The sequence below is a fragment of the Peromyscus californicus genome, unplaced genomic scaffold, assembly GCF_007827085.1.
Source record: "Peromyscus californicus insignis strain IS unplaced genomic scaffold, ASM782708v3 Scaffold_7__1_contigs__length_154581171, whole genome shotgun sequence".
Lineage (NCBI taxonomy): Eukaryota > Metazoa > Chordata > Mammalia > Rodentia > Cricetidae > Peromyscus > Peromyscus californicus.
Window position 1 is genome coordinate 14,485,506 of NW_026294595.1, and position 59,152 is coordinate 14,544,657.

General features: G+C 49.0%; 5 protein-coding genes across 5 annotated transcripts in view; 1 reads left to right on the top strand and 4 right to left on the bottom strand.

Annotated features, from left to right (window-relative positions):
• The window catches only part of Lcn9 (lipocalin 9), a 1,884-nt gene extending 1,339 nt beyond the window's left edge, over nucleotides 1-545 (bottom strand). The window contains exons 1-2 of the mRNA XM_052722407.1: nucleotides 450-545; nucleotides 6-142 (exon numbers count right to left, since the gene is read on the bottom strand). Of these exons, the coding sequence (XP_052578367.1) occupies nucleotides 6-142; nucleotides 450-545 (233 nt within the window). The remainder of the gene's footprint in view (nucleotides 1-5; nucleotides 143-449) is intronic.
• Nucleotides 546-14,317: 13,772 nt separating this feature from the next.
• On the top strand, nucleotides 14,318-23,598 carry Glt6d1 (glycosyltransferase 6 domain containing 1). The gene is made up of 4 exons (XM_052722408.1): nucleotides 14,318-14,382; nucleotides 16,049-16,096; nucleotides 22,393-22,530; nucleotides 22,932-23,598. Exons 1-4 carry the CDS (start codon nucleotides 14,318-14,320, stop codon nucleotides 23,596-23,598), a joined length of 918 nt encoding a protein of 305 aa, XP_052578368.1.
• A 7,095-nt stretch (nucleotides 23,599-30,693) lies between these two features.
• Nucleotides 30,694-34,281, bottom strand: LOC128100350 (lipocalin-like). Its single transcript, XM_052722416.1, has 6 exons — nucleotides 34,177-34,281; nucleotides 33,375-33,511; nucleotides 32,525-32,598; nucleotides 32,207-32,314; nucleotides 30,822-30,917; nucleotides 30,694-30,704 (listed from the first exon to the last, which is right to left on the bottom strand). Exons 1-6 carry the CDS (start codon nucleotides 34,279-34,281, stop codon nucleotides 30,694-30,696), a joined length of 531 nt encoding a protein of 176 aa, XP_052578376.1.
• Nucleotides 34,282-37,087: 2,806 nt separating this feature from the next.
• LOC128100351 (epididymal-specific lipocalin-9-like) lies at nucleotides 37,088-39,087 on the bottom strand. Its single transcript, XM_052722417.1, has 4 exons — nucleotides 38,974-39,087; nucleotides 38,237-38,373; nucleotides 37,930-38,003; nucleotides 37,088-37,239 (listed from the first exon to the last, which is right to left on the bottom strand). Exons 1-4 carry the CDS (start codon nucleotides 39,070-39,072, stop codon nucleotides 37,088-37,090), a joined length of 462 nt encoding a protein of 153 aa, XP_052578377.1. The 5' UTR covers nucleotides 39,073-39,087.
• A 7,150-nt stretch (nucleotides 39,088-46,237) lies between these two features.
• LOC128100355 (vomeronasal secretory protein 1-like) lies at nucleotides 46,238-48,481 on the bottom strand. The gene is made up of 6 exons (XM_052722429.1): nucleotides 48,392-48,481; nucleotides 47,919-48,040; nucleotides 47,475-47,545; nucleotides 47,133-47,243; nucleotides 46,449-46,550; nucleotides 46,238-46,260 (listed from the first exon to the last, which is right to left on the bottom strand). Exons 1-6 carry the CDS (start codon nucleotides 48,479-48,481, stop codon nucleotides 46,238-46,240), a joined length of 519 nt encoding a protein of 172 aa, XP_052578389.1.
• Nucleotides 48,482-59,152: the final 10,671 nt, after the last annotated feature.

Sequence of the window (59,152 nt, forward strand, 5' to 3'; positions counted from 1 at the left end):
CACACATGAAAAAGAAGTCAAACTTCAGGCTGCCGTTCTTTAAGGGATTGATGTTCCGCATGAAGATCCTCAGGTCTCCTTTTTCTTCAATGCGTGTCATGTTATCTGAGGCCATGAAAATCGAGTACCAGATCCCGGAAATCTGGAAGGAAAAGCTGAGTGATGGGAATCCTGTAACAGCCCTGGGGCTGCTTGGCCCTCGGGGCCACACTCCTGGGTGAGTCCCTGAACATTCGCTCCAAGCTGGGACCTCCTTTTGCCCTCCCAGCCCTCCCTCTGCCTGATTCCTCCCGGGGCTCCTTCTGCACCCTCTGGCTGCTACCGTGGCTGGGGCTGGGAGGGGCTCTCATGGCCCAGACTCCCTGTTTCCAGGTCAAGCGCCCCACCCAGTCAAGGGAGGGCAGGTGCTCTTCATGAAGCCCAGCCTAGCCCCAGAAGCCTTGGCCCACCTTGGCCATGTTGTAGTTCTTCTGAGAAATAGTTTCCCGGTTGAACTGCGCAGCAGCAAGACTCAGCACCAGGCCCAGCACTAGCAGGACTACCATGATCTCTGGTGGACGCCTTGGCCTGCAGCTCACTCCCTTATGCCCCTATCTGTTCTGTGATTGACAGCTCTGTGGACAGCCTGTCCACACACATCCTGTGTCCTGTTGGAAGGCAGCCAAAGGCCCCCACATAACTGTTCACATCCGAGAGCTGGCTGCAGAACCCTCTTGAAGTGATGTGTAGCTGGGCCAGAAAGCAACAGGGGAAGTTGGGACCGGCAGGGTTTGGCCATCAGGTCCCTGGACCCGGGCCAGCCTGCTGAGACCATGAGAGAATCTGAGCCCTTGCTCTGTCTCTCTAAGCTGGGGGGGCGGAAGAACTCAGAGCCCTGTCTTCACATCCTGTCTGGCCTCAGTGTTTATGTTTGAGGGAGTTTGGCTCCTCACAAGCCATCTGCATGGCATGCAGTACGGGCCTGCGGCAGAGCCAGCCACCCCACCTGGAGGATGTCACTGAATGTAGGGATGTGGCTCCAAATCTCCAGGAGAAGAAGCTGAATGAGGGGGTACTTAAGAAGTCAGCCCCTGAGTGACAGTTGAGGGGTCCTGAGAGAGAACAATGTTTTGGGCTTTGAGGATACAGTGGTTCAAGCACACAGGGTCAGATGTGTTCCCATCCCAGCTGGAGACTGGCTGTGGGAGGTGGTGGTGAGACGTGTCCTGGAAATGTCTGCATGGCTCCTACAGGTGTGTCGCAGGACTCTGGCTCCCACTGCCTCCGGCACAGGTGCGTTGGTGGCAGTGGAGGGGAGGCTGGAAGAGCTCAGCCTCCCAGGCAATCAGGAGGGCAGACTCCCACTGGCTGCCATTTCCCCGCGTAGGCAGCTCTGCCATCTCTCTGCCCTGGGCTGATGTGGTCCTGAGAGAGGAAGGGAGCCCAACTGTCCCCGGGTACCTGGCAGGTGTCAAGCATTATAAACCAATCATCGAAACTACTCACAGTTAATGTCAATGACAGGTTCTTTGACTTAGAATCAACCTTTCTGTTGATCCATTTTCCTGTAAATAGGGATGGGGCAATATGACTCCAGTGCTGTTGACTCTCTCTTGCTCCCCCAAAGAGCTGTCAATCCAACAACCTTACATATTCCACACTGTTGAGCCCTTTCTCGCTCTAGCTCCCGAGCTTCAGCCCCATCCAAGACTGTCCCAAACTATTGGTGCTTCATCTTGGGGAACTCCAGGTGACTTCACGATCATTTCTACTCAGGCCAGAGGTGGCCCACGTGCCCTGGTGGCCTTGCAGAGGGACTGTTATGAATGGGAGAAAGGAAGCGATACTGTGATTGGTGCCAACACAAACTTTGTTTGCATAACAAGCTTGCTATGACTGGGATGAGACACCCCATATCCGGTCTGATGAGCTATCTGACACACGGCCTCCTTTGCTGCCTACCCTGGTACTGCAGCATTGGGCCCAATAAAAAAAACCTGTCCTAGAGTGTAATTTTTGGTTTTGTTTGTAAGTTTGTCTGAGACAAGGCTTCATGTAGCCCAAGATGACCATGAATTCTTGATCATCTTGCCTCCACTTCTCAAGTGCCGGCATTACGGGCATATGCCCCAGTGTTCGGCTTGACTGGTCTTGCCTATGTTCGGTGCGGGCTGAGCTAAGTCACACACTCACAAAGGAGCAGGAGAGACAACGGAGCAGCGGAGCTGGCATGCCAAGCTTCAGAAGCGGGCAGTGAGTGCTGCCAAGCAGTGGTCAGGCCAAGCTGCAAAGACGTCAGAGCCTCTGGCTGCATGGGCACCTGCGAAGCAGCACCGTGGATGAGTGGTAGCCTGCAGCAGCCACTGCGTCCTGACTCAACAGCCGCGACGGGGGCCATAGTAACGGGCGGCCCTGAACTATTTGAGGGATGGGGCAGGTCCAAAACAAGAGGAGTGGAGGCAGAAAGGGTGGAGAGCAGCGGCCTAAGGACAGGACGCTGGAAAGAGTCAGGAATTACCGCAGGCTGTGGGCACTTGAAACGTTCCCAAGAGCTGTCAAGACTGTAGAACCAAGGGCCTAAGACACCCCAGGGCTGGGAGCTGTAACACTGCCCGTTACCGAGAGCTGAGGAATCCTTGCTTTACAGGCTGAAAAAAGCTACAGTGCTCGAAGGACTGAAGGGTCTGGCTACCTGAAGCCACCCGAGAGCTGCGACACTAGAGGGTGCCACCTGCCGCTGCTTCTGTCTGACATTTGCTGTCTCTCACTGGTGTCAAATATTCAGAGCAACAAAGAACTGGCAAGGTTGGGCCTTGAACTATGTGAGTGGAGCAAGAGGACCACAACCAGGTGATTAACAACGGGGCCAGAAATCCCAAGGTGCCTCCCATGGCCCATCTTGAGGGAAGAAGGTGAGGGAGACTGGGCCATGCTTTGTGGGTATCACCTCTTGCCCGTTTGCACAGCCATGGATGCTCAATGAGTATGCAAGAGCCCACACCCCACTCTGCAAGACTCATAGCTCCTGCAGCCCACTCCCTTCCAAGCAAGCCCTGATTTTCTGCCAGGAGGTGGAGGGGGGCACATTTCCTAGTCAATGGGTCCCAGAGGGACTTTCAGAAAAGGGCAAGAATCTGTGCTTCAGGTGAGCAATACATAAACATCTCTACCTTCCTAGGAGAACTGTCCAAGCTCCCCTTCTAAGTCTTGTGAGAAGGTCTCTCCAGCTGGGTCTTGGAGGTCCAGCTGTTGGTGGGCACAGGGATGGTTTCTGTGGTAGGAGAGCATGGTGGTAATGAGCATCTAGGTGAGCCATTCCCTTCGTGTGGCCATGGCCTCTGTCAGGCTGATCTAGTGCATCCTTGCTCATCTAACCCCAAGGAACACAGGCATTCTGTGTCTGCTTTAAGCTGAAAACAGATAAGGGACAGCCCAAAAAGTTGCATTCATTGATACGTATAGGCCCTGAAAGTGCCAGGGTGGTGGTGTTGACATATGCAAGGCAATGGGTGACCTGGGTAAAACAAAAACACTTACCCTCATTCTAGAAAGTTCTCTTGCTTTGGTCCATGTAGGCACCGCTATGGTCCTTATCACAAAAACCCTTTTGAGAAACTCCCAGGATTTAGAGTCCTCAGGGCTCCACGTCATTACAAGAAAGAGGCTGTTATAAAATGATGCATGTCAGAGCCAAGGAGATTTTGTCTAGGCAGGGGAGATTGTCAAGTGTGTGTGTGTGTGTGTGTGTGTGTGTGTGTGTGTGTGTGTGTGTGTGTCCCCAGATCCCCTGGAGCTGGACGTTACAGGTGGTTGTGAACCACCTGGCAAATTAAAACTAACCATGCTCCAGCATGTGTCTCTGATAAAATGAAACAGTTTTTTTTTTCTTATTACAATATAAAGCATATTACAGGTATACCACACAATCCTACAGGACAAGCAGTCATAGAAAGATCAAATTGAACTCTAAAGGATATGCTAAATAAACAGAAAGGGATAATAAGGACTCCCAGAAATAGATTGCATAGCACTTTATTAACTGTGAATTTTCTAAATGCTAATGAGGAAGGAACAACAGCTGTGGGAAGACGTTGGATAAAGAATTATATCAGCCTACTTCATTAAAGATGTGCTGACTTCAGAATGGAAACCAGAAGATGTGTTACGTTGGGGAAGAGGTTTTGCTTTTGTTTCCTCAGGAGAAGAAAAGCTATGGATACTATCAAAATGATCAAGATTCAATTTGAACAAGAGAGACCTCATAATTAGAAGAGGTGATAGTTCATCAACCAGCATGACCATTCAATTTAAACTGACTTATACCACTAACAAGTGCTTCTCATTTGTTCAGATATAACTTGCCATAAGAAAACTTCCAAATTAGGGCTGGGGAGGGGTTTTATTTTTATCTTTCCAGAAGAATGAAGGCTTCCTGCTAAGGAATCTGAAGACTACTGGACAAGTGAGACATCTGAAGAAAAAGGACAAATCATCCAGAAAAAATGTACCAAAAAAAAAAGAATAAATTGGCCTATTGATATATCACATTTTCAACAGGATGAAATTTCATAAATCTTCCTAAATATTTGTTTCTGTTGTTCTCTACAGACATGTAATGCAAATGGTCTTTTTTTAAAAGATTTATTTATTTATTATGTACCAGATCTCATTACAGATGGTTGTGAGCCACCATGTGGTTGCTGGGAATTGAACTCAGGACCTCTGGAAGAGCAGCCAGTACTCTTAACTGCCGAGCCATCTCTCCAGCCCTGGTTTTTGTTTTTTTGAGACAGGGTTTCTCTGTGTAGTTTTGGTGCCTGTCCTGGATCTCGCTCTGTAGACCATGCTGGCCTTGAACTCACAGAGATCCACTGGCTCTGCCTCCTGAGTGCTGGGATTAAAGGTGTGTGCCACCACCACCTGGCTGCAAATGGTCTTTATGTAGTCCCAGTCCAATTAAAAAATTAAAACTGGCTTTGGAGTTGGAGTGTGGCTCTCTCCTTCTCTAAACCCAAGCACGCTTGTTAAAGTCAAATCCAAAATCTCTGTCTCATATCAGAAAAGCCACCTGATATGGGACAGAAGAAAAAAATTAAAGGACTAACTAAAGCCACTAATTTTATAATCCTTTGGTTTTATTTTAACTCTTTAAAGCTTTTCTCAAAATGTAAATGTTATCTCAAAATTTATAAGATTAATATATATGTTTTAAACTTTTGTCATGATATTAATGGTCATATAGAGTACTAACTAATTCTAGAAAAAGGCTTCATCTAGCTTCCTGTACATGATTTCCAGTTTGAGTCTCTTATCAGTTTTTTGCAGTGAACCATGACCATGCTTAACAGCAACCTTTGAAGCTTCCAAAAGGATGATGGGGCCCCACAGGGATGATTCCACATGGATTATGATACTACTGTTTCCAATGTGGCCTTGAACTCACAGAGATCCGGAGGGATTTCTGTCTCTGGAATGCTAGGATTAAAGGCGTGTGCTAACATTTTCTAGCCTAAGTATCTTATGGCTTTTCTGTTCTCTGACCCCAGATAAGTTTATTAAGGTACACAATATTTTGGGGAACACAATACCACCACAGGTATGTTTTCAAGGTCAAACAGAAATATATTTTAGATAGGCAGGTCATCTTCAAACACTTCAGAGATCTACCAAATGTGGCATTTAAGATGTTTTAATAACATAGGTTTTTTTTTAATGACAATGAGACATGTCTGCTTTTGGCAGCACCAATATACTTCAGAGAAGATGATGGGCATCAGAGAAACTCCATATGGAGTTTATTTTCTTTGTGGAAAAAATTAGCCACTGGGCAAAAAAGTGCTCTTGCCTTGACTGCTGACAGTATGTTGTCCAAATGGGGCAAGCAGGACACAGAAGAAAAGATTGTGAACTTTGCCAAGACAAGGTAGTACAGCCCTTCAGAATATCCTGCTTCACAGAAAAGTCTGTCAGATATTCTAGGCCTGTAGGCCAAAGATGGATGCCCCAATGTTGCAAAGAAAACTTGGGTGACTGTTTAGGCAGCCAGCTGTCTCTGTCATTTCTCACATTCTTTTTGGAAGTTGATTGCTTGCACTTCCTGCTTACTCAGTTAATATTATTTCCTTCTCAGGTCTCTGAGGGAGTTGAAGATTAGATAGTTCTATAGTTATAGTTTTCCTTGTTTACCAGACTCAGAAAAGAAACTCACTAAAGAGGTGTAAAGTGTATAAGGTTTAGAGACATCAAAAGATAGTTTTAGATGGTAAAGCAAGTTAGGATAGAGAGTGAATTAGGTACAAGACTTTGGACTCACCAAGATAGGATAGATAATGGACTATTTTTTTCTGAACTGGTCAAATGTAAATGTACTAGACATTGTTGATATATTTATTGCCTGTATATTTTATATATAGTTATTGTGCTTATTGTATATAGTTTTTCTTATATTAGTTATAACCTTTTTTAAATTTTAGACAAAAAAAGAGGAAATGTGGTGATATTTTGTTTGTGATCTAACAAATAAAGCTTGCCTGAAGATCAGAGTTCAGAGCTAAGTCACTAGTTAGCCATAGAGGCCAGGCAGTAGTGGCACAAACCTTTGATCCCAGCCCTTGGGATATCACTCCTTTAATCCCAGCACTAGGGAGGTGGAGACAGGAAGTGATGTGGCTGGGGGGAGAGAGGAAGTGATAAGATGAGGTGGAGACAGGAACTTGGTCTTTTCAGTCTAAGGATTCCTAGAGGTAAGAAGTCTTCCTTGTGGCTGGCTGCTCTGCTTCTCTGGTCTTTCAGCTTTCACCCTAATATTTTACTCTGGGGTTTTTATTATTAAGATCAATTAGGATCTGTGCTGTATGGAAGGAAGGATTTTAGTAGCCAGAGGAGTTCAAGACACCAGGAGGACACAGCCCACACAATAAGCAGGGCTCATAGGGGCTCACAGAGATGGAAGTGATAGTCACAGAGTCTGTGCTAGGTCCTCTGCATATACATCGTGGTTGTTTAGCTTGTGTTTTTTTGTGAGACTCCTAACAGTGGGAGTGGGCGTGTCTCTGACTCTTGGGCCTGCTCTTGGGGCCCTTTTTCTCCTACTGGGTTGTCTCATCCATCCATATGAGGGTTTGTGCCTAGTCTTATTGGACCTTGTTATGCCAAGTTTGGTTGAATTCCTGGGATGGCTGCTGTTTTCTAAAGAGAAATCAAGGAGCATTGGATCTGGGGGAGAGGGGAGGTGGGGTAGAGGAGAAATAGAAGGAGGGGAGGCTGCAGTCAGAATGTATTATATGAGAGAATAATAACAATAAAAAGAGTGTGTGTGTCTGTGTCTCTTCTCTGTCTGTCTCTCTGTCTCTGTCTCTTTGTCTCTCTGTGTTTGTGTCTGTGTGTCTGTTGTATGTGTGTGAGTGTGTGAGTGTGTGTGTGTGTGTGTGTGTGTGTGTGTGTGTGTGTGTGTGTTCATTCTGGACTGGGCACAGTGCTTTGATTATTATTCCAGCTACTCAGGGTGTTAAAGTGGGAAAATCTCTTACATTTAGGAGTTTGAGTTCAGCTTAGGCAGCTTAAAATGACAAACTTGAAGCAAATCAAGCAAAGTCCCTGGGAGTCCGGGGTGTGGCTCACTTGGTAGAGTGTTTGCCTGGGTCCTATCTGTGTGTTACACAGGGGGGTATTGTGGAATACGCCTGTCATCTCAGCACTTGGGGGGTGGGCACAGGAGAATCAGAAGTTCAAAGTCATTCTCTGCTACATAGTAAGTTTGACACTAGCCTGGGCAACACAGAGACATAACTGAAAAACAAATAAAAGCCCCCAGGGTTGAGCCATGGAGCCGTACCCTAATGACTAACCTAATCTGATCACCCCCCTAAGGCCCCTCTAAGTACCATAGTTGGATTGTTCTCACCCTTAGAATACAACTGACTGCCTTGGGAATTAAATGCCAGACTGAGTTTGATGAACACATTCCTTCCACAGCACATAATAAACAGTAAGCCATGATTGACAGGGACTCTGACAGGATGGTATCAGTGCTGCTGGCTGTGGGAAGCAGCTGGACCTGGGCTAACGGGGCTTAGGCATTGCTATGGTGGGGTATCTGGGGAGAGCAGCCTGTGTAGGAAGATGTGGGCCTCAGCCATCCGTGCTAGACGAGTGTCCAGGTGGAGGGAATGGAGAGAGAGAGATGCTGGTTTCATGAGCCAGTGAGGGTCAGACAGACTGGCATGGAAGTGCCAACCTTCCTGAGGATGGAGTATTAAGGAGGTGGGCACCAGAATTCATCTGTTTCCTGACTTCAGACACAACAGACACAATTGTGAAGAATGGAATCCACCTCTAGGTGAAGACACACCCTGGCCTCCTCCCTTAAGGTTTGATGTAGTGGGCAGGTCAGGGACCTGGCTCAGGGAACCACCCCTAGGATGTGAGCTCACCGTAGAATATAGTGCCTTTCCTTCCCAGAAGTCTTTCCGGCTAGGGCCAGCCTACCATTCTGAGTCCTGACTCAGGAGGGTGTGACTATTCTTTTTTCTTCTTTCTCTTTTTCTTTCTGAAGTAGGGTTTCTCGTGTAGCCCTGGCTGTCCTGGAACTAGCTCTGTAGATCAGGCTGGCTTTGAACTCAAGGAGTGCCCCGTCCCGCGGGCCAGGTTATTTGATGAGACCCGAGGAGGCACCTCCTGAAAGATCAATGGGGGCAAGAGAGAAAGGAGACCAGGCGCATAAAAGAAGACAAAGTCAGTCTGAGTCACGTCAAGGTCTCGTTTATTGCAAGGGGAATCAGGCTTATATATGCTAGGGGCTAGGAGAAGTAGATAGGGGTAGGGAAAGTTACTAGGAGGAAGTTAGGGTAAGGTAGGTTTCAGGAAAAGGTCTCTTTGTTCCAGGGCCTGATCAACGGACCATACAGCAAACCATTATGTTTCAAGGAGTTGATCAAAAGGTACATACTGTGGTCTTGTTGAAAAATGGTTGCTATTGAAACTGTTAACGGAAGGTTAGGTACACAGCTTTTTCCCATGAGAATCAGTTAGGCTACTTGGCTCCTGACAAAGGAGATCTGCTTGCCCCTGCCTCCTGAGTGCTGGGACTAAAGGGGTGCACCACCACCACCCAGCTTTCCCTCTCTTCTTTTTCTTTTTCTGGCTGGAGCCTAAGGATGTGTTTAAACCCCCCAACTCACACTCCGGCGGTCTTAGGATTTCTATTGCTGTGAAGAGACACCATGACCATGACAATTCTTACAAAGAAAACATTTAATTGGGGTGGCTCACTTAACAGTTTCAGAGGTTCAGTCTATTATCATCATGGCGGGGAGCACGGCAGTGTGCATGCAGACATGGTATGACTACATCTTGATCAGAAGGCAACAGGAAATGGTCTCAGACACTGGGCAGTATCTTGAACACAGGAAACTTCAAAACCCACCTACAAAGTGACACATTTCCCCCAACAAGGCCATACCTATTTCAACAAAGTCACACCTCCTAATAGTGCCACTCCCTATGAGCTTATGGGGGCCATTTACATTCAGACTACCACATTGGGTTTCCTTATTTTTCAAGAGTAGAATGAACAAACACATAAATACAGGGTTATGTTATAATCACACATAGCTATCTGGCAATAGTGGGATCATACGATGCCTAAAATGAAAACCTGTGCTTCTATCAGCGGGCAAAGAATACATAAACAAGAGTGAGAAAGTATAAGAAGGCTTCACTCTTTAGAGCAATGAATAGTGTCTCCAGCAGGAGAGGGGAGCGAGAGAGGATACCTCGCTGTTGTACACACAGCACACATGCCACCCGAAACCTCTCTGCCAGGAAGTATCTGTCCTTAGAAGAAATACCACAACTAGAAGAAGCAAAAGCAACCAAATATTCTAAGAAATCCTTTCATGTTTCCAGTGGGACCAAGTCATGTCATCTGGTCATGAAGAGAGTCGGCCAGGTGCCATTGTGATGCTGGTGACATCACCATTAACAGAAGATTCACACACCCCAAAAGCAGTGGATGCAACCAGGCACTTCACATGGCGAAGTCCTAGAGATACACTCCCTGGGAAACACTGGTCCTCAAGGGACATTTTGGCTGTCTCCTACCTACCACCACCCTGATCCAAGGTAAGGGGCCTTTGAAGGAGCAGTGTTGGGACAGGTTGTGTCTGGGAGCCAGGCTTGAAGGTGTATACCTGCAATCTCAGTATTTGGGAGGCTGAGGCAGAAAGGTGTTTGTGAGTTCAAGGCCAATCTGGGCAACAGAATGAGATTCTGTTTCTGTAAACAAGACAAAATATTGTGTGTAGACAGCATCCTTTGACCTTGGCCTCTGAATTTGTTGCCGGTGCTTCAAGATATCACTGGGAACCAGCAGGGGGCAGAGCAGCTAGCTGGATGGATCCCAGCTCACTTGTCCATGTATTCCCAATAATAGTGAGCTTAAAGATGTCAATTTTCAAACTGCAAGGGTATTTCTGAGTAGGATAATGTTTCATGAAGAATTGCCCAGTAGAGTCAGGATGTGAGCCACTTGTGATGTCCCATTTCCTAGTAGCCATGTGACAAAGGGCAAAAGAAACAGGTGAATTTATTTTATCCATGTATTTCATGAGTTTCTGCCTCTGGACTACAACACCCAGACTGTCATCACATGAGTGAATAAGCAATGTAAGATTACAAAGGAGCCCCTTAACCTTCTGCGTTTTCATGCTGTGCTTGTCTTCCAAAGCTGGTGTGTTCTGGGCACTTAAAACCCAGTTCAACTCAGGGCCAGCCCCACCTTCCCCCAACCCCTGCCTCAGGAGCAGGTCATTAGAGCCCTCCACTGCAGGCTGGCACGCTGCCATATGGCATGTTGGACACAATGTTCAAACAGATCCATGTGAAACCTCCAACCTAGGCTCCATGCCAACTGGAGCTCAGATCTCAGCTCTGGAGCCTCCTGCCATTGATGTGGTCACGGACCCTCTTTGCAGTCTCTGTGTAAACGGCCCCAGTTGCTCTGTCTCACCACGCCTACTAGGAAAGACATGACGAAGTCAACTTTGAGGGCAGAATTTATTGGTTTAGGATGACCTCATCGTCATGATCCCACCCTGTTGCCATGAACACACGATAGGGATTCATGGCAGTTATTTCAAGGGAACAAGATGGACTTCCAGGCTGGGGAGACAAGTGGTTGTTGAGCAAGCATAGGAACCTGAGCTTGATTCCTGGTATCCATGTAAAAGCTGGATGTGGCACATGGCTGGAATCCCAGCACTAAGGGGGCTGAAGCAGGTGGATTCCAGAGCTTTCTGGCTTAGGTGAAAAGAAAAGCTTGGGCTCGGAGAGACCCTGCCTCAAAAAGTAAGGTGGAGAGCAACTGAAGACCCCCAACAGCAGCCTCTGTGCACACCACACCACACACACACACACAGAGCCTCTGTGCACAACACCACACACACACACACACACATACACACACACACACAGCCTCTGTGCACCACACCACACACACACATACACACACACACACACAGCTTCTGTGCACAACACCACACACACACATACACACACACACACAGCTTCTGTGCACAACACCACACACACACATACACACATACACACACACACACACACACACACACACACACACACACACACACACAGAGACTTGCTTCTCCAAGAAACACAGGAGAGCCAGTATATTCCAAATCTTTGAGAATCACTTCAAAGGCACTTAAAGCAGAATGGAGATGACCTTAATCCCTCTCAATGAATATTCTAGAGGGAGCTGTTGAGTTAGTGTCCAAATGTGTGCAGACACTACCCCACCGTTGGGGGTGTTGGAATGCAGTGGGTCTGTTTAAGCCACACTTAGAACCTCCTTTTCCTTCCCTTCCCCAGGAAGGAATGAATGCTAAAAAGAGAATGCTAATGTTGATTTCCTGCCTCTTCCTGCTGCTGATGGCTAAGGTCTACTTCAGGTAAATATCGATGAACCACACACAACCTGCAGGAAGGCCACGGTGGTTTAAACGCTGAATCTCATCCAAAGATGCCATTAACACACGAGTGAACCAGAAGCTTCTTCCTCCCTAGTGGATGCTGTGTATATTTTAATTCTTTGATTTTCAGATGCCAGGGGGACATTTGCTGAGTTTCTTGTCCCAGGCTCCATTCCAGATGCTGGAAAATAGCAGGCCTGCCCACAGGGGGTATTTCATACACTACAGAATTTCTTGTTACGTGACAATGTCATGAAAATGGAGTCAGGCAGAGGAGAGTGCTGTTATTACTGTTGTACTGGGGATAGAATGGGGCCTGGAGCATGCCAAGCAAGAGCTTAGTCACTGGGCCAAAACTGAACTACAATTACATATAATTACATCAATTATAAACCACCTCAAAGTTCCAAATTTGGGTACTTTTTTTTTTTTTTTTTGGTCTTTTGAGACAGGATTTCTCTGTGTAACAGCTCTGATTGTCCTGGAGCTCACTTTGTAGGCCAGGCTAACCTCAAACTCACAGAGATCCTCTCTGCCTCCCGAGAGCTGGCATTAAAGGTGGCAAATTAGCATCTTACACAGACAAAGCTAAAATAGTCCTGCTAGAGTAATATCTGTTAACCTGTCAACATTTTTTTCCTAGAAACTTTTAACTCCTATCTCCTATATGCCTCTTCCTGGATCTATTTATAAATAACAATGTTTCTGAGTGCCACTGGAAAAGCAAAGCCAAGAATAGAGGCAAATGCCTTTAGTCCCAGAACTTGCAGGTGGATCTCTGTGAGTTGGAGGCTAGCCTGGACAACCCAGAAAGTTCCAGGCTAGTCAGGGGATGCATAGTGAATCTCTCTCTCTCTCTCTCTCTCTCTCTCTCTCTCTCTCTCTGTGTGTGTGTGTGTGTGTGTGTTTTGAGACAAGATTTCATTGTGTATCCTTGTCTTAGAAGTAGCTTTGTAGACCAGGCTGGCCTCACAGAGATCTGTTTGCTTCTGCCTCTCGAGTGCTGAGGTTAAAGGTGTGTGCCACCACTACTCAGCAAAAACCTGTCTCAAAAAAGAAAGAAAGGAAGACAGTCCTATCATGAAAGAATACCTTTAAAAATTAAGGCCTCCATCTATACATCTTTCATGATAAAATGGGCATTTGATTTCTTTGCCTGTTTTATTTTTAATCAGGTTGCTGTATTTTGGGTGTAAATCTTTGACTGTGTGGGTACTGGCAGAGCTGATGTATTTAGGAGACAGAAACAGAAGCTGCTCAGTCGCACCTGATAGACTGCACATCATGTTCATAGAAGTACGTCCCATAAAATAACTGAAACAGACATTCAGCATAGTCACTGCTTATCTTTTATTTATTTTTATTTTATGTGTTTTGCCTGCATGTGTATCTGTTTATCACATGTGTGCCTGGTCCCAGCAGAGGCAAGAAGAGGGCCTCAGGTCCCCTGGAACCCGAGTTACAGACCATGTGGGTGCTGGGGATTGAGCCCAGGTCCTCAGGAAGAGCAGCCAGCTCTGTTAACTGCTGGGCCATCTTTCCAGCCCCCATCCACTGTTCTTTTCCAAACTCATATTCTATGGTGTCCTGTATTTTCTCTGGCAAACCTTCTCCTCAGAAAAGGTGCCCTCTCAAGGTGTCGCTCTTCACTGTGTGAACATTTGTTCTATAAACAGGAGGATCAAACTGTCAGGGCCAGAGATTCTAATGATGACAGAGGCTGGGGATGGAAAAAGAAACAAGTCTCTAGAGGTGGCCAGGTCTCGCTGTGTGTAGGTCATAGGTATGTAGTGTGTGTGTGTGAATATGTGTGAGTGTATGTGTGTGAGCATACACTTATGTGTGTATGGGTGTACCAGTGTGTGCACATGCACATGCACACGTGTATGAGTGTGTGCTACAAGGTTTCTGAAGACACAGAATGTGAGGCAGTAGTATTTACTGCTGGACTCTTGGGATAGGATCGTGTGAGGAAAAACCTCCCAGCAGGCTGTCATTTCAAACAGGGGCAATGCCTCCCAGAGGGAGGGGACTTGGGGGTCAAGGAGGAGAGGCTTATCCATTTGGGGGAGGTTTTCCAGGTCAGAGAGCCCAGCTACAGGACCAGCAGATGTTGGGTGTGTAATGGACTGGAAACGTGATCCTGGCTGCATCTAAAGAAACTGGCTGTGTGAAGTTTTGGGTTGCTACATCCCTGCTGAGAAGAAACTGACAGTTCAGAAGTTCAAGGCCATCTCTGGCTCATTGGCTTAGCACGAGTGGGGCCTCCCCAAGACCAGGGCATGACATTCACTGTTGGAGTGTCTCTGTGGGGAGCAGAGTCTTTAGGTCAGGCCACTCTAGCAGCCACGATGTCTGCCCTAGATCTAGAAATGAACGGGGTCAACACACTGAAACATGACGGCTTTTTAAGAAAGTATCTTAAAGAATTATTTTTCGCTTAGTGTATGTGTGCGTGACTGTATGTGGGTATATGCTGGTGCCTCTGGTCTTGGATGTCCTGGAGTCACAGACAAGTGTGAGCTACCTGTCATGAGTTCTGGGAACTGAGCTCAGGTCTAAAGACCAAGTGTTCTTAACCATTGAGCCATTCTCCAGCGCCCCCAACTTGATGGATTTTGGAAAGTTCCTCAACTTGATGGTTTTTAGAAAGATCCTCACTTGTCATGTGCTGTCTGATAAGGGCCTGCTTGTGCTATGGAAGGCAGCCTATTTGGTGATAGGATATCTGTGCAAGGCCATGTCAGATCACATCAGAAAATGATGAGCTCTGGAGGCCAGTTCTGTTACAGAACACCCCAGGTGGTACACGGGAAGCTGCCAGGCAGGTGACTAAACTAAATAATTAATGAGAGTGAGGTGGTTTGAATAAAAATGGTGCCCATAGGCCCATGGGGGTGGCATTATTGGAGGTGTGGCCTTGTTGGAGGAGGTGTGGCCTTGTTGGAGGAGGTGTGTCACTAGTGGGTCAGGCTTTGAAGTCTCAGATGCTCAAGCCAGGCCAGTGGTTTAGTCACTTCCTGCTGCCTGTAGATCCAGATGTAGAACTCTCAGCTACCTCTCCAACACCATATCTGCCGCATGCCGCCATGCTTCCTGCCATGATGATAATGGAGTAAACCTCTGAAACTGTAAGCCAGCCCCAGTTAAATGTTTTCCTTTATAAGAGTTGCCATGGTCATGGTGTCTCTCTAGAGCAACAAAACACAAACTAAGACAGTGATGGCCCCGACTCTTCACCTGTGGTGGGAAAGAGCTCCTAGACGGCCATTCTTTTTTTCCACTGTTGGTCCAGATGCAGGAAACTCCTGAATCCTTCCTCACTTTCTAACATGGCAGGCTGAGTGTGGGTGACTTGGCTCAGCTGTAGGCCTCTGACTGTTCTGAGATCATCGAAGGTGGGCTGAGTTAAGCTACTGTCATGGGGTTAAACTGCTTTTCCAACAGCCGAGGTCTCCACTTGCAGTGTGCTTGTCTGGGTGTCATCCCATAATAAGCTAGAAACATCTGCATGTAAAAGGATCATGGTAACTGGGTGTAGTGGATAGACCTTTAATCCCAGCACTCCAGAGACAGAGGCAGGTGGATCTCTGTGAGCTCAAGACCATCCTGGTCTACATAGTGAGTTCCAGGTCAGCCAGGGCTACATGGTAAGACCCTGTCTCATAGAAAAGGGGGTGGGGGAATCAAAGGTGAATACATCGACTCCTCCTGACCTCTTTATACCATTTAAATAACTCTTTTTGAGTTTGCATTCTCTAGTGACCTTTTCCTCCTCCCACCAAGGTACCTTTCTCTTCATTCTGCTGTTTGTGGCCTCTCCCCCAATTCCCTTCATCTGTTCCCTAGACCAGCTTGTCCCCTTCCAGACCAGGAGACACCTGCTCTCCCAGCTGCTTCCTCAGCCCCAAACTGTGACCCTAGAGCTCTACCACTGCCCTGTCCCAAAGCCACTGAAAGCTGAAGCTAGGCAGTGAGGCCATGGGAAGAGCCACAGAGCTGAGCCTGCCTTGTGTGGGCTCAGTGGGTAAGGGCTGGCTGAGCAAACAGATGCCACAATAACCTGCTGCTCTTTGTACCAGGAACCGCCAGGAAGAGGAACTTCCACTCTCAGATTGGTTTAACCCCAGGTAAGAGCAAAGACACGTGTCGCTTTGAGGCGACAGTTTCAGCATAGCCATAGCTCTGCCAGGACAGCTGGAATTAGGAGTTTGTTTCCACCATTCTGACACAAGCCCAGGAGAGCTCCCGGAAACAAGAAGTCCCGATGCTGTGGAGGAAGTTGGTGCCTTGGCCTGGGTTCACAGTTAACCTTCCTGCTTCTTCAGGGGAGGAGATCTAAGGCAGGTTCTTGCTTCTGCCCCTGTGGGACAGCCATGGCTGAGAGGACAGTGTTTCGAGGAGCAAGGGTGTGTTCACTAGGCATTGATGTGTGGAGATGGAGAGCCAGTCTCAAATCTTCCTCTTCTGCCTGGGGTTCATGGGTGCTGGTGGCTGACGGAGGGGAAGAGGTGGTAAGGTCATGAGGTGGCTGGTGGCTGGACATGCATGATCACCCATATCACCTTGACTACATGTCTGCAACTGTATCCATCACTGGTGGCTTAAACTCAGCAAACAGGTCCTGACGGTGGGTAAAACAGTCAGGTCTGAGGCTCATCCAGGTTTCCCTCAGGTTCATCTGGAAGCAAAAGAAAAAAGCAACTACTGACTTTCCTAACACCCTCTGCCCTTGCAGAACCAGGACGGTTAGCCATGAACTCAGGCCCAGTATTGGTGTGGGCACCTCCCGTGATGAAGTGACTGTTTCTCTACCTGTGTGTATCTTTCTTTCCCTTTTCTTCTTTGTGCATGTCGAGGCCAGAGTTCAGGCCAAGTATCTTCCTTGATCGCCCTCCACCTTGGATTTTGAGATGGGCCTCTCACTGAACCTTGAGATCACTGATTGGCTAGACTGGCTGGCCAGTAAACTTGAGGGATCCATCTTTTTCTGCCTCCCAGGGGTTAGGGTTTATAAACAAGTGACACCACACCTATTGTTGTTTTGTTTTGTTTTTTGTGTGTGTGTGTGTGATGTGCTTTGTGCTACAGCAGCTTGGTAATCAACTTCCCCATGGGTGCTGGTTCTCGGTTGGCACTTCATAAACAAGGTGAAGGACCCTGAATGAAGTTTATACACGGATATGTGTTTATCCACAGGACAGATTTCTCAAATGGAATCTTTGGATCGGACACTATGATGTTTAAAAACTGGTGTAACATTGCTGTTTCCCTTTACTAATTGTACAACTCTATTTTCTTGTTTACAGGGCACAAAATATTACTGACGCTTTATTCTTGGTGAAATAGCTTGTTAAACTCTCTCAACCCAGTCTGTGTCTCCATAGTTGTGATATGAACTCTTTTCAGCTACTGTTCATTTTTTGTGAGTTCCTTTGACATATGAGTATTTTGAGTGCACCTCGGGTGCACAGAGTTAGGTTAGCCCTTGTCCACAGTCATGGTCACCCTTAGGATTGTCCCCCACAACTCCACTCATATCATTTGTTAGTGTGTGTACACGTGTTCATGTGTGTGCTGGCGTACATGTGTGCTCATGTGTCTAGAGGCTGGAGGGCAACTTGAGTGTTGTTCTCAGTTCTCTCATGGAACCCAGAGCCTGTGATTTGGCTGACTCGGCTGGACTACCTGGCTTTCCGGCTCCAGGGCTCCTCCTGGATACCTTCCTTGCTCTGGGACTACAAGCATGCACAACTGGACTTCGCATGGGTACTGCAGATTGAACTCAGGTCCTCACGTTTACGAGACTCATGCTTTATCCACAGAACCAGTTCCTAGCCCCTAATTTGCTTTAAAAAAAAATGAGCGGGGGTGGTGGTGGCACACACCTTTCATCCCAGCACTTGGGAAGCAGAGGCAGGCAGATCTCTGTGAGTTTGAGGCCAGCCTGAGCTACAGAGTGAGTTTCAGGATATCCAGGGCTACACAGAGAAACTCTGTCTCCCAAACAAACAAGACAACAACAACAAAAATGAAATGAAAACTGCAGTTTCCTATCACTGTGTCTGGCTTTTTGCCCTTCCGGTTCCCTTGACCTGCCCTCACCTCTAACATAATCACCATCCTGAGTCCCAAAGACCAGTCACGTGACCCTGCTTCATTAGACTTTCTTTTCCCTTTTGGTGTAAATGTAATCTTATATCCAGAATATGGGTACATATTCAGAAAAAGCCCATTGTAGTAGTTTGTAACTTCATGCTTGTGGTATTCTGGACTCCTCACCCAAAGTGACGTTAAGATTTCCGCAATTTCCTCATCGCTGTAGTAGGTTTGTTGCCTGTGTGACCGTCCAGGGTTGAAACAGCCAGTTAACGGCTCGCTATTCTGCCCGTGGCCCTGAGTGGTTCTGTTGTTGAGCCCAAAGCTGCTGCGCCTCCTCACCTGGGTTCTGGATAGTGTTGAGTAAAACTGGAACCAAGGAGGTAGGGCAGGTGTTGGGCGCCAGTCTGGCTGCCATAACTGAGTGGTTTAGGCAGAAGGACTTCCCTTTGCACTGAAAGCTTAGTTCACGGCCGGGCAACAGCAGGATCAGAATCCAGAGAGGCCTCTTCCTGGCTTGCAGATAGCTCTCATACTGCCCTGGTGTGGCCAAGACAGGAAGCAGAGCAAGCTACTCTCTTACCTCTCTTCACAAGGACTCAAACCCCACCCTCATAACTCAATGACTCATAAGCCCTCACCTCCAAATACCATCATCTGCAAGGGTTAGGGCTTTGATATATGACTTAGAGGGGTACAGTTTGTAGAGCTAGCCTGCCAGGGCAGCGTCCTGTATAAATTCCTGAAGGTCTCTCTGTTCTTTTGCACCTGCCAGTAGCATGGGCATGAAAACTATCTTTTGAGTGACGTCAGCAGAGATGAAGGTGTAAGGCTCTGTCCTCCACATAGGCCAATGAGAAAAATGGAAGAACAGACTCCACTTTCCTGGGCCTGTGGGACGACAATGATGTTTGGGGTATTTACTTAATACCCTGGTCCCTGTGCCAAGCTCCTGCTCCACGATGGCCTTAAAGGACAGCAGTCTTCATGTGGGAGGGAGGACAAGAAGGAGGGCACCCTCACAGCCCCAAGCCCAGCTTCCACTGCAAGGACAGGTGTTGGTTTAGCCACTACCGAAGGCAGGAACAAATAATAGATGAGCAAAGGGTTCAAGAGGAAAAGCTGGTCTGTAGCTATCCACGGGGGCTTTGGAAAGCTTGGCAAATATCCAACACTCATGACTGAAAACCAAGCATGTGGAGGGCTGTGAGTTCAGAAAAGACATTGAGCAAGTTCTGAGTCCCCACCTCTAGTTGGCACAGGCTCTGTGCAAGCAGGATGTGTGAGCTAAAGCAGAGTTCACTGCCTGCAGCATGGCCGTGTGACAGCGGCATGCCTCAGCTTGTGCACAGGGCCTCACAGCAGAATGGGTAATTTACTGAGCCCAAGCATTTATGGGAAATCACCCCATCAATTGTGAACTGTTAAGCTAATTAACAAAAGAAAAAACACCCGGATGGGAAGGAAAGCCTGATCTTTTGAGTTATTCAAACAAAAAAATTAAAGCATGCAAAGAAACAATCCTGTTGGTCCTCATAGGGGGAGGAGAAGAATAAGAAGACATCCCCGGAGGAGACTACCTTTCGACTGACAAGTTTTAATCAGTTCTAGTGTGCACAAAAGTGAAAGGAAGATGTGAAAACAAAGTCTACCAAACAGAGAACAGCAGTTAGGATTCAGACGCCATTACACAAAACAGCCAGAGCGGAAAGTACGCTAAGTGAAAGAACAAATCCACAGAGGCCCTCAGCAGCAGGTGCCAGCGGGCAGGAGAACCAGTGATCTCAGACACTCAGGGGACAAGATCAGCCCATGCAAAAACAGTGTGTTGGTAGAATTAGAAAAAAAACCCCACATGATCATCTTATTATGTAGAAAAAAGCATTTGATAAAGTCCAACACTTTTTAATAGTATAAACACCCAGTGCTCTAGCAGGGGAGGAATTTTCTTAGCCTGGCACATAGAAGGAAATACGGATAATTTGGACTTAACTGGAACTAAAAACGTTGTAAACCGTATGAAGAAAAGAAGCCAGGGATACAAAGAGAAACCCTGTCAGGAAAAACAAAACCAAAAGTGAAGAGACAACCTGTACTATAGAAAAATGTTTTCAAGTCACACATCTGATAAAAACCTAGTATTCTGAATTAACAAGCAGCTCTTACTATTAACCAACAAAAAAAGCAGTAAAAATGGGCCAAAGATCTGGACACCATTTCTTCAAGGAAGATATACTTATGCCCAAGAAAGACACAGAATACGCTTTATCAACATATCAGGGGAATGCAAATCAAAACCACATCGAGTTACCACTTCACATCAACAACATGGGAAGAGCACAGGCTGGGTAGACTATAAAAGCTAGACAGTGAGAAGCATTAGGACATGGAGAAATTTGAATTTTCAGGTCCAACTGTGGCATTGTGGAGCCACTTGTCAGCTATAGAATTACGGTAGGACACAGCGATTCCACCTAGAGGTGGAACTGGGCCTAGAGACCCATCCCCAAGAGAATTAAAACATATTCACAGAAAATTAATCTATGAATTTTCATGGGAGCCTCATCCCTACTGTATCTAGAGGGTAAATTAACTCAAAGTCCCTCTGCTGATGGATGAGCAGGCAAAATGTGGTCTAGTGATCGGATGGGAGAACTTTCAGCAATGTTTTCACATTCAGCAAATACACAGAGACAAAGTATGTCAGTCACTGCCAGAGGTGGCAAGGGGGCAGGGAGCTGCTAACTGGTACAGTGACGTGCCACAGTGTTTCATTTTCATTGGGACAACTGTTAATAGCACTGTATTTTAAATATATATCTAAAATTATATGTATACACACACACACACACACACACACACACACACACACACACACACACACACACACCGGGGAGGTGAATGAAGGTGCTTGTAGAGGCCAAAAGAGGGTGTTGGATACCCTGGAGACGGAGTTACAGTAGATTGTGAGCAGCCTGATGTGGATGCTGGGAACTGAACTTGGATCTCAGCAAGCATCTTCTGTATTTCTACATACTTGTTGTTAATGCATAGACACAGGGTTAATGTTTAGGAACTGATCTGGTAAATTCTCTCTCTAATTCACGTATCAATTCTAGGTGATTTTTCTTAGGATTTTCCAGGTAGATGATTAAGTATGGCTGATTGTATTATGATGAGTATTATTTTTCTCATTTCCAATGTGATGCCTTGATTTCCTTTTCTTGCCTTTACTGCAGCGGCCACGGCTTCTGCCGCTGTGTTGAAGAGCAGTGTGGGGCATTCATGTCATGTTCTTGATCTTCGTGAGGAAGAAGCCAGCCTTTCACTATTAAACATGTTAGCTGTAGGACTTTTATAGAATTTTTTTTAAGACAGGGTCTCACTATGTAGTCTTGAAATGTATGCTAGCCTGAAAGCATACTATGTAGACCAAGCTACTCTCAGACTCGTAGAGATGCACCTTTCTCTGTCTCCCCAAATTAAAGGTATACACCACCACACCCACAGGCCATGTCGATTTTTTTAAAAATCAAGATGAGGCAACCGTTCCATCTTTTTCTGGTAGTTTCTTTTTAAAATTATGAACAGGTGTCAGGCTCTATAATGTTCCTGTGTTGAATGATTTGGGCGTGTGGTTTTTCTTTAGCTTCTGATACTGTGACTTACATTAATTTTTAAATGCCTTGCCTTCTTGGCATGTCCTAATCCTTCTTTTTCCTTGGTATTGAATGCAAGTCTAATCTATCTCACTCTTGTTGGATGACACAGACAACTTCAACCATGTGTTTAGAACACCACAGGGTACACAGAGCAAGAAAGGGAGCAGGGAGGTCAGGCATGGGAGCCAGGATCCCGCCTACAGTACTGGCTTCAGGCAAAACCAAGAGTATGACAGGGTTCTGACCCTGGGCTGCCTGTTTTTTTTTTAAGTTGGTTAAGCTGTAACCAGCTCTCAAGATAAATAGTCCCAGGCTTAGGAGGAGAACACAAGGTCTGAGGCTAGACCGGCTGGGGGCATTGGGGCTCTTCCAGCTCAGCCACTTGCTAGTTGTGTGCCCATGTGAAGAATAAGAAGAAAACTAGTGCTCACCTGAGGAGGGGCATTGCCAGGGTCATGTGAGCAAACTAGAGTTTATCACGTCTGATTGGCATCTAGTTAGTACCACCGCAGGGTTAGCATCTGCCATTGGGTGCCCACCACTGCTGCCATGCAATGGTACCCAGCATGTGGCTACTCTTTGGCTTTCCACACGGTGGCCTGTGTTGGCTTTTGACTGTTGAATCATGCTGTCGTATTTTATTTCTGCTTTTGTGTGTCCCACAGGAGACGCATGGATGTCATCACCACCACAGACTGGCTGGCCCCGGTCATCTGGGAAGGCACCTTTGACAGAGGCGCCCTGGAGAAATATTACAGAAAGCAGAACACCACCGTGGGCTTGGCTGTGTTTGCTGTTGGCAGGTAGATGCTGCGAAGGTAGATGCCCCTTCTATCTTGGGAAAGTGGTTCAGCATCCATAGATGTTTTACCCCCAAAGAGCTTCATGTCCTCTTTTGTGATCACTACTGCTGAGCATACCAGATAGAATTTGCTATGATTAGTCCCTGGACCAAGGCTGAATCCATAAGGCCACTTGGGAGTTCTTAACCAATGCTCCACTCAGCTCTGACTCAGTAGTTCTAAAATTCCATGGCCATTGTCAGGCTTATGGACTTATTAACCAGCTTGGTGGATCTTCAGACCCAACATCTCTACCCTGACCTATTGGAGTTTTTTAGTATCAAGGACACTTCTCTTGTCAGCACATTCAAGGGCACCCGTTCCATTTAGAGACATAAGTTTCTTGTTCTGTGTGTTCCCAGTCTCACTGACCAGTACCTGGACCCGTTCTTGCAATCGGCCAGCAAGTTCTTCATGCCTGGCTATAGGGTGATCTTCTATGTCATGGTGGATAGGCACCTGCAGCTACCTGAAATGGACTACAACCCTCTACAATCCTTTCAAATACACGTGATAGGTGAGGAGAGGTGGTGGAACAACTTTGACCTCATGCGCATGAAAATCTTGGCTGAGCACATCCAGAAGCACATTAAATATGAGGTGGACTTCCTCTTCATCATGAGCGCCAACCTGGTCTTCCAGAATGAGTTTGGGGTGGAGACCCTGAGCACGTCTGTAGCCCAGCTCCATGCTTGGTGGTATTTCTGGAAGACAAAGGATCTTCCCTATGAGAGGAGACCTACGTCAGCAGCCTACATTCCCTTTGGACTGGGGGACTTTTATTACGCTGACACCATTATAGGTGGAGTGCCCTTTCAGGTTCTGGACTTTACTCAGGAATACTTGAAATGTGTTGTTTGGGATGCAGAAAACGGACTTAACAGCACCTATGAAAAATACCTCAACAAATATTTTTTCCTCAACAAACCTACCAAGCTTCTATCCCCAGAGTACAGTTGGGACCCCACCTTCAACATCCCTCGGCAAGTGTGGTACATGAAGATTGCTCAGTACCCCACAGACAGCTAATGATGTACCAGGGTTTATGGGCTAAAGAATAAACCACAGTAGTAGTTCCTTATAGACAGAGGATGTCTTTTTAAAAACCCACACTGCAGAGGCCTGATAATGTATACTCTATCCAAATCAATTATTCTTTCTTGCAATTTTGAATCAACCAATTTGGCTAAAACTAGGATGAATAAAAAGGTGATATTTCATGTCCATACACAAACTAATGTTAGCTGTGCTGTAGGCAACGTGAAGTTATTGAGACACGGAGCATATTTTATTTAAATGGGGGAAGACTTTAGTTTACAAATAAAAATCTTTTCACAAAATAAAAAATGCTTTAATATTCATCTATAGAAGAAAAAATAATAAATGTCCATCCACTCAGTTGTCAAGTATGTAGTGTGTTGTTGAGATGCGGTGACAAGCTCCTCCTCCCAGAGTCCCAGTCTGTCCAGAATGTGGTGGGACCTAGATGAATCGGAAGCTTGCCCAGTATATGCAGTTACAGAGAGGGGTTTAAGCTAATTTGTGTGTGCATGTATGTGCATGCACGTTCCTGTGTGTATGCAGGTGTTTGTGTGTGCATGTATGTGCATGCACGTTCCTGTGTATATGCAGGTGTTTGTGTGTGCATGTATGTGCATGCACGTTCCTGTGTATATGCAGGTGTTTGTGTGTGCATGTATGTGCAGGTATGCATGCACGTATATGAGGGCCAGAGAATAACCTTTGGTGTCATTTTCAGGATCCACCCACTTTGTGTTTTGAGACAGGGTCTCTGACTTCACCTAGAACTTGCCAAGTGTGTTAGCTTGGCTGGCCAGTGAGCCCCAGAAATCCACCTGCCTCTCCTTCCTCAGTGCTGGGATTAGAAGTGTGCACCACCATGCCCAGATGTTTTACATGTGTTTTGGGGATCAAATTCAAATCCTCTTATCTGTGTGGCAAGCACTTTACCAAGTAAGACTTTTTTTTTTTTTTTTTTTGGTTTTTCGAGACAGGGTTTCTCCAAGTAAGACATTTTAAAAGCTGTGCTATGTTTTGCTTTTTTGGAGAAGTGGGATTTAAAATATTTTACTTTATTTTTGAGTTAATATGTGGAGAGGTAATGTGCACATGAGTGAGGGGGCCAGAGTTAAGAGGTGGTGGGTCCCCTGGAGCTAGAGTTCCAGACACTTGTGAGCCACCTGGTGTGGGTGCTGGGAATTGAACTCAGGTCCTCTGGAAGAGCAGCAGTTGTTCCTAACTGCTGAGCCATCCCTCCACCCCTTGTCTTTTTTGCAAACAAGTAAGTTCTCATTACTTGCCAAATCTGGCCCTAAACTTGCCCTCCTTCTGCCTCATCCTCCTACAAACTGGGATTACAGGGGTGCACCCTAGGCCTGGCTTATTTTATGTTCACCGAGCTCCTCTGTAAGGGCACTATGCCAGGATGACAAGAAACCACAGCGGTGCCCTTGGCAGCCTGTGCCCAGTCATTGGGGTGAACAGTGTCTGCAGCACTGATCTTGCATACTCCAGAGTGCTTAGGAAGTGCAAGGAAATCAGGGCTAGCCAGATCCTGAGAAGCCAGGGAGCCACTGCTTCCAGGATGGGTGGTGTGGTGAACCCAGACTTCAGCCTCTAGGATGGACAGCAAATTCCTGTGGTCTACACCCCAGCTCCTTAAAAGGCTAAATGCCTGAGTTAGCAACAGTGAAAGACTTCTGGAGACGCCATGACCAGGAAATCAAATCCGAACACGTCAGGATAGGTTTGTTGTGTCGTGTGACTCCACCGCAGCCTTGGTTCTGAACACACATGTACTCTTTGCACCGTGCGTACCCTTACACCATACCACACCAGTAAACTATGCCTGAACCAGCTCAGATTCCAGACCATCACATGTTATGAACTTCAGGGGGGTTGCAGTACATGCAAAATTTTCTGCTCTTAAAGAAACAGAATTTCAGAAAATACTTTCTGCATTTTTCTACATTTTTCAACATGAAGTATCAAAATGGTATATCTTTTGAGAACTGTACCTTAAAATGTTTGACTTTTAAAATTACTCTGTGAGTTGCTGACTTGTATTTTTTTTCATTGCAAAAAATGTTTTCCTTTGTTTGAATGTCAAATACTTTTTCTGTTTGTTTTTGCTTTTATTTTTTTAAGAAAATGTTTTCATTCATTTTATATACCAATCAAAGATCCCCCTCTTCCCTCCTCCCACCTCCCCAGCCTCCCCCTCCCAACCCACCCCTCCACTTCCCCCAACAAGAAGACAAGGCCTCCCATGGGGAGGCACATTCAGTAGAGGCAAGTCCAAGCCCTTCCCCCTGCTCAAGGCTGCACGAGGTGTCCCATCATAGGTAGTGGCCTCCAAAAAGTCCCCTCATGCACCAGGGATGGATTCTAACCCCACCGCCAGGGGCCCCCCAAGCAGATCAAGCTACACAACTGTCTCGCCATGCAGAGGGCCTAGTCCATGGAGGCTCCACAGCCATTGATCTAACTTTCATGAGTTCCCACTAGTTTGGTTTGGTCATCTCTGCATGTTTCCTCATCATGATCCTGATGCACTTGCTCATAGAATCTCTCTTCTCTCTCTTTGACTGGACTCCTGGAGCTCTGCCTGGTGACTGGCTGTGGATCTCTGCATCTGCTTCCATCAGTCATTGGAGAGAAGCTCTGTGATGACAGGGTATTCACTGGTCTGATCACTGGGGTAAGCCAGTTCAGTTCAGGCACCCTCTCCACTATTTCTAGTAGTCCAAGCTGGGGTCATCCTTGGGGATTCCTGGCAACTTCCCTAGCACCGGGTTTCTCTCTATCCCCATAATATCTCCCTCTATCATGGTATCTCTTTCATTGCTTTCCCCCTCCATCCCTGTTCCAGCTCAACCATCCCAATCCCTTATGCTCTCATCCCCTATGCCCTGACCTCCATTACCCACCCCTCATCCCCAGTTTACTCATGGAGATCTCATCTATTTCCCCTTCCCAGGGTGATCCATGCATCCCTTTTTGGGTCTTCCTTGTTAGCTAGCTTCTCTGGAGTTGTGGTTTGTTGTCTGATTATCCTTTGCTTTACATCTAGTATCCACTTATGAGTGGATACATGCCATGTTTGTCCTTCTGAGTCTGGGTTACCTCATTCAGGATGATATTTTCTAGTTCCATCCATTTGCCTGCAAACCTCATGATGTCATTGTTTTTCTCTGCTGAGTAGTACTCCATTGTGTATATGTACCACATTTTCTTAATCCATTCTTCAGTCAAGGGGCATCTAGGTTGTTTCAAGGTTCTGGCTATTATGAATAATGCTGCTATGAATATAGTTGAGCATGTGTCCTTGTGGTATGATTGAGCATTCCTTGGGTATATGCCCAAGAGTGGTATGGCTGGGTCTCAAGGTAGATTGATTCCCAATTTTCTGAGAAACCGCCATACTGATTTTCAAAGTGGCTGTACCAGTTTGCACTCCCACCAACAGTGGAGGAGTGTTCCTCTTGCTCCACAACCTCTCCAACATAAGCTGTCTTCAGTGTTTTTGATCTTAGCCATTTTGACAGTGTAAGATGGTATCTCAGAGTCATTTTGATTTGCATCTCCTTGATGACTAAGGATGCTGAACAATTCCTTAAATGTCTTTTGGCCATTTGAAATTCTTCCTTTGAGAATTCTCTGTTTAGCTCTGTAGCCCAATTTTTAATTGGATTATTTGTTATTTTGATGTCTAGTTTTCTTAATTCTTTATATATTTATAAATCAGCCCTCTGTCAAATGTGGGGTTGGTGAAGATCTTTTCCCATCTTGTAGGCTGTCGTTTTGTCTCATTTACCATGTCCTTTGCCTTATAGAAGCTTCTCAGTTTCAGGAGGTCCCATTTATTATTTATTGTTTTCAGTGTCTGTGCTGCTGGTATTATATTTAGGAAGTGGTCTCCTGTGCCAATGTGTTCAAGATTACTTCCTACTTTCTCGTCTATCAGGGTCAGTGTAACTGGTTTTATATTGAGGTCTTTGATCCACTTGGACTTGAGTTTTGTGCATGGCAATAGATATGAATCTATTTGCAATCTTCTACATGTTGACGTCCAGTTATGCTCATGGCTTAATATTCCATCATTCCTGTGTGCTTATGGCTTGGAATCCCATCTGGTTCTGTTGATCTCTCTTCTGTTCTGAGCTGATGCCATGTTATTCTCAGCCTCCTCTCTCTACATTATGGCAAAAGGGTGAATCTCTATGCATTGCTTTTCTTTTTAAAACTTTTCAAAATTTTTATGCCTCCCTGGAAACTTCAGGTTCATTTTGCCATTTAGGAGGAATTCCTTCCTAGAACTGTTGTAGAATAAGGTTCTCTGAGCAAAACAGCAGCCATCTTCACCAGATTGGCTGCTATTGGCAAGGGTCCATCACAGTTGGGCTTGTTGACTATTGACATTTCCTCATAGAAGGGAATTTGTACCCAAATTCTGTCCTGATTGTGTGTTCTCAGGGTCTTGAGAGCTGCTAGAGTGTATGGGAGGGGTAGTTAATTGAGAGGACCTCCACTTATGAAGCTGTAGGAAGCCATCATTCATACTGGGTAAAGACTTTCCAGTGCAGCTGCTTTGGGGTCACCCAGGCTTCTGTAAGTAAGCCAAATAAACTCACCAGTTCCCCAGGCTGAACTTAGGTTTGCCACTGGTACCCTGTGAGGAGCGGGTAGATCTTCTTCAGTCTCCCTCAGGGAGGAGTGCTGGCAACCAGACACTGAATTCCTTTGTATGTAGAGCAACTTGGGGCTTATTAAATCTTTATCATATTGTGAGAAATAAGCCGTTATGGCCCAGTTTCAGTGTGCTTAGAGCTCATGAGAGTTACAGATAAAAGGAAGCTCTTGTCCCCTCTCCCTTCCAGCTAGTAGCTGGCGCTTGTCTCAGAGAGTTGGGAAGTTACAGGCAGCCTGCTGCATGACTGAGTTCACAATCAGAAAAGGGGGCAGCCTCAAGCCCTGCGGTATTCATTAGATAAGATTTGTGTCCTGAGCCAATGGGATGGGGAATTTGGGAAGGAGTGAGGGTATTCCAGAAGAGTGTGACAAGAGCGCCAGTCTATGGGTAAAGAGGGCAGGGTTTCTCGTGATGAGAGACTTTAAAACATTTCCTCAGGCTGGAGAGATGGCTCACTGCTTAAGATTACTTGCTGCTCTTGCAGAAGACCTGAGTTCAACTCAGGACCCATGTTGGGGGATCACAACCATCTGTTCTATAGCTCCAGCTCTAGGGGATCCAAAACTCTCTTCTGGATTCCTTTGGTACTGCTCACTCTCTCTCTCCTTCCCTCCCCCTCTCTCTCTCTCTCTCCTTCCCTCCCTCTCTCTCTCTCTCTCTCTCTCTCTCTCTCTCTCTCTCTCTCTCTCTCTCTCACACACACACACACACACACACACACACACACACTTCAAACATACAAAAAAAAAACAGAAATAAAATCAAAACAAACCACTGTCCCCTGCCACATCAACATGTCAGCTGTGGTGGTTTGAATAAGAATGGTCCCCAGGGCTTGTATACATAAATGCTTAGTCACTAGGGAGTGGAACTGCTTGAAAGGATTAGGAGGATTAGGAGGCATGGCCTTGTTGGAGGAAGTATGTCACTGGGGTGGGCTTTGAGATTTCAAAAGCCTACACCAGGCCCAGCTTCTCTCTCTGCCTCTCTCTCCTTGTGGATTAGGATGTAGCTCTCAGCTACTATACCAGTGCCGTGCCTGACTGATTCCCATCATGATGATAATGGACTAAGCCTCTGAAACTGTAAGCAAGCTTCAAATGCTTTCTTTTACAGCAGTTGACTTGGTCATGGTGTCTTTTCACAGCGATAGAACAGTGACTAAGACACCAGCTATGCCCTTTTGACCCCATTCTCCACATTGGAGTTCCTTTTACAGAACAGTATATTAAAATAACTGCTCACTTCCACCAGTCTCTTTATTTATTACAGAGTGAGGGACACATTTCCAAAAACATTGAAGGTTACGCAGGAATGTCACATCTCTATGTATTCAAGTTACTTTTTTTTGCCTGCAACCAAAGATGGATAGAAGCCAGACCCTGAGCATGCTGGGCAAGCACCCTGTCACTGGGCCACTCTTCATCTCCTAAGTAAATTTTCTGTACCCAAGGATGGGGCATTTTCTGTAAGAACACCTAGATTTGCTCATTTTCTTTCAAGTTCATAACTCTTAAGTCTCCAGGGAGCCTTGGGGGTCCTATTGTGTTTTTTAACAGGACTTGGTTACCACCGAGAGGAAGGGAATGGGGGAGGACCAGGCAGGCAGGGCTCATATCTGGGCTCCAGGCTCCAGGCTCCAGGCTCCGGGCTTCAGGCTTCAGGCTCCAGGCCCCTAGGGGCTGCAGAGGGGCTTCCTGAGCTTCTGGCCATGGCGAGAAGGGGAGCTGAAGCAGCAGAGGGTGAAGGGGCCCAGGTGGGAGGAAGCCTCAAGCAGTGGCCTCATCTAGGCCCTGATGTGGAGGACACTGGTCTGTGGAGAGGAAGAGAAAGGGTCTCCACTTGATTGCCTTCAAATCAGTCAGTCAAGAAACCAATCACAAGAGGAAAATGTTGAGTCCCCAAGACTGCCCTGCCTCCTGCCCTTCAGCCCCCATGATGGCCACATCCTACCATAGCCTGTGTGCTCTGGTAGAAGCTCATCCCTCCCCCCACCCCACATCCTCAGCGTGTTCTCCCTTCCGGGAGCCTTGGGTTTCTCTTAAGACACCCTTTCTGGCCTCTGCACATGCATGGAGGCCCCCACAGCCTCTGTTCCTGACGAACGGCTCCATCACAGCCTTGTTTGTCCTCTGCCGATGTCTTCTCAGGTGTGACCTGAATCTGTCTTGTTCCACAGACGTGGTGGTGTGTTTGTTGATCAATTAAACGATACCCTGAGTGATGGTGCAAAAGGGCTGGGTGCTGGTGTCAGGAGACTCCGAGATCTAGACCACACCCAGACCCTCTTCCTGATTGTGCCTCTTCCCCTTACTCTGGACTATCTCTGAACCACATCCATGGCATAGAGTCAGTAAGCACCCTCATCACTGTGTCTCAAGGTACCACCTGGAGCCTGGCAGGGGCGGCATCTAGTACAGGTCTGGCCAGAAGAGCAACGTCATGAAGGCTGTTCTTGTGTTGTTATTGCATAATGGAGTGGATAAGAAAGGGCGGCACTCCTTAAACAGCTGTGGAGCAGCTGGAGGACAGCTCTTACCAGCTATGTTGAAGATGGGAGCCTTTTGAAGGTGGAATTTCTCTACAAACACCAGGTATTTCCCCAGCCATGTAGGGTCCTCAAGCATTCTTCTCGCTGAAATTAGATGGTTGGCAGTGAGGATAAAGCTCTCTGAGCTCTCAGTTCTCCTGGATAAACAAGGAGGGAGCAGAGCCCCAGCGGGGTACAGAGACCCTGACCAGCAGCTGCCTGACACTGGTCTCCTGAGCTGCAGAGTGTAGGTTAGGGTTGGTCGGATCACAGCGCCACCTCCCGGGTTACCTCCCAGACCCAGCATCTCCCTCTCCCAGTGATCACAACAGTCCCTTCGCTGTCTCTTCTAAAAGCATGTCTGGGGCAACCAATGTTGCTGTGGGATGTTCTGTATGGCAAATGTGTTGCTAATTAGTCAATAAATAAAACACTGATTGGCCATTGGCTAGGCAGGAAGTATAGGCTGGACAAGGAGGAGAATAAAGCTGGGAAGTGGAAGGCTGAGTCAGAGAGACACTGCCAGCCGCCATGATGAGAAACAGCATGTGAAGGTGCCGGTAAGCCACGAGCCATGTGGCAAGGCATAGATTTATAGAAATGGATTAATTTAAGCTGTAAGAACAGTTAGCAAGAAGCCTGCCACGGCCATACAGTTTGTAACCAATACAAGTCTCTGTGTTTACTTGGTTGGGTCTGAGTGGCTGTGGGACTGGCAGGTGAGAGAGATTTGTCCTGACTGTGGGCCAGGCAGGAAAACTCAAGCTACACAATGTGACCCAGTTGGTGGAGCACATGCCCAGTATGCAGAAGCTGTGAGGCCCATCCCCAACACAGAAAAAAGGAAAGGGGCGGGGGCAGGGACAGGTCTGATTCTAGCAGTCTAATGCCCTTCTAATAAACAATCAAGGCCTGCATCCTCCGCCTGAAGGCCCCAGAGAGCCCCAACCTCCCACCTACGTTCACACCTGTGTTCCTCCCCCCCTGCTATTCCCACCACCCCGATCCTTCTCAGAGCTCAAGGCTCTTGGCTACCTTCAGTGTCACCCAAGATGCAACAGCTGCTTGACACCCCCTCATAAACCCCTCAGGCCCTTCTCCCCTGATACTTTCCTTTTGGGAAACCTGAGAGGACCCAGTTGCTACTAACCCCAGGACAGCACCAGACTGTAGCAGACACTCAAGTGGGCAAATAAGAGAGTGAATGAGTAACTGAATGAGTGAATGAAAAAAGTATATGATACCTGTGTGGTGGAATGTCTGGTTGCAGCTCACAACAGCCATCATGAAACTCCCCTTTCCGACAGAAAGTCTCTGGTTAGACTAGGGAGTGACCAACACCTACCCAGAGGACCTAGACACAGCAGCTGGCACTGGGGAGAGCCATCACCTACCCAGAAGTGCCCACAGGTTGATGACTTCGCTGTCCTCCAAGCGTACATAAAGAATGAGGTGGTTGTAGTCGGTGCTGACGAAATGGACATGCATGCTGCCCTCCTCAACTGTGGAGAACCAGGTGCGACACATAATGCCTCTGCCCTTTGATTCCAGAACTCCACCTCCCCACAGAGAACGTGATGTTACTGAGAGGGTGGGTAGCCTGCCCAAAGCTGGTAGCTCCTCCAGGTGTTGGGCTCCATGAAGGGTGTCTGGACTCCCCATCTGGACCTCCCTCATCAGCATAGCACCCAGGTTCCCCATGAAGTACTCACAGGTTCCCTGGTACTGGCCCGGGAGCCCCGTTGGGTGGACGGTAACATTCAGTCCTGTGCATATTCCTTCTCCTCTAGAAAGAAGGGGCATTTCTAGACACTTCTGCCTGAGAGTGTGGCTGGCTCAGGGCACAGAGAAACATTGGAGGTAACCCTGGTGGAGAGCCCTGAAGTCCTCCCCGATTCCCAGTTCCCAGTGTTTGGGAGCAACCTTCATTAGGGTTAGACAGATAGAGAGAGAGGGTGGTAGCCCAGGTGCTGGCCCCTGGAAGTAGTGGAAAGGGGTACGACTCATAGTGGGTGGATGATGGTCCTATTCATCATGGATGAAACCAGGCTTCCAGAAGAGGTTGAGGCCAGACTGTCCTCTGAGAGTTGGGTCTTGGGATCACAGCCCTGACTTGTTTGTCTCTGACTGTTCTTATTCTATACAGACAAAGCTCGTGTCTCATGGGGCCCGACCTGGTCTTGGACCCATTATATAGCTAAGGATGACCTTAAACTCCTGGTCATCCCGCTTCTACATCACAAATGCTGGGGTTAAAGATCTGTGCCACTAAGCTCAGGAAACTTCAGCACTTTTAAATAACAAGGACTGCACATTCTAGAACCAGACTTGGGATTCCTTCCATGGCCACAGTCTGGACCACATGGTCTGCATCTTGGAGGGCATGTCAGTCAGGCCTGGCAGCTGACTATGTGCCTTTTCTGCCAACTCTTTCTCCTAAGCCTTGGGGTTTGCAAGCTATAGCCTTTAGCCTGGCACAGTACCACGGTCCCTCTGGCCACCCATGCTAACCCCTCGTGGCTCTGGGCAAGAGATAAGAGTTACATTACCACAGGCACTCACTTCTCAAACAGCACAAAGTCCACATCCCCACTGTCTCTGGTCCCAATGGAGTGGAGAGCAAGTCTCAGGGGGTCAGTGGGCAAGACCAGGTCCCTGATGCTAGTGGCCAGCTGGATGGTAAGCCAACGTCCTTCCACCTGCGGGAGTGTGGGCATGGGGACCAGAGAGATGGCTAGTATTGAGCTTCTGGTCTTAATGTACAAATGATAAAGCTCTAAGCCTAGTCAGTAGATGGCACACATGCCCAGGATGTATACTGGCCAACCCCACGCCCCAATATCAGTGAACTTCTAGGGGTCCTGGGTCAGAGTATAAGCTGTGACTTCCTACTTGGAAATATTTGCTTCCATCCTCTTCCAGCTTTCCTTCCCTCTCTGTCTCCTTCCCCAATGCCCCCTGTCTTCCTCAGTGCCCCCCTCATCCATCCTATCTCTTGTCTGAGCTCTGCTCCCCTGAGTCATCATGGCTTGGAACCCCTCCCACTAACCCTCCCAGCCTGTACTACCCACTGTCCCCACATCTGATTCTGGGCACCAAGACCCAGAGATGAACAGGCGGAGGCAGGAGACCAGGACACACTTTGTGATCCATGTCACCCTAGTGGGGACCTGTCATCTCAACTCTGGCTCTGTTTCCACAGTCAAGGCTCTACAGCCTCTGAGTCTGCTCTTGGACCATCAGCTTCAATTACCCGAGTTAATGAATGGTCCTAGAAAGTCGGGCTACCTAAGCACACTCGCAGTGTGACGCTGTACCCAGTCCTTATCCCAGCACTGAGTCTGGGCCAGGCCATGACACTTACCTTACGTGAATCAAAGCCTGGCTGCACTGGCACCTCTTCCAGATTCTTCTGGGCCAGGTTTATGTTGAAAGCCAAGAACAGCAGCCACCCCCTCACCAATGTCATGGCACCTGGGGCCAAGAGCAGCAGGTCCCAGTAGCTCCCCGTCTCTGAGAACATCCTAAGTAGCCCACTTCTCCTAAGCAGTTGTTGACCAGTCTTGCTGTCCCCCAAGCCCTGCACACTCCAGGCTTCCCTAGGACTGAACCAGAGCTCGGTGCCACTCAAGTCAGTGAGGCTGAAACACGGTGAGCCTGTTGGGGCGGCTTAACCACATTACAAGTCTGTCCTAGGAGTCCAGGGAGAGGCTCGTGGTTAGGCTCCAGAAGACCATAGGCATGTCTGTTACTCCCTCAGGTGTAGCCCCTTGTTCCTAGGTCCGCCATCTTCCTGGTGTGTCCATCCACAAGAGCGTGAGTGGAAGGACTCTCCTACACCCCTGCTCACCTCACACCTCACACTTCCCTGGGTGTGACGGGAGCACAGGTACATACAGATAGTCTCCCTGGGCAGCACTTGAGGAGTGTGAATGCCTTGCTGGTGTGGGCTGTTACTGTACCTGTTTATTATGAACGTCTCTCACCAACACTCTCTTCCAGCCTCATGGCCACTCTGCCCCACGGATCCAGGACAGTGTGGGGCAGCCACTTTTCTAGTGCCGTCCTTTGCTTTAGAGTCAGACCCTGGGTTAGCTCATGCCAAATGTGACCCTTCCTCTGCACTGTCTCCTTCCCTGGCCTTGACCTGGGCCTTGACCTCTTTTGTTCTGCAGGGACCTGGCTCAGGGACACTCTAGAGAACTCAGCACAGGGGCCAGCTCCATCTTTGGGTTTGGTGCAGGAATAGCTTGTCACTGGATAACCAGAGGTCCAGCTTCCCACTGGCATTTTGTTAGCTGACATCAGCCAGGCACTTGCCTGCTCCTTAACTTCAGGATTAAGCTGACTTACAGCCAATGACTTCTAAGGCAGGAAACAGTCAGTTGTCGGGGAAGGTCAGAAGCCCAGCCAGGGAGGGCCTGGCCTACCCTGCGTGATCTTTCTGTCTATGCATAGCTCCCTTGGGTGAGGTCCTAGCCTCCCTCCTAGTCACAGACACAATGACTCAGGACTTGAGAGACCTCATGACGTGTCCTTCATATCCTAGAGGACAAAAATCCCTGCCCATGGCTGACCTGGCCTTCACTGTCCTATAGTCAGAGCTGGTCCAGGTTCTGGGAAAGGAGGGTGGGCAAGGACTGTAGGAAGGTGGCAATGCCAACTCCTTGGGCCATTCAGGTTTGCCTGCTCCAGAACTCCCTGAGGCCCTCAGAGTCCAACTGCTGCCCTGGGCATGAGATTTCTACCTGGGGACACCATCCCTGCCCCACTCTGTCAGAAACTAGGTGGATACCACTCCTCCCTGAGGGAGGTCCCTGTGGCCTTTGGGTATAGATGAGAAGGAACCAGAGGCCATGAGCAGATGCTGAGTTCATTTATTACATGGGGAAGGGTGGGTCGGAGTTGACAGACAGTCAGGAGTTGATGATCAAAAGTACCAAGAGAGGAAGGCCATAGACAATGCTGACTCTTGGGTACCACAGACCTGGACCTGGGGAAGGCAGATGCCCTGTGGCTGATCTCAGGAACTGCCATAACCTAGGGAAACACAAGGCTCCAGGTCAGTGTCCTGAAGTTTCTCTCTGTCTCTTCCTCTCAGGGGCCCAGTCTCCTCCCCCCCATCACCCTGCTGTCCCTATCTCCTGGGCCTTGCACACCCAGGGGAGCAACATGATTGACCAAGCTCTCCATCAGGGCCATATTCCTCCAAGTTCACCAAGCCCTGAGCCCTTGTCCCCACCTTGGGGTGTGATTCCTAGGGCCATGATTTTAAGGGACGTATGGAGTCTCTCCACACTTTGTGCTGCTATGGTGGACATGGATTAACAGGGCTCACTCTGCACTCTTCGGGATGTGAAGAGGCAGTCTGGGAAGCTAGGAGACAGAATTGAGGGAAGAGCCTGGATCCAGGAGGCCCCTGGGAAGGGGAGTGCTGATTTGCTCAGCAAAGCTCTGCAAGGGTGTGTGCAGAGCAGGGGTTTCAAACAAAGCACTGAGTGACCATGACAGGCATAGAAGCGGTCAGGAATACAGTGTGTGCAGAGGTACGCATGCATGCCCACACACAAGATGTGTGCCGGGGTATGTGTACATGCACCCCAGAACCCTGGAGAGAGCCTGAGTCTTCCTGAGCCCACCTGGTGTTCTAATTCAGGCTGTGCCCTGGGTGCAGCATCCTTCACAAGCCCTGGCTGCTATACTCTAGGGTTATACTTAGCAGGATGTTCCCTGGAAAAATCTAGCTGCCAGAATATGGGTGATGAAGACAGGAAGGAGTCTTCCTATAGACCTCAGGAGCGACATCTTGTTGTGGACCAAAGAGGAAGCAGAGGTCAGAGTTCATCATGTGAGTTCCCTTCTCCCTCCAATGCCTCCTCCTCAGATCAGCCCTAGCTTGGCTGAGCCCCAGACAGACATCTCATCGGCCATCCCCTTAATACGTCCTACAGCGTAGATTTCCAAAGGAGTCACAGTCATCACAGCCACTGTGGCTGGGGTCCCACAGAGAAGAAGTTGTAGGAAGGGAGACTTACGTTTCAAGAAAACATCCACAATGTTGCTTGGTAAAATGCCTCTTCTGGCTGTTTGCCTCCTATAGTGCGCCATCCCAAGCTCGCCTGCTTCCTGAGTCCTGCCTGCAGCCAGCAGGATTGAAAGCATAGTTGAGCAAAGAGACCCATAGGGAGGGTACTTGGGGTAGGGAGAGCAGCTCCACGCCCTAGTCTCCCCACCCTCCCCACCCTCCCTCCCCGCCTCTCCAGTTAGGGCTCCTGTTACTCCCTGCAGTCTTGAGGCTGTAAGTGGGAACGGCACACACCGTGGAGCTCCACCACGATGAGGGGATTTCCGTCCCTCTGGTTTTCCAAGTCCATGATGGTAAATTTCTCGGTAACAGCCACGAAAGTCAGATAGTTTTTGCCGTGGTCTATGACAAGAAACCAAAGGGTCATGAAGCCTGCTGGGGCCCTTGTGTCTCCTGGTATCCTGCCCCTCCCCAGCTGGCACAGCCTGACTCCACCTCCACATGTTCCGCCCACAGTGGTCAGCAGAGACCAGGGGCACAAAGCCCACCAGGCAGCCATTCTCCTGCCTCTGCCTCTCTTAGTCTTTCTCTGGCTCTGCTTCCCCCAGCTCTCTTCCCCTGTCTCCCCCTGACTCTCTGGGTCTCTTTCTGGGAAAGGCATGTCCAATGAAGGGAAAGGGCTCCAGAGTCTCCCCTCTCTGTCTTCTCCTGTTATCTGGACTCCTGGGGTGACCACCAACACTGCCTTGTATTTCTTTAACCTGAGCAGCATCTGTTGCAAAGGGAAATCCTGGCACAACACTCCAGAGTCACAGCCGGGTGAGGGCTCCTGAGTCCCCTCTCTCTCCCAGGCTCTGTGCTGGGTCCCTAGGGAGGGTTTTCAAGAGGATTGTGGGAGCTCTGGGGACCCAAGAGAACACAGTCTGGGGCACTCTTCTTGGATTTTTGAATTCCTGAAGACATAGGAGCTAGATCTGTGTGGTTACCATCCCCGTGATTCCCAAACAGTCCCGTTTGCACTCCGGCAGCTCATCACATCCCACCCGAGCTACCATGCTACCCAGGGAGGGAGCCACGGCTACTTCCACTCACACTCAAAGGTGTAGCGTCCAGGGGTGTCAGTCTTCTCTGCCACGTAGAATTCCTTCATGTACTTCCCATCTTTTCTAAGAGGAAAATAACCTTCCTGAGCCACGTTCCAGGGGCTGGGTCCTATAAGGTCACCTGATTTACCCAGAGGGAGCTCTGGAGGCTGGGCAACCCCCAGGGAGCAGCCCAGAGGATCAGTATCATCGGGGTCCTCTCAGGGTCTGAGCCCTGAAGAGCTGGGGATCTGGGAGGTGGTGGAGAGGATGTGGCCCTGCCGAACCTGATCAGAAGTCTGAGCATGGCAGACTACCTGTGGAAGTAGCTGACATTCAGGTTGCCGTTGTCCAGGAGAACAATACCAGTCATAAAGCACTCATAAGCGCCTTCTTTCTCAACAACGGACCGGTCATTGGAAGCCAGCTTGAGGGTTTCCCAGGGTCCTGTCACCTGCAGAGTAAGGTTCTATGCTGGCCACAGAGTCCTGGGGAGCCATCTCCCTGGACAGTGGGTCATAGCAGGGAGGAGCCAGGCATGTCCTACAGTGGGTGGTGTAGAGCATGGACCTCATCTCATCTCCTACTGTGTGCCTAGAAGAAGCCTTGGGGACTACAGACTCTCCTCCACCCCCACCCTCAATCAGACAGGCCAGCACAGTATATCCATTGGCCATGGACACTGCTGATAGAATGTGCTGGCTTTCTATTCTCCAGATCCCTGAAGAGAGATGGCGCCCTCTATCATATAAGGGTCTCGGGGTCTCTGTGCAATAAGACACATAGTAGAAGGCCTGGTTACCCTGACTCTACTGTTTTGTCCCTAGGTTCAGGCTCCTCCTGAGGTCTGGCCAGCTGCAGTATATCTTTCAAGTGGCTCAAACTCCAGGGGACCTGGCAGAGTGTCCCTGGGCTCCTGGCCTCTAGTAGAATGCCTTCCTTGGGTGCCCATTGCTGTGAGTTGCTGTCAAGACACCGCAAGGTAATGGAGACCTGAGAAATGCTGGAGATATGGGGTGGCTCCCTACCCTCTTCAGAGACCCCAGAGCATCACCTGCTCAGGGCTGAAGCCCGGCTGCACGGGAACCTGGCTTTGGTCCTGCAGGGTCCAGGCCAGGCCCAGCCCCACAGACAGCAACAGTAGAAGCTTCATTCTTCTGTCGTGTCTTCTTGGGGTGACTGCTCAGGATGTGGGTGCACAGAGGCCCCAGGTGGCTGCATATATACTGTTTGGAGGCAGGAACTCCTTCTACGCCAGCCCCACCCACAGGAACCAACAAGTTTAGGAGAGCATGGAGTTCAGAGGAGGACTCTGTCTGCCCTGGGGCTACAAGATGCTTCCATTGAAAGATCAGGGTACAGGCCAGGACTGGGACATTATGTGGCTTGGCTTCTGGACTGAGATACCTTTGTGGGTAGGCCTGCGACGCCTTAGACATGAAACCTCATTGGCCTAGAGAGATAGCCAAGGGCCAAGCCCTCAAGTCTCAGCAGGTGAAGGCTGGGTAGGGTATACGTGTTCGTCTAGAGAGAAGCCATGGCTTCACTGGACTCTTACGGCCAGCGCCCTAGAACTGAGCCACCATGGGGGATGGGGCCTGCATTTTTGCCCACAAGGTTTTGTTCCCTGCTTTTTAGCCTCTAACCTGAGTGGCTTATTATTGCCTTGGGATCATGTGTAAATGTTGACCCCTGAGGAAGATGGGCCAGGTCACTCTGTGACATGGTGGTGGAGAAGCCGAGTCTGGCTGTGCCATGTGCTTAGAAAAGTGCCAGTCTTCATGACGACCCTACTGACAGCTACAGCCTTCCCTCTCTGCAAGATGTCCCAGGTTCTAGGAGGTGCCATGAGGTTCAGAAGCCAGGGTTCAGACACAAACAGTGCTGAGCCATGGGGAGGATACCCCTCAGAGTACCCCCTGTGCCCTTCCCATGTGCTCATGGAAGCCCCTGTGGCAGAGGCTTCCCTGCTTTCTCAGCCCCAGCTCCAGTATTGGACAAGAAACCGGGCTATTCAGCCAGCGAGACTAAAGGGATTATGGCTCTGAAGGTCACACGTGGAAGGGCTCAAAGCCATGCACTTGGGGATTGGCAAGGAGATCTGAGTTCCTAGCTCCAGGTGGCAGGCCTTTCCCCTCCTTTGCTAAAAAAAAAAGTTCAAGGTAGGCCAGGGGCACTCCAGGGGTCTCGGTGGAAGGCGCCCTGTGCTCCATGGTGAAACCTGGGGGTTCCACTAGACTCAGGCTTTTCTGTCATTCAGCTTCTGCTGCTTAGATCAGGTGGTGTATGTGTGCGCACATGCACGTATGCATGTACACGAGTTCACAAGCGAGTGTACATATATATGTGCAAGAGGATTGTGAGCCTGTGATCCTATGCACTTTAACCTGTAAGTGTGCTTGCATGTGAGAGAAGGCACACATATGTGTACACACATGTACACGTGTCAACACTTTTTTGCTTGGTAAGCATGTTCACATGCCTGCAATTGCCTCTATCAGGAATTTACAATTTTTGGAATGTTGCGGAAATTCCCCCAGGATCACCTTCGGACACAATGGACTTGTTCTCAGAATATGCCCTCTCTAGGATCCACCAAAGTGGGGCCAGTGTTGGCTCCAGGGACATAGTAGAGATCTCCGGGCGCAGCCCACTGAGACAGGAGCCAGCAAAAGAGGCATGGGGTAGGGTGAAGCTGTAACATTATGAAGGACCCAGGTGAGACAGATGTCACTCTTCAAACCTTAGACACCAATGAGGAGCTTCCAGGCAGGCGTGCTGTGGGAGGGACCATGTTCATCCAGTTGTTGAATGCAGGACACAGAAGTTCTTCATGAAGAAGTCCCACAACGGGCAGTGTCCACCACAGACTTGGTGTCAGCGCCGTCTGGTCCTGGACACAGGTCAGGCACCCGTGAGATGGCAGCTGGTGAGGTTCATGGCGCCTTCAGTAACGTACAGCTCATCTGGAGGTTCCCACACAGCCTCATTTGACAGGATTTGGGGCTATATTCAGCTCCTGCTCCTGCGTGAGGTGAGATGAGGTAAAGGGGTCAGAAGAACCCTAGGGAATGGGCCAGCACAGGCAAGCATCCAGGCCCCGCAAGCATGGCCAGGTGGGTCCCCAGGGCATGCAGTGAAACCTGGAGAAGGTGCATGTCACTCTGTAGGACCACAGAGGCAGGCCGCGTCAGGGCCTCGTGTCCATTTGTCCACGGCAGTGAGAAGCTCTGGGCCTGCTCAGACCACACCCTGAGCCATTTCTCTGTGGCCACCAGAGGATGTCCAGGTCCATCTCCCAGTCACAGGCTATTATGTGCTTTCCTCTCATGTGTCTGAGCATGACGTCACAGTCCAATCCCACCATCGAGAAGACTGAAAGACCAACTCATAGAATACCCTTACCTTGGGCCTAGCCCACAGAGTACCACCAGAAACCTCTGCCTTCCAGGAACAGAGTGCGCCCCCCATGGCCAGGGTGGGCCCTGAGGCTCAGATGGAATTCCCATTCTTGTAGCTCAGAAACTTCCTGTGTCTGAGGGTTCCAGGACTGGACACTTGTCCTATGAGGCAGGTATGGTGGACAGGCAGCCTCAGAGCTTGAGGAAACCTGTTGTGGCTGGTTCTTCGTCTCTGAACTATGAGCTGGCTTTTTTTTTTTTTTTTATGACATTCACTGTGCTTTACTGAGAGGCTTAGTGGACCCAGCCAGGGACTTCAGGCTCAGTGGTGGCCAAGACAAACTGGGAGGCATCTGGCTTAGTTCCTGGAGCTCATAGGGATTACTGAAAAGTTTCCATATCCAGATATTAAGCCTCTCCGCCAATGCAGTAATCCAAATCAAACTGAATTAAGAAAAAGTCCAGGTTTAATGAGTAAACTGCTCCTGGATGATTTTTTGGCCCCCAGAGAGGAGACAGGGAGGAGAGACCGAAAAACCACATGGCTTTTCGGGGGGGGGGGGGCAGTTTAAATACAATGCAGGTGTGGTCTCGAGCATCTTGCGGGAGAAGCTGCCATTTTGTAGGTTTTCTGAGATAAGACAGGGTTTGGTGGCGGGGGGGACTGAGGTGGCGCTTCCATCTGAACATCCACTTTCTAGGTGCCCTTGAACAACGTTTTAGACCTTGGAAAGGTTCCCTTGGAAAGGTGTGTGTGTTCCTGCCTGTGGCCTTCAGGGTCTGGATCAGTCCTGCTGTTGAGTCTTCTCTCATGGTTCTCTTGGCTGTGAGTCACACAGAGAAGTGCAAGACAGGCTAAGGACTACTGGGAAGCCTGAACCAGCTTTTCATGGCAGAGGACTCAACCTCTATCTGCCAAATGGCCACCTGGGGACATGAAGGACTAACTTAGAGGCTGTAATGTTAGACTCTAGCTGCCGCTCAGACCATAATACCTTGCAGCAGCCTGTCCCCTTTCGAGATATCACCAGACAGCCTACAAAGACATTGTCTGGGAGTCTTTTGCTAACAAGCTTTCTGGCGCCAGATTCTGGTACCTGTTGGCTGATTCCACGTCTGGCTCACCTGAGAACCCTGGGCCTCCCCTTCAGCCACACGGCCGGGTTTTATTATGATGAAGTAGTGAGCTCCAGTGTTTTCCCGGTGCCTGCACCTCAGCTTCAGGGGCACAGTGATGACACATCTCTTGCCCTCGTGGTCACCACCCTCTGTGGGTTGGGTCTGCTAAGTGATCATGTCCATGAAGCTTCAAGACATAGAACCTTCCTCAAGGGGCTGTGCCTACCTCTGGAAAGGGGCCTAGTTGAATACCTGAGTCCCTCCCAGTCGGGGAATCAGGGGGCAGGGCATGGGGCAAGGGCACTCAGAGGGTGTATTTGGAACTATGGCTTCCCTTTATAACTTATCACAAAGCTGGAGGGGAGGGAAGTATTCATGCTGAAGCAAGGGGTGGTTCCGGGCCAGTGATTACACACTACTTTCCCAAAAACCTATGGAGGAAGTGATTGTAATTAGTACTCCAGAGAGCGGAAAGGAAGGAGGAAACACAGGAGAGAAAGGAGGGGAAAGGAAAGCAAAGGAAGAGGACGAAGCTGAATAGAAGTGTGACAAAACTGGCCAATAACCGAGATGATCATAGCTAGGAGAACAGACTGGAGGTCGTGGATGAATTACGGGAAGAGATTATGAATGGCGTGTGAGAACGGGGCTGCGAGGAAAACAGAAAGATTCTGAAAGGATTTTGTTTTAAATCCAAAGACAGAGGCAGCAAAATGCCCGTAGCCTTGCCGCTTTCTCCCACGATCAGCCCAGGAGGTCCGCTCTGGTGAGAAACGTCCGTGAAATCGACCCCCCCCCCAAGGGTATACATGGCCATATCACACTAAGGAGAGGGAATCACACTAAGGAGAGAGAAATCTAGGAAGTTCTGAAACCTGATCAGCACTGGGCATTCACTGAGCCTGAAACAGGAAAGGGGGGAAGAAAACTCCAGGATAGCAAGGAGAAACCACGCAGAGTTCCCAGTGATGGGCCTGAAGCGTAATGTGTCTAACTGTCCATGTTTGTCTGATCAGTACTGGTTACCGGTCCAACCATCTGCCCGTTTGCCTATCCATCCATTTATTATTCACTACTAGCTACCCTCCACTCTCTCATTCAACAATCCCCCATCCACCTTCACCCATCCACTCATCCACCCACTAAATGACTGAGCTACGTGGGATGGAGATTACTGTGACTCTGTGGTCACATCGGCATTTTCCCTAATGACATCAAGAGTCCAGTGTTTTGCCCATTACTGTTTATAGAGGAACTTAAAATAGTAAAGTTCCTTCCAAACAATGGCTGTGATCTCTAAGGGTTTTAGAAAGATTATGTAACTTGTCATATGTTACCATGAATGTGGGTTTGGGGGACACCATCAATGTTGATGGAAATCTGCACTGTGTCTTACTAAGACTCCCTCACACTGGACAGGAAGGTGCCATACTGTCCCATGGGGAGTGACTGCCCGGGCACCACGCAGACATCCTTCTCTACCGGGCAGAAGTCTGTAAAACACAAGAGAGGAGCCGGCTCTCCTCTGCCCCCAGCTCTGATCGGGAGCCCTGAGTTCAGACCAGGGTCTGACCCCAGCACAGCTCCATTGTCCGATTCTCACCTCTTCTTGGGTGGTCTGGTCATTTGTTGCTCTTTGTCCTGCTGACCCTCCTTAGAATGTGCTGTGCAGAGACGCAGGCTCAGCACTGGAACCCACACATGGTCTTCATGGCCGCTCAGCCCTCTGGCCTTCTGAGTCTGTTTAACTCATGAGGGAGGCCTTGGGGCAGCCTCCCCACACACAGGCTCTAGCCATCTGCACTGGAGACCTGACCACACTGTTTTGCTTGGACCTCATGATTAGACAGAGATAACACGTAGAATGTTATCAGTGTGGGAGGTGCTGTCCCAGGATCTGGAGCCAAGAGCTGCTGTGCTCCTGCCCACTTCAGGCCCAGGCCTTGTTCCCGTAAGAAACAGAGTTCCTGGACCAGCCCATCCTCCCAGACCTTCCAATTCCAGGCACAGCTTTCAGGCCTCTTCTAGACTCTTTCCTTGATTACCAGGCAGCATTCGTATCTATCCACAAGTGTGATCATGTGAGGGTGTATATATGTGTCTGTGTACCTGTATGTTCACATCAGTATGCTCACATGTGTCTGTATGCATGTATGTCTGTGTTCCCATGTTTATATGTCTATGTGCACATGTGTCTGTGTACACCACCCATCTGTAATGTCAGTTTTCTGAAAATTACCATAAAGCTGGTGTTTCAAAACAACAGGTTGATTGTCCAACACTGCAGTGGGGACTCCCTGTCAATGGGGGCCACTGAGCATGTCCTCCTGGGAGACCACAGAACTGTATGAACCCTTGCAGTTTGTATTAGAGACCTGCTGTGTTGTGTGGAGGCCTTGGGAGGCTGGCCATCCCCATCAGGAACAGTGTACCTGGGGCTGGGGAGGTTTGAGCAGGAGGGTGAATAGGTTACAGAAAAATGGCTGGGTTCACATACCCTCATACAAGAGGGGGAGGGGCCTTAGCTGGCCCCTCGTGATGCTCAGAGCAGTCTCAGAATGATCTGAGAAATAGCACTCGTGACATCCGAATGCAGCTTCTGTGTTTGTCCAGCCTGCAGAGAGAGGATGAAACACTATCCCTACCCACTGAAACAAGTTCTCAATGTCCTACTACCTGTCCTGCTGGGCCTGGGAACCTGGCTCCAGGCCTGTGCCCTGGTCTCATTCCTACCGCAGTCCCCAGGCAGTCCCCACCTGCACACAGACTCTTTTGGTCCTCACCACCCTGTCATTGTCATGGACCTCTTACTCATCACACTCACTGCCCAGAACCTACAGAAGGATCCCAGAGGGCCCCTGTCACAGTCTCCAGCTTCCAGGCCTACACCAAACAAGGCTGGGTGCTCCCTTCTCTCCTACATGCGTCTCACCCACTCCCCTTTCAACAGACCACCAAGGGAGAACACATACGTCCATCCAAGGGGCCACAGACACAGGCAGAGTCACCAGGGACTGCTGAAGCTCTTTATTGAGGAGCAGGGGAGGAGGAGGAGCAAAGAATGGGGAAGAGAGAAGAGAAATCAGATGGCCCAGCAGGACACTCTTTCCATGTCCCGCAGGACAGAGATTCTGGCGGTTCTGCCTTGGGTGGCTTTGGAGCCTTGGTTCACAATGCTCTAGAATGGAGAGAGCGTCTATGAGGCAAGGAGGTAGAGTCAGTGAAGGGTTATGGTGGGGGAGGAATGATGGGTGCTTCGGGGCAGCATCACAGGCTCTCTGAGAAGCAGGGCTGAACAAGGAATTCCTTTCTTCCGACTTCCCTCAGAGAAGCTGTCAATGCTGTGGTCCCCAGGTGGGGGCCGAAAAGGACATGGACATCATGACTCCACCTGTCCCTGGCCTTCCTTAGGCAGAGCCTAGAACTTTCGGCTTCACTATTAAAGTGCCCTGATGTCACCCAGAGCAGGCTCATGGACACAGGGGAAGGGGTTTGTACACCGGCAGGGAGGAAGTCTCCAAAAGACTTGAAATAGGCTAAGAAGGACAGGTCGCTTGCTGGATGGTGGCCCCTGGGCAGCTTCACCTGCCTATAACAAGTCACACCACCAGCACCTGTCACTGATGGGATGAGGACAAAAAGGAAGGCTTGAATGACCCAGGAACAAAGCTAAAGAAGCACAGGGTGTTGGGACACAGAGATCGGGTCATTCCTCGCTGCAATTGAGGGCTTATGGGTGGATCTTGAGGCCCTGCCGAATCCCAAGGCTCTAGTTGGCTTCAAAGGTCACTTACCCTCTTAACTCTCCGGTTCACATTTTTCTGTAGAAAGCAGAAAACCCAGAGATGAGAACGAGGCTTGGACAAGAGCCCATCACATCTACGGCTCACGTCCTCCCGTGACCAAGACCTGCAGCGGGGCCTGAAGTGTCCACGCTGGGGACAGGGGGCACGAGAGTGACAGAGTTACAGGGGACACAGGGGACAAAGAGAGTTGCATGCATGCTCACCCATCTGCTCGGGTATGACCAGGTTCTCTGGCACAAGTCCCTTTTTCTGTGTGAACTCCTTAAATTCTTCCAAGGCCTCTAGGTTTTCCTTGAAGTCCCTCCCTGTGGAAGAGGGATGGGTGAGCAAAGGGAGGTGTCCACACAGGTTTTCAAGAAACCGGTGTCACAGACAGGAGCACTGCCTGGCACCACAGGCTTTATCATGGAATAGCCAAGGGAAGGAGAAGAGGAGGTATGGAGTGTTGACACTGAGCTTGGAGGTCACCTGAGCCACCAAATGACCTTGGAAACCAAAAGCCTTCCAATGGGGGCCTGTAGCATCTTGAGGACCTAAAAGGTCCTCATGTCCTAGAGGTACTGACCTGAGAAGTGGTCAGGACACCGCCGTCCTCACATAAACCACGCCTGACACCCTGAAGCTCCACAAAGCAGCATCCACAGCTTCTGTGGTCAAGAAGCAACCTCTGTCCTGGATGGTTCCTGCTGGGCCTATCGGTCACTACAGCGGAAGCTCAGCAAGGTGGGTCTGGCCAACCGGCAGCACTGTGCGAGGCTATCACCTGCCCATGAGAGGGAATGCTGCTCCTTTCAAGTGTGGGGCCTGCTCCCAAGGAATCTACTGCCCTGAAGAGGAACAGTGGGACTAGGCATGGGTGTGCTAGGCTTGGGTAGGTGGAAACTTACCTATGAGCTGGGTCATTGTGAAGCTCACGCCGTCCGCCTCCCCTTCACAGTAGAGTATCCAGTGGTCCTTCACAGAAGACAGCTGCACCTGCACGTGACTCTTACCCTCAACTGTGGAGGCCCCCGGAAAGAGCAAGGTTAGCTCCACCCTGCAGACAATCACCTGGGTTCCTCTTCTGCCTCCCGCCCCAGCTCCACTCATCTACGCGACTATCCTGGCCCGCGTGGGAAGGACTAGGGTTCCCAGGACTCATCTGTGATTCCTCCTAGGGGTGGGACTTGCCAGGAATCCATCCCTTCCATGGGCTGACAACCACCCATCCCTGGGCTCAAGGCACTCACAGGCACTGTAATTGCCGGGCACATCTGTTTTCTCCAAGATGGTGGTCACTTCCATACACTGGCCAAAGAGTCTGGAATCAAAAAGTACATTGCAGTGGCCCTCTTAAAACTGACCCTCATCCGGGTGGTGGCATGTGCGCTTAGGAGAGAGAGGCAGGCAGATCTCAGTGAGTTCGAGGCCAGCTCAATCTACAAAGTGAGTTCCAGGACAGCCAGGGCTACACAAAGAAAGCCTGTCTCAAAATAAAACAAACAAAAACCAAACCAAACCAAACAAACAAACAAACAAAAAACCGACCCTCATACTTACTGGGGTCCACACTCCTCCTCATCCAGCCCCTGGAACTCTTCTTTCCAAGTCAGGGGGATTTTTTTTAAACTACCCATTGAGAAGTGATGGGTTAGGGAAGAGACCAACCAACCATGGGAGCCACAGATACTCACATATATGTGATAGAAAACTCCATGTCATCATTGTCCAGCACCAACACGAATATGGGAGAAACCTTCTTTATCAGGATCCCGTTTTTCATCACCAAGGCCTTCATGAACCACTTTCCAGAAAACTAAAAGATGAATATCCTTTTTGCCTGATGTCTGCCCACCCTCCTGAGGAACACGTGGCCTCCAACTGCCTCTTATGTCTGACTATCCCATTCCACCACCAAAACGTAGAAAGCTCACATGATGGAGACCTGCCTACTCCTAGGGTACCAGGGCCTCCTTCTAGCACATTTTCTCAGTCTCCACCCCTGAGGCCCGGAGGCCTGCACATGTGTTGGGGATCCCTTAACTCCAAATTGGTCTACTCTCTTTGGTTACAAGGGTCAGACTGGGATCCTCCCTGAATCCAGAACCGTAGTCATCCTGCACTAGTAAAGACTGAGACTCCACCCTGTGCCCCAGCCCTGACTCACATGCCCGCTATTCAGAGTAAGAAGCGGTAAGTCCTGGGCCTGCAGGGCAGCAGCCAGGCAGAAGCTGATGGCCAGGAACAGAGTCTTCATCTCCAGGGTCTGCATTCACAGCCAACCAACAGGTCACTGGAGATGGACAGGCTGACCTGGCCCCTCACTCGACTGCCCTTTATACAGCCCCATGCAGGGTCCTTGGGGAACTTGGCACAAAGGACCTGGTCCTTCTGAGTTATGTCCACAGCCAGCTGGCAAGGGAAATGTCAGTGCTTTGTATAACAGCTTGTTAAGACTTCAAGAGATCAACAAGCCACAGGACATTCCAAAGTGTCAGCCACTGGAGTCTGAAGAAGCTGAGGGAGAATTGGGAACTCAGAGGAAAGGCCTCCACGTGGCAAGCCTCCACAGTCTGAGGTTCGTGTGGACAGAATCAGAGGAGTCACACACTTCTCCCCAATCTTCCTCATAATCACCTTTGATCTGTTGTCTGACTCTGGATAACTTCAAGGGCCACCCAACAGTTATTGGGGAGGTCACAACGGGGAGAGAGGAGGATTTCAGACCCACTCCACCCTATGGGTACCAACTCAGCCCTGTGAGCCCTGAACCTGCTGTTCTGTTGGAAACTTTGCCCCTGGGTGTCCTGCAGGGCCCAGCTTTTTGACAGCCTGGTTCCTGAGATGTCCTTCTAGATACACTCTCCATGTCCTCCCCTTCCTGGCCTTCTCTTCCTCAGAGCTCTGGCAGGAGCTGCCTGGGCTGCTGTAACCAACCACCTCCAACCAGGTCTTCAGCACCTCACCACTTCTGTTCCCCTCGGCCATGGAGACTGAGTGTGGAGACTAGGCCAGAGCCACACTGCCCCCAAGGCTCTGGGTAGACTCCTGGAAGATAGACAGTTCCCCATGCCTCTCGGCCTGTGGTTTCCTTACCCAAATTCTGCCTGTCTTCACCCAGTCTCTTCTCAGCCCCAAATGCCCCTCTGACTGCCTGTGACAAGGACCCCTGTCAGTGGATTTAGGCCACTCTAATTCTTGATGATCTCATTCGAGATTCTTAATCACTGCAGCAAGACCCCATTGTCCGAAAGAGCTCACCGTCAGTCACATGGCACTGAACCACAGTCTCACGAAGCACCTGGCCCTCTCTTGACAGTTCCTGGTGGTTTCTACTTGTCCTTGCTGGTTAGTAGAACTGGTAGATGCTCTGAGAGAGGGGTCCAGGCCAGAGTCACCACAATGCCCAGAGGGACTCCCTCTGGCTGCTCCCACCCTGTGGCTGCTCTCAGCCCCTGGCTGCTCTCGCCTGGTCTGACTCTTTCAGTCCTGCAATTTCCATGCCCCAGACTGTTCTTATTGTCTATGTCTGGTGTCTTCAGCACAAATGGGTAAGAACTTCAATCACCAAGCTAGCTTTAGGTGGCATTTACTGTGTGGCCTCTGCCCTGAAGCTCTCCTACTCTCTGAAAGAGCAGCCATGTTCGCTTAACTTGGACCGTGGAGGCTCCCAGCTTGGCTGTCTGTCCCAGAACCTCAGACTGACCCAGCAACCAGGAGGGGATGCAGTGCCCTCCCAATGGTCTCTGTGCCCCTAAGCCCAAGGCTTGCTCTCCACGTGTTCTCATTGACCTTGGGAGACAGAATACAAGGTGGTAACTTTACCTAGTCATTATCCTGTAAGAAGCTCAGCTGAGCAGCCCCTGCCCTTCCAGGTAGGAAAGCGCAGGGCCAGCACCTGTCAGGCCAGGGACCAAGAGGTGGGTCCCAGCCTCTGAGTAGAAGTCTCTGGCATCCCTTATGTATTGACCTTCTCCTGGTGACAGATAGGCATCCTGTCTACTGCCAGAACTTGAAAGTACAAGTGTTCTGGATCCCTGAAAGCCCTCCATGGCTGCCAAATACCCATGAGCCAAAATACTCCAGGACATCTGAGGGAACCAAGATGCGCTGTATTCACTGCTCAGTGGCGTCAGTGTAATGGGGGCTTGGGTTAAGACCCAGCAGGTCACAGACAGATAGGCAATGTCTCAATGCTCTCCCTTGCGCACACAATGAAGGCAGGAACACTAGAAAGGTGGAGACAGTCCCCCCCCCCCCCCCCCCCCGCACTAACTCCACCATTTAAGGTCGATAAAGGAACCAGCATTGCAGCTTCCAGAGCAGGAAGGAGATTCAGAGTGCTGTGGGTCTGATGGCACAGATTCCCGGTGGGTCTCGATTTCTGTCTTGGACAGTGGCCTTCATGGGCTGGCTGCTCCTGGCCCAAGAAGACAAAAACACTGTAGATGGGGACATCAGAGCCTTACCAGTTCTGTGGACCCCACACTGACTGGAGTGGATCTGAGTGTCCCCTGCTACAGACCACCATAGATCTGTCTTTTGCATGGATCAGCACAGCTCCCTGGTCACTCTGAGGCTTCGCCAACTCCAGACTCAGATCTTCTAAGCTGTATCAGGTATGGCATCTGAGACGCTGAGACAGATTAGGGGATGCTTGACAGGTGTCAAAACTATTAAATATTGTGTGAATCACTATTAATGTCAAGGTAGATTACTGATATAAGCATTCTTTCTGATGTCAGTTTTCCTGTGAAAATGTCAGGGGTGATGATTTGACTCCCTAACTGACAGCTGTTAGACTCTCCCTGGAATCCTGGCTGCCTTGAACAAAGGACTGTCAAGCAGCCAGCCCGACTTCCCTTATGCCAGCCACAGGTGTCTCGAGGAAGCCGCTCAGCAATGGCAGCTGCTTGTTGCTAAAGCACACCTCTGGCTCCCGAAGGCGAGGCCCCAGCTGTGCCTGTTTGAAAACAGTGGATGCCAGACTTTCCTCCAACTACGTCCACCCCAGCCAGAGGAAGGGCAGCTTTCCTGGTACAGAGGGACAGTGCCCTGCCTAGGATAAATACAACCTTCCATGGGCATGAACGTTTGCTGTGGTGGGCACAACACCCCTTCTCTAGATATATTGGCCAATGGTTGAGCTCTCTTACTGTGCCCTCCTGCTGGGTCTGCTGTCTTATGTCTCAACATTAAGTCCAATAAAAGACTTCTTGAGCCAGGCGGTGGTGGCGCACGCCTTTAATCCCAGCATTACGGTACGGAGGCAGAGCCAGGCGGATCTCTGTGAGTTTGAGGCCAGCCTGGTCTATAGAGTGAGTCCAGGACAGGCACCAAAGCTACACAGAGAAACCCTGTCTGGGGGGGAAAAAAAAGGCTTGACAGGATGACTCAGTGGATAAAGGCATTTGTCATCAAACCTGGCAACCGGAGTTTGATCTATGGGAGGCACATGGCAGGTTAAGAACTAACTGCTAAAAGTCCTCTGACCTCCACAGGTGTGCCATGGCATATGCACACACCCTCCATGCTAAATATAATGTAATAAAAAAATGAGAAAGGCAAGGAGAGAGATGGGGAGGTGTCTCATTTGGTAAAGTACTTGCCTCATAGATATGAAGACCTGAGGTGAGTTCTCAGAACCCATGTAAAAGCAAGGCACAGAGGCAGTGACAGTGGCAAGCACCTGTAATCTCTGTAATCCCAACAATGGTAAAAATGAGAGGTGGTGGTGGGGGAGCGGGGAACAAGTAGAATCCTGAGATCACTAATCAGCTAACCTAGTCTGCTTAGCAAAGTTGCAGGCCTGTGAGAAGCTTTGTCTCAGACCAAAGATGGAGGGCACCTAAGACATGACACCCAAGGCTGTCCTCTGCCCCCCTACATACGCAAAGACACACACACACATACTCACAGATACACACACACTCACAGACACACACACTCACAGACACACACAGACACACACACACACACACACACACACACACACACACACACAATAATAAATAAACAGAAGGCTACATGGGTGCTGCATTCCTGCCTACCTTCATTACCCACCGCTAGCAGTGTAGATACATGAGCTGGTGGAAAAAGGAAGGGCCAGAACTTTGACAGTTGCCAGACAGTGGCTGAAGAGCCACAGCAGCTGAGCAGCAGTGGGGAGGCAGGGGAAGCGGGAGCTGGAGACAACAGCCACCCTCACAACATTGGTGATGACCACAGGGGTCGAAGCAAAAGCAGCAGGGCTGCTGCCGTCCCAGGGGGCCGCTGTGACAGTGGTCCTATAAACAAGGTCCTATAAACAACAAGAAGCAGCAACAAGGTTCTGGTAGATGGCCAGGGCAGAAGCAACATGGACTGCAGAAGGAAAGAGATGGGGCGGTGGAGAGCTCAGGTTGGAGGACAGAAAGCTGTAAGACCAGAGAGGACAAACTGAAGACGCTGGATGCGAGTTCTGAGAACAGGCAGGCTTTAAAGGTCAAAGGTCTCAGGCCCCCGGGCTGGAACGGTGACACTCCCCGCCGTCAACAGATGGAGAATCCTGTCTTTCTGGGCCTACACAGAGCTGTCATACATCGCTAAGGGTCCCGGTAGCCAAGGCCAGCACATCAGAGCTGTAACTGCACGGTGCCACTCGCTCCTGGTCCCAGCCACTCACTGCAACCTGCAGCTGAGAAATGCCATCCACAATTTCTATCCATACAAAGCAAAAGAACCCGCAGCGGGTGACCCAGGGGCAACCTGGGCAGCACCTGACCTCAAGGGGGATTCTTGGATACTCAGGAGTGAGGCAAGGAGACTGGGACTACACAGCTAAAGAAGCCAAAGAATATGACTCACACCAACACAGCCCGAGAGTCTGTGGCCCAGAGACTGTCTCAGCATCCCTGTGTCCTAGAAGGATACAGTGGTCTGCTGCTGGGGTTCTCAGGATCCCATGACCTCAGCCCTTCCAGGCCCCTCTAGGCTTCGGGTTTCCTGCATTGAATCTTCTAAATGCCGGCTACAGTTTGCCCATGGGGCAGGTTTCCTGCTGCTGTGAAGAGACCATCTGCAATGCAGTGGCCCTTCAGAAGCCACACAGAGATGTCATCTCAACCTCCTGCTGACACACAGCACCATCTTCCTCTACAGCCTATCAGATGTCCAGGCATATTACAGACATGAGTTGTATTATGATCTGCAATTGCACTTTTAAGATATAAAATAAATTGGCACTGAGTATGAATAGCAGTCGTGGCTAAAAAGCCCAACCTTCGTGGAGAGGCCCCACAGTGAGTTTCGTCTGCTATTGGTGATATGGGTAGTTGGATATTTTTAGTGTCATGCTAACCTAGCATTGCAGGTGTGAAACCCATCTGCCTACAATGTTTTCTTCTGTAAAGAAAGATTTATTTTATTTTTTATCATGTATCTGTGTGCACGTACGTGCATGTGTGTGGGTCCTCAGAGTCCAGAAGAGAATGTCAGATCCATTGGGCTGGAGTTACCCGTGGCTGTAAGCCGCCAAACATGGGAGCTAGGAATCGAACTCAGGTCCTCAGGAGGAGCAGGGCAGGCTCTTAACCACTGAGTCAGCTCCCCGGTCCCCTACAATGTTTTCTGCATTCCACATACTGTGACTTCAGTTTTGCTCAGATTTTATGGAATATTTTGTGTCTACACTTGCAGTGAAAATTGTCCGGCGGTTTTTTAATACCACTAATGTCCTTGTCAGACTTTGTATGGGGGTTATTCTGGCCCCATTAAAAAGCAAAGCAAGTCCTTTCCATTTAGACATTTACTTTTGAACTATGAAAATCTTAGCATAATCTCTTTATTGGTTAAGCTTACTGGAGAACTTAATTAGTATGAAGATTTTCAATACAGGTGTTTTGTTTTGTTGAGTCAGGGTCTCACCATATAGCTCAGGCTGGCCTTGAACTCATGGTGATGGTCCCGCCTCAGCCTCCCCAGGGCTGGCATTACAGGCAGGAGCCATGATGCCTGGCTGTACTCTCCCATACACAGGGCCATGGAGACAGTGCTCCCCTCTCTGTGTCAACACTGTTTCTTCTAAGGAATCGGTGCATCTCATGTAGGTTGTCGGATCAATTTCATAAGGTTGATCAAAATATTCTCTTATTCTGTAACATGTAATGTCATGCTAGTATCAGAACGATACCTTCCTTTTTAATTACTGATGTCCTATTTGTTATTTCCTTCTCCTTGGTCAGCTTGGCTAGAGGGTGTCAATATTGTTCAATTCTGTAAATATTCAATTCTTCTTTTATTATCAGCTGTATATTTGCTCGGCTTTCTTCTAACATCTTGCGTGTGATGTTTTAACGGTAGCATGAGATGGAACTTGAGAATGTGGGTTTTGAGTCCGCCTTCTTTTCTACTACAGTCTTTACAGCCACAAGTCTCCACATCAGCTTTGACAGCTGCACCTCACAAAGTTCCCTGTGCTGTACTGAAAATCCTCTCAGCTGACATCAAAGAGATTAGTGTCATCTCTACCCAACCAATGGATGGAGTGGTTCGGTTCATGGGTGAATTGCGTAGATTGAGTCTTCAATGTCAAACTAACCTTGCATTCTGGGGATAACCTCACTCCCACCACAAGGTCACATTCCATTCCCACATCTCCCTCCTGCTTCCCCTTCACGGTCACCTCATCCCTATCTCATAGCATCTGGACCCAAAGATCTGTCCTCAACCTCTGTCTGTCTCTCTGGAATATTACAGATAAAAACCCACTGCATGTGACCTCTCTGGACTGATTAAGTTCGTTCAGCATGATGCCTTTGAGAGCAGTCCACATGCTGTCTCTGTCAGCAGATTGGTCCTTTTCAGTGGTAGCTAGTACTTCATAGTTTGCCCTGTTCTTTCTAGTTCTAGACCATTCTAAAGTAAACTCACCTGTAAGCTTTAGTATGATCCCGTGTTTACATTTCTGCATGTACATCTGAAAGAAATTGCAGGACCGTATGCTGAGTTTGTATGTCAACATAAGAACTTGTAAACTATTTTCCAAATACATGTACACCCTACTGTTTCCCCCAGCAGCGCATATGAGTTGCTATTATCTAACAATGCCTGGCTGTTGTCTTGGGCATATGGCGTCTGACATTCCCTAGTGGCTGGGACGTTCCTGTGTGCTTCTGAGCTTGGCTGCCACCCACACGTCTTCCTCAGCCATGTCTGTTCAAGTACTTTGTTCATGTCCAATGGTTGGTTTGCTTTCCTGATGTGAAGGGCTGAGGGTTGACTCTAGTGTTGTTCCTGTAATCTGAAATGCTTTTTCAATGCAGAGCTTGCTTTTGTGTTCAGCTGACCGTGTCCTACGTGGCTATTCTCTCTGTGAGGAAGTCAACCCACTAATTTCCTTCACAGGGTTATTCCTTGCTGGCAGATCTCAGAAGTGCCTTGCCACCCAGGTCATGACAATCTTTCCTTTGTTCTCACCTCATTGCTTTGAGATCAGCAGGAAATTGGGGCTGCAATCCTGTCAGAGCTGACTTTGTGAGGAACGCCCAGGCTCTCGTCAAGGTCTGCTGACCTGCCTGTGGTTGGCAGCTGATCCAGTGCCGTGGGTCGGAAGGGTGTCTCATCTCTGGAGACTGCTTTTGTACCTTTGTCAGAAACTAAATTGCCCCGTGTGGGTCCCTTTCCATCACACCCACCCACACAGGTGCCAGGGAATACCTATATGGCAGGTACCCATCTTCATCTGATGCACCTTACTGTATCCACACCTTCCTCCCCCGATAGTGCTGGACAGTTAACACACGTGCCTCCCGGTTTCCAAAATATATATACACCCTGTTTGCTTCCCCAGTGTTGTTCACGTATTTAAAACCCCTTTTCAATGCATGACCTACCACCTTCTGTTGTATCCCTTGGGGTTACTGAGAGCAGTGTGAGACCAAGCCCTAGGTCAGAAAGGCACAAAAATACTACTGGGGCCCGTGCTGCTTGCTGGCTCCTGGGTCAGCTCAGAGTCCAGAGTTCAAGCTGGGAGCCTCCCTGGGCCAGTCGGTTAGAAGAGTGAAGCTGCTTTAAAGCTGAGACCACACGGGAATCGCCACCACAAAGCTGGCCTTGGGGACTGAGGCTCCTATCTGCCTGTGAAGCGGATGCAGACAGTGGGAAGGCTCTGAGGGATGGAAGCCATGGAGCCCAGTCTCTGGCGTGTGAAGGAGAGGAAAGCGCATGCTCCCTTGAGGCTCAGGCTCTGGCAGGCTCCTCACTGACCAGTCCTCCCTGAACTCCACAGCCCGTGGCTGCCTCACTCCAGTTCTCCCTCCGTTTTCACCCAGCCTCTCCTTGGCCAAAAACCACCCCCTGCCTGCCTGTGACAAAAACCCTTGCCAGTGGACTTAGGCCACCCTGATCTTCCCTCGTTAGTCTCGCTTGAGATTCTCAATCACTGCTGCAAGCTCCCTTTGTCCAAATATCTCACAGACACATGTCAATGGATCACACGTCATATGGGGCCAGCAGTCATGTGTCCCTCACTTGAATGACCCCAGACACATCACGCTCTTCCTTGGTTAAACTCGGGCTTGGAGAGAGGTACCAGGACCAGGATCACCACCGCAGCCTAGGGGGCTCCTTTGAGGTCCCTTTAACTGATCCACCAGCCCAGGAACTTCCTGCTGGGCAAAGCTGAGACAATGAGTTTTAGATAGTGTCTTTTTTCTAATGTGTGCACATTATGTTGTTGTATTCCGTCATGACTGTGACTTAGACATGCACCACTTATCTCTATAAGTTGGTTTTTATTCTCTTTTTCTTTTTTTCTCTCCTAGGGCAGACTACAAACTGAACTTAGAGCTCCATGCACACTACTGCTGAACTATGTCTCTGGGGTGGTTTGAATGAAAAGGCCCCCATAGGTTCACAGGGAGTGGCACTACTTGACAGGGATTAGGAGGTGTGGCCTTCTTAAGGTAAGTTTGACTATGTTGACAATGGGCTAAACCTCTGAACCTGTAAGCCAGCCCTAGTTAAATGCTTTCCCTTATAAGAGTTCTGTGGTCATGGTGCGTCTTCACAGCAATAGAAACCCTTACTAAGACCATCTCCAGTACTTTTCATTTTTTAAATCTTCTTTTGAAATGTTTGTTTGTTTGTTTGTTTTTATGTGTATGGGTGTTTTGCCTGCATGTATGTCTGTATACTTCAGGCTTGCTTAGTCTGTGTGGAAGCCAGAAGAGGACATCAGATCTCTTGGAACTGGAACTACAGACTGCCGTGAGCCGTCCTGTGAATGCTGGGATTAGAATCCAGGTCTCTGGAAGAGCAGCCAATGCTCTTAATCACTGACCTATCCCCACAGGCCCTCAGTTTTTGAATCTTAATACAGAGTCTTGCTAACTTGCCCTGGCTGGCCTCGAATTTGTTCAGTAACCTAAACAGGCCATGAAGCTACCATGCTCCTGCCTCAGCTTGCCGAATAGCTTAGCTACAGACCCACACCTTCTCGTTATCACTCAGTTCGAGGTTTCGCTTCCCCGCAGATTTCCTCTTTGGTCCATGAACTGCTCAGAATTGTGTTGTTGCATTTTGAAGTCTGTTGAGGAACACTTCCCATCTCCTTCTGGCACTGAGGTCTGGTTTGTTTGCCATGTGCTTGGGAGACACTTTCCACGTACCTTCAGTTCTTTCCAGTGTGCCCAGGTCCTATATCACTAGGAACATGTCCTATCTTGTTGCACATTGTATGACTGTATGAAAGGACCATGGGCAGTGCTGTGTGGGTGAGGAGGGTTCACAGATGTTGGTTAGAGTGAGCTGGGTGATAGCAGGGCTGAGGCCTCCAGTGTCTCTGCCGGTTTTCAGTTATTGGTGGAGCGGGGTGACATCTCCAGCTCTAACTGTGGAGATATCTCTCTCTCTCTCTCTCTCTCTCTCTCTCTCTCTCTCTCTCTCTCTCTCTCTCTCTCCATTTCTCTCTTTCTCCCCATTTCTCTCTCTCATCTCTCCATCTCTCTCTCCCCATTTCTCTCTCTCCATCTTCCTCCCCATCTTCCTCCCCATCTTCCTCCCCTCATCTCTCTCCCTCCATCTCTCTCTCCCCATCTCTCTCCCCCATCTCTCTCTCCCCATCTCTCTCCCCCATCTCTCTCTCCCCATCTCTCTCCCCCATCTCTCTCTCCCCATTTCTCTCCCCATCTCTCTCTCCCCATCTCTCTCTCCCTATCTCTCTCTCCATTTCTCTCCCCCTTCCAAGTCTTATTGTTCTGCTCAATTGATAGCTCTATTAACCTTTGGGATGGTAGCTCCTCACCATGGGATGGCACAACTCTCCTTGTACACTGCCCCTCATTATCCCATTATGTTTCCTTTGTTCCAGGTCTTACATTAGCTGATATTAAAATCATGTTGTACATTTCCTTAGACCAGAGTTAGCCTGTTGCAATTCTATACTTTTACTTCCAGCTCACCTCTATCGTTGATTTTAAAATAGATTCCTTGTAGACAGCAACAGCCATATTATGGTTTTCAAACCTTTGTGCTAGTCACTGTATTGTGCTTGGTGTATTTGGACCATTTTCATCTAATATAACTATTGATCTGTGAGGGATGATCTTATTTTAAGGACAGTTATAACACAGTACTATGAACTAAATGACTTAAAATCCAGAAATGCAGACATAGGATGAAACTTGGTGGTAAAGTGCACCAAAGCCTGTGCCAGGCCTCGGGGTAGATCCCAGCACTGCTAACAGAGCAAAACCAGAAACCTACAAACGTATTCTTGATCAGCTCAGAGGCCAGAAGCCTAGGACCTGGTGACACGTTAGGGCATTTGATAAAAGTTATTTTACTGAGAAAGCTAGCATTGTCAGCAGCTGGGACTTGGCCTACCTGAGGACCCTCTGAGTCACAGGGTGGGACATTTCATGTTATCTCAGGGGGAGGAAAAGGCCAG

Coding starts and splice junctions, on each gene's coding strand:
- LOC128100350 (XM_052722416.1), bottom strand. CDS start 34,281: ATGACATTGGTGAGGGGGTGGCTGCTGTTCTTGGCTTTCAACATAAAC. Junction 33,512..34,176: donor CAGGCTTTGATTCACGTAAG/GTAAGTGTCATG, acceptor ACACTCCCGCAG/GTGGAAGGACGTTGGCTTAC. Junction 32,315..32,524: donor GGGCCAGTACCAGGGAACCT/GTGAGTACTTCA, acceptor GGTTCTCCACAG/TTGAGGAGGGCAGCATGCAT.
- LOC128100355 (XM_052722429.1), bottom strand. CDS start 48,481: ATGAAGACTCTGTTCCTGGCCATCAGCTTCTGCCTGGCTGCTGCCCTG. Junction 48,041..48,391: donor TTACTCTGAATAGCGGGCAT/GTGAGTCAGGGC, acceptor TTCATCTTTTAG/TTTTCTGGAAAGTGGTTCAT. Junction 46,551..47,132: donor CACAATGACCCAGCTCATAG/GTAAGTTTCCAC, acceptor CCTCTTCCACAG/GGAGGGACTTCAAGGAAAAC.
- LOC128100351 (XM_052722417.1), bottom strand. CDS start 39,072: ATGAAGCTTCTACTGTTGCTGTCTGTGGGGCTGGGCCTGGCCTGGACC. Junction 38,374..38,973: donor CGGGCTTCAGCCCTGAGCAG/GTGATGCTCTGG, acceptor CTTACTCTGCAG/GTGACAGGACCCTGGGAAAC. Junction 38,004..38,236: donor AATGTCAGCTACTTCCACAG/GTAGTCTGCCAT, acceptor TTTTCCTCTTAG/AAAAGATGGGAAGTACATGA.
- Glt6d1 (XM_052722408.1), top strand. CDS start 14,318: ATGTCTGCCCTAGATCTAGAAATGAACGGGGTCAACACACTGAAACAT. Junction 14,383..16,048: donor CATGACGGCTTTTTAAGAAA/GTATCTTAAAGA, acceptor TCTTTGTACCAG/GAACCGCCAGGAAGAGGAAC. Junction 16,097..22,392: donor TCAGATTGGTTTAACCCCAG/GTAAGAGCAAAG, acceptor TGTGTCCCACAG/GAGACGCATGGATGTCATCA.